The 67,500-nt window shown below is 39.5% G+C and overlaps 2 protein-coding genes across 3 annotated transcripts in view; both read right to left on the bottom strand.

The window, feature by feature from the left end:
- LOC136837768 (probable ribonuclease ZC3H12B) overlaps positions 1–18,704 on the bottom strand; it is a 399,714-nt gene extending 381,010 nt beyond the window's left edge. Inside the window, exon 1 of one of the 2 annotated variants that reach the window (XM_067102691.1) lies at positions 18,567–18,704. The gene's annotated coding sequence lies outside the window, so the exon portion shown is untranslated. The remainder of the gene's footprint in view (positions 1–18,566) is intronic. The other variant, XM_067102699.1, reaches the window with a different exon arrangement.
- A 17,606-nt stretch (positions 18,705–36,310) lies between these two features.
- LOC136837563 (SPRY domain-containing SOCS box protein 3-like) lies at positions 36,311–64,796 on the bottom strand. The gene is made up of 7 exons (XM_067102429.1): positions 64,661–64,796; positions 61,251–61,380; positions 56,468–56,573; positions 53,760–53,859; positions 46,833–46,961; positions 41,050–41,287; positions 36,311–36,865 (listed from the first exon to the last, which is right to left on the bottom strand). The coding sequence occupies exons 1-7, from the start codon at positions 64,665–64,667 to the stop codon at positions 36,523–36,525; spliced, it is 1,053 nt and encodes a 350-aa protein (XP_066958530.1). The 5' UTR covers positions 64,668–64,796; the 3' UTR covers positions 36,311–36,522.
- Positions 64,797–67,500: the final 2,704 nt, after the last annotated feature.

The raw sequence follows: 67,500 nt of genomic DNA, 5'->3' as shown, positions 1-67,500 counted from the left end.
GGGCAAACTCCACTGGCCTCCCTTGGACCTCTGGTATGTCTTCTCCACTGTGTGGGGGAGCGGGACAGGGACCTTTGTATAGGAGCACCAGTGGGACGGGCAGCCACCTCCTCAACCCTCACAACACTGTCACTAGGCACAACACTGACACTTGGAACACTGGACAACATTTTCAAATCAAAATCCCTGAAAGAGAAACCTAACTCTATAACAGTATTGGCCAAAAATTCAAATTTATCATATTTCACTTCAAGACTGGCAACAGTGTTGGAACTGGAAGCACGAGAACCCTGGTAAAGGAGTCTGGGGTACAGGGGTAGGAGGGCTAAAAATGGGAGACATAGCATGAATTAAAGGAGAAGAAACAGAGCTGTCTTCTACCACATTAGGTAAAGAAGGAATTCCCTGACTAGCTCTACTTTCGGCTCTAAGGGCCACCTTCCTTTTCCTATCTTGGTCTAATTTGTCCAGATGGGACTTCAAGGTCTTCCATTTACTATCTTCCCAATCCTGACACTCCGGACATGTAAGCTCTCTACTACATTCCTGCCCCCTACATTTGACACACTTGGTGTGCTAATCATAAGTCACCTTAGTCTAGTCTTACACCCCTCAATGCAATAACGAATGCTTGAAGAGCTGGAGTCTGACATATTTGACTAACTACTAAGCTTGAAAAAAAACTACCAAAAAGAGAGAGAGAATACTTCACCAAAAATACAGGACAAAATCCCCAAAAAGATGAAGTAGCGACTGCACAAAACTACCAATATTAATCGGTTAGCTCTCCGCTGAGTTGTACCTATCAGTCCCAAATGTGGGCGGGACCCTGTCACCTACACATGAGATGGTAGTGCCACTGCGAAAATTTCAATTTGCAATTACTTGGTATGTCACTAATATAAAAATACCAAGAGCTTCCTGTTTAGCCATGTGATGAACAGGTCAACCATCAGTGTTCCCGAAATCTAGAAAAACCTTTCCACAATAGGAGGATGTAGGGACCACTCTGTCCCTACTACCTGACCCTAGTGGAGGAGTTAGTCTCCCCAGCGTACTTGGTCAAAGAAGGGTCTCAGGAGGGCGAAAGAGCGATGCCAAATGTACTTTCCTCACTGTGCAAATAAGGCTATTAAAGACTCCTTTTCAATTCTTTAAAAAAAAAGAAAAACACATCTCATTATAACTGAGGGCAGTTTTATATGAAAATAATATTGTTAGAAATAAAATATGAAAATACTAATTAAGACAATGTGACAACGCTTTCCTCGCGTGCTGCCATATCTGCGTTTACCCTAGGGCGATGGTGAGGAAGAAACCATTATAGTTTTGAGAGAGAGAGAGAGAGAGAGAGAGAGAGAGAGAGAGAGAGAGAGAGAGTCCAATGCACAGAGATTATTTTTCAAATGACATTTGTGCAATCGTTAAACAACCTCGACAATATGTAAAATGTAAGAACAAACCATAGACACAAAAGAAAAACTTGACTTATTAAAAGAAGACAAATGAGCCTAATAATTACTGGAAGCGATGTGAAAAAGCATAGGAGCCCAAAATTATGAACTGACATTTAAAGGAGAGAGTTACCTGGTGATAGTTAATATTTAAATTTCATTTAAGCTCACCTATCTTCATTTATGATAATAACATTTCTAAAATAAGAGTTAGCACTAAACTCAGTTGTTAACAAGAAAAACAAAACCAGGAAATACCAAGGAGGATTATAACAGGTCAAGGTCTTAAGAAGGAAAGGGTATCCACAATCCTCGAGTAACTCAGAAAAGGAGATATGTCAACACTGTAAAGCGATTGGGAGACTCCCCTTTGACCAAGTACGCTAGGGAGACTATAGTTAGCCTACCTGAATGTACTTGGCTGACAGCTTGACAGCATGGTGAACTACCAAAGCATGCAGATGATATGCCTTGCCAACTGACAGAGTAGGCAAACAGTCACCTAGCTTATTAACATATGCCACCTGTGGTGTCACTGCTCATCAGCGCAACCAATTGACCTATCACACCTTCCTGGAAAGGTTGCAGGGCATGCAATTCTTCTTGCTTTTCCTAAACACTGATATACAGATGAGTTTGCCCTTTGTCAACACACCTGATACAAAGGAGCCATTCAGGTGTGACCTGCAACCCCCTTCAGTCTATCTGTGAACAACCTCATTTTGCAATGGGGGGAGGGGATTCTGTGAAACTTCAGCATGGAGGCTCCTGTCATCCAGCCATCAAGCAAGATCCTCTCTGCTCTGATCTCTCTTTCAAGGGCAAATGCTGGGAGGGTGGATCATTTGGTGTTGACCCGTGTTGCTTCAGTAGCCACTGAAGCAAGAACAGGTGGCGACACCTGCGTGGAACAAGCTTCTCCATTGATGACAAGTGGCTGAGGATAACCTGTCAAAGCTGAGTTGGTTGTTCCTGTCCAGACAGGAAATGAGCTGTCACCACCCCTAGCCTGCTCATGCAATTTTGAAATAAATACTCCAACTGGTGCTGTATCTATAGGAATGTTAGGTATTTTGCCTGCTGCTTGAGTGTGAGATCAAACTACTCCCAGTTTACTGTGATTCCCAGCTTGACAGTTCTGGAGCAACCTTGTTAAAGAAGTCAATAACTTCTCACTTGCCACTCGTTGCCTTCTCCATGAGGAAGGGATGAATGTAAAAGCCAAAGGACTGGCTTTCTTTCCCCATCATCCCTTCTGCCTTTGCTGGCAGGCCTAGAGCTTCCAGGAGTATGGAGGATGTCTGTCACATTACCAGTTCTAATAAAAGGGGTAAGTTTGGCTGCAGTTGCCTTTGCATCCACCAGGGGTTTGAAGTGAACTGCATAGTGGATCAGAGAGTCATGGGACTCTGAATTCCCCTTCTCCACTGCAGCTTTCATGTTATCCTTTGGGAAGACTAATCATGAGCCCATGACTGTACAAATGACCCCATACAGTGAGAGTACTATTCACCAAAACTTTTAGTGAGAATAGGGACACAACCATATCCTGTCTTTTCAGGACAAACTTAACCCACAAGCTGGAACTCTGGTGAGAGACTAGAGTCAGCAACTATTCCTCTTGACATCAGCAATCTCTGGAACTTCACCTCCTCATCCTAAAATGAGACACCTGTAACAGCAAAGTCTGCCAGCATGTTACACCAGAGCTTGAGCCACAAGGTAGCCTGAAGGGAGACTACAGCAACAAACTCCATGGTCTCCTGACTCTGAAGCAGAAAAAGTACTTCCTGATGGAGTCTCTCTAGGGGCAGGTCATCAATCCACAGACTGACGAGTCCAACCGCGAGGGAATAGTTGCTGAGTTTTCCTGTAAGTAAAAACCTTTACTGACCCATCAATGGTGGGGGCAGGAGCTTACCCAATCTTTGGGACAACAGAGAACTGTCTGATCTAGAGATCAGACTGTTTACTTGTTCCAAACACCATGAGCAAGCTGGGACCATGGCAACCTTACCAGTGATCTCAGTTAAAGATCATACGCAAGAGAGTTTTATATGAGGAAATCAGGGGTAGGTGTGGAGTTTAGGAAGCCTCCCCAAGATTACTATTCTCATGTAAGAGCACAATAATCTCTCAAAAATGTCACTCCAACTTGGACTGTTGTGGCTCTGGAGGCACAGGACTGTCCAGTCCCAACACCATCATCAGCAATGTTGGGTCACCTCCCACGAGGGAGGCAGATGCACCAGTCACCCCTAGCTCCAGTTTGAGACTTTGGTGCACAATCAGCACCACCAGTACCAGTCAAAGCAACCCAGGCCTAGGAATGAAAAGTACCTGAAATGGAGTACTGAGCAATGGTCAACCAACACATACGATTCCCCATGCTCATCAAAACCTATGCTAGTAGGTGGTAAAGATGAATGGGTATGAGTGATGTCATGCAAATTGTGGGTGGCAAAACACAGTTGCCTTCTAGTGACTAGGAAGAGCACTCACTTGAAGTCCTACTGGACTTCTTGTGAGAGACCTTCTTGGACTTTTTCCTATGGGAAGAAAATGAAGATGAAGAGGAATAGGAACAGATTAACAAGAAGGTGAAAAAACAGCACTTACATTTTTTCCCTTTTGCTCCTAGCTTGTGGCTTGCTTTCCTCCAGTGCTGTAGGATTGGTCATACTGAAAGGAGTCTTGTTGCTGAAGCTATGGTTGATGCCTGAGGATCTCCCACAGGAAGTGATAATGCTGTAGAAGGATTAACTTCCTTAGTAGACCAAGCAGCAGCAACAGCAGGAAAGCAGAATCCTATTTTTTAGTTGAAGCTTAGCAACTGAGGAAAACTGTGGAAAAAGGGCTCTTACAGATGTTCAAGGAAGGCCACTTCTTCTACAAGTACTCAATCAACAACATTCCTGGAATAAGCATACACAAGTCAGTAGGTGTAAGAGGTGGCAAGTAGGGTATATGGGTCAGGGTCCCACTAAGGGAGAGAGGAGAGACCAACCAGGGTGCCCAGCTCATCATGAGAGGAGAGCATATGGTAAGGTCCTGCTTACCATATGTATCCTTCCCAAACCAGGGGGGAGCTGTTAAGTCACAAGGTCTAGAGAGAGGCACAGCAGGGACAAGGAGAAAAGTACTAGAATGATTCGGAAGTATCACCAGGGAAGTGTTTCCCCTTCCCCAGAAATTGGCAAACAATTCCTATTCTTGTTCTTCTTCCCATTCACTACAAAGAAAACCACTTCACCAGGATCCTTGCAAGGGAAGCGAAAACTACAAACCCTACCCCTACGAGAAGAGAAATACTTATGTGGATCAATTATAAGCAGAGACATAAAATGACCGCACATGCATTCTCGTCCCGTCAGAATGCCTCAACTTGGTTTTTCACCATCAGAAAAGCATCCACTCAAATCTAGCAAGAGTGCAGCAGGGCATCAGCTGAAGAAAGTGCTTGGTGATGGCAGGTGTGTAAGGGGTATTCCTTCACTTACCACCTTAACTACCAGTTAACTAACTCGTTACCAAGTTTCAATGGCCAAGCTGAGGAATGCTCCCATATAAAAGGCAATGGTTTATATTTCCATAGGAACAATTACACAATTCTAAGGTTAAAAAAAACTTCCTGTGCCCAATGAGTGACAGACATGCTCAATGGGTCAGAGGAGGAAGGTGGAGGAAGATGATGATGTTGATGTCTGAATTTCTTCTTTTTGATTTGCAGGCTGCTGCAATAAATGATCAAGAGTTCATTACATCCACCATCATCCTATAATGAACATGAGTTCTGACATGCATCCATACTCTTGGCAAAGCATTCAGCATTGACTTTCACCTCCTTGAAAAACACAAGGCCTTTCTAAATGTATGCAAAGGCTAGCTACATCCTACTGATGGTGAAGAATCATGATTCAGGTCCATGAGACCCTTCGTTCGTCAGTGCTGCTTGTCAGCCTCAAATAACAAGATAAAACCATCCTCCTGCAAGTCCAAGGGTTTCACATCCACCTCAGCAAAGCCTTTAAAATTCTTTCAAATGCCATTCTCATCTGAGGTTGAAACTTCATTCTAAGTGGCATTTATATTTAGGAATGCCTTTTAGATGTCATATCCCTTCCTTAATGTTCACATAAGGTAGTAGTGCTTGAAGACAGCAATGATCCTCTTGTACATCAGTAACAAATCAGAGGAAGTGTTAGGAGGTAGGTAAACAACAGTGATGTTACTCTTGAAAATCAAGGTTTTTTGTGTGGTCATGAGAGCTGTCCAAAATAGGGATCTTAAACAGAATGCCCTTGTCCTTACAATACTTTTCCAATACTGGTAAAAAGAAGCTGAATAACCAACTCTTAAAAATAATAGCAGTCATGCAAGCCTTGGGATCAAACATCCATATAACTGGGAGAGAGGTCTTGAGTATGTTCTGCAGCACTCAAGCGTTCTCTGCATAATGTACCAGCAACAGCTTTAACTTGTAAGCACCCACACAACTGCCTCCCAGCATAGGTCTACCATTTTCTTCCAGCAAAGACTAGTCTTATTCACAATGAATATCTATTCTATAAAAAACTGTTGCTCCTCAATAATCTTCACTAACATGGCAGGAATCCAGAGCTGCTAACTCATTAACTAACATACTTTTGCCTCGGATCTTAAGGAGAAGATTGTGCTGCTGCTTCAACCGCAAAAATCATACAGAACTTCCTTTGAATTCTGCCTTTCTCATCAAGATGCTTCTTCCTAAGGTCTTCTCAAAAGGACAATGTTTTCTCCTGCATCAACATCTAGCCTCTTTTCTTGCTGATGATGGTGTTCCCTATCCTTGGAGCTTCATCTTTGATGTGGGCTAAAATCCATGCATTATCACGAATGACTGTCAATACCGTCACCCCTTTCAAGCCTAAAGCCCAAGCTATGGCAAGAGCCTTTAATAACTTTTGTGGCGTTTTATCACAGCCACCTTATTTTCCAACGTTATACCACGATGCTCAGTACTAGCACAAGCAACATGAACTTTCTTCTGAGCGATGTGGAGATACGCAGCATAAAATTTTCTTAAGTAATTTGTATTCTTCCTAGGTATATAAACCAGAGCCTTTTATGAAGGTGCATTCCTCAGCACAAGCTGGAATTAGTCCCTGAAACATGGTAAGCAAGTAAGTTAACTAGTTATTAAGGGGAGTGTGAGGGGGGGGGAACATCTTAACTGCCATCACCATGCAGTTTTCCCTCCACAACAGGAACAAAGTGGGGTGGTTGCGATGGGTAATTAGATAAAAGGGTCCGGTCTGTATACCTAGGAAAAATACAAATCATTTTTAAATATGACATTTTTACAAAAAAATAGTTTTATATATACTTACCAAGTAATTACATAGCTACTAGCTTTCTACAAGACAGTCTAAGAATTCAAATTTCGCGGTGGCGCTACTATCATTCATGTAGGTGACAAGGTCCCACTCACTATCGGGACTGATAGGAACAACTCAGCAGGGAACTTGAGTTCATTTTAGCCCTGATGTCCATATGAGGGGAGGCGAGAGGGCTCCAATTATGTAATTACTTGGTAAGTATACAGTACAGTATCTAAATCTTTATTTTCTCATAAAAATGTCATTATTATATAAGTGACTTACCAAGTAATTACATAGCTGACTCTATACTGAATGGAGGAGGGAACATGGACATATTCTACTCCAAGACATTAGAATAGTACTTGTTGTTCCTTACCGGGTAAGAGAGCTCCTGCAGACTGGTACTGCTTCTGGGAGGTGCTCATCTTAACCTGTGGAGGATGTGGCAGTATGGCCAAGGATTGCCACCACTTCAGTGGGTACTTTGTAGCCACGGAAGTTCACCAATGGTTTACAAAGATTAAAAAAGGGTGCCCTTGCCCTGGGCAGAGACCAGAGTAAAAACCAACGCCATCACCTACAATAGAATACAAAACCTCCAACCTGACCACTAAAAACTGGTGGGTACTCCAGGTACAAATGTACCCCCAATCTTCCCTTGAACTCAACACCTTACAACAAGGTGAGAGGATAGTAGAGGGACAGAAAGCCCCCTATGCTTCCTCTCCCAACACCATGCCAGCCATGGATAAGGGTCCTAAAGTGCTGCAGTTTTTGAAAACGGTTTCAACATCCTTGAGATAATGCGACTCAAAAATAGACCTGGACCTCCAATAAGTTGGTTGCAGGATAGATGATAGAGACAACTTATGGCAAAAGGCAAGAGACATGGTGACAGCTCAAACCTCATGAGCCTTTACTCTAAGGGAGGGAAAGACATCATCCTGTATTGAGAATGAGCTTCCAAAATACGGCTCCTCAAGAACAACAAAAGGGCATTCTTCGACAGGGGCCGAGATGGGTTTCTCACAGAACACCAGAGATTATTTGAGGGCCCTCTAATTTTCTCTGTCATATGGAGGTAGTACCTCAATGATTTCACAGGGCAAAGCAATCTCTCCTCCTCCTCTGGTCCAAGAATGTCCATTAAATTCTTAACGGCAAATGAGCAAGGCCGGGGATGGAGACATTCTCGTTCTTGGCAAGGAAACCAAGAGAAAGGGAGCAGACACGGTCCCCTTGAGAAAACCCAACTCTTCTGTCAAAAGCATGCAGTTTGCTAATGCGTTTGGCGGTAACCAACACCACAAGAAAAAGAGTCTTTTTCATGAAATTCTTGAGTGAAACTGAGCGAAGTGGTTTGAAGGTGGAGCCAGTAAGCCAATTCAAAACCATGTCTAAATTCCAAGACACTGCACTGAGATTCAAAAGATCTAATGAGGTCGCTAAAGTCCTGATTAGAGGACAGGTCCAAGCTGCTATGCTTAAACACTGAGCCAAGCACTGACCTGTATCCTTGATTGTAGAGGGCGACAGCCTTCTGGAGGTCCTCAAGAAGAGTAAAAAATCTGCTATTTGGCTCACATTCGTCTCAGAAGAAGGGATTCTATTGCTCTTGCACCATCTTCTGAAAATGGTCGACTTTGACCGGTAGAGCCTGCTAAAAGCAGCTCTCCTGCATCTAGCAATGGCCTCTGCAGCTTGGTGAGATGATACCTTGCTGATCACCTCCCTGATCAATCCAAACGGTGGAAAGGCATACACATCCACGCCTGTCCAATCCAATAGCCTGGTATCCGTTAACGATGCTTGAGGGGTCTGGAACTGGAGAGCAAAAGAGAGGTAGATGGTGGTTCCTTGACGTCGTGAAGAGATCTATGGAAGGCTTGCCCCATAGCTTCCATAGATCAAGGCAGACTAGAGGATCTAAGGTCCACTCCATCAGCAGGACCTGGCAGCAACGGCTCAATTCGTCTCCCAAGACATTCATCCTTCCCGAACAAAGCAAGGAATGATTGTAACCTGATTCTGTTCTGCCCAAAGAAGGAGGTCTTTCGTCATCTAACAGAGAGCAAAGAAGTGAGTGCCTCCTGCTTGTGGACTTAAGACAAGGTTGTGGTGTTGTCCGCATAAGCTGCTACAATCTTTCCTCTTACCAACGGAGTGAAAGACTGAAAGCCCAGGTGAATGGCCTTTAGCTCTTTGACATTTATGTGTAAGGTCCTCTGAAATGACGTCCATGTTCCTGAAGCCCTTTGACTCCCTAAAAGGGCTCCCCAACCTAGATCAGAGGCACCTGAATAAAATTCTAGGTTGGGGTTCAGAGGCAGAAGAGATGTCCCTACTTGAAACTTTTCTTCTGACAACCACCACAGAAGATCCTCTTTGATCTCTGATGAATTGGGAAGACGCAGTCAGGCTGGGTCTTCCTGCACCAGTTCGCTTTCAGATAAAATTGCAGGGGTCTCACATGAAGCCTGCCCAACTTCACGAATTGCTCTACTGAGGCCAACATGCCCAGGGGACTCATCCACTGGACAGCTGAGCAAACTGAGAGATTCACTGATCCTGAGAAGATCAAGCTATTTCCCAAGAGGAGCGAGGATCCTGGTGAAAACTTGAGGGGTCTTGGACAGACCAAAGCAAAGGGCCCGAAATTGGAAAATCTTGCCTCGAAGCACTAATCTCATATATCTGCTAGAGTCCAGATGGATGGGAGCATGGAAATAGGCATCCTGCATGTCCAGGGTGCCCATCCAGTTGCCCTGATGGAGGGGGGACATGACAGAGCGAGTCGTCTCCATGTGAAACTCTGTCTTCAAGACGAAAAAATTCAGGGCGCTGGTGCCCAGAACAGGCCTCCAGCCCCCCAGTGATTTGGGGACTACGAAGAGTTGGCTATAAAAACCCTCCAACAAATGATCCAATACCTCCTCTACTGCCCCTCTGCAAATCAAGGACTCTACCTCTTGAGCAAGAACCAAAAACTTCTCGGACCCTTCCGAGTAGGCTGTCTAAGTGATTGGCGACCACAAGGGAGGCTTCTCTCTGAAAGGGATGAGTAGCCTTTTCTCAGCATTTGGACTACCCATGGGTTAGCCCCTCTGTGACTCCATTCCTACCAAAAATAAGACGTAGTCTGGCTCCAATGGGCACGCAAAGGACAGAAGCCTCATTTCTTAGCGGCAGGCTTGAAGGCTGACTTCTTGATGGACCTTGAGGGAGGGTGCAGGTTAGCCTAAGGTCTGGGTTCAGGTCTTGATCATGCTCCATGAAAGGGCTGAGGTTGCAAGGGTGAGGAAGACTTGGAAACAGAGGGAGTTTCCTTAGGGCGCTACGTGCATTGAGCTAACAGATCCGTAGTAGACTTCTTCTGAAGGCTGACAACACTTCTCTAACAGTATCTTGAGGGAAGAGATGAGTCCTGTCCAAAGGAGAAAACAAGAGCGCCAACTTCTGCATAGATGTTACTCCCTTAGTGGCAAAGGAATACCACAACTCCCATTTTTTAAGGATGCCCATCGAGAAGAGGAAAGTGAGTTCTGCAGAACCATCCCTGACTGCTTTGTCGGTGCATGACAAGACACTAAGCCAGTCAGAAGCAGAATCTTCGGCAAGGTCCAAACAGTCTTCAATTTTTCTCGCCAAAGCACCCACAGTCCAATGCAAAAAAACTGAAAATCTCTAAAACTTTAAAAAGGTTCTTGACGAGAAGGTCAAGATCGAGCGAAGAAAACATAATCTTCCTCATCTGACGAAATCGGAGCAAAGAAGTGTCCTTGACCTTGGAAGACGAAGACTTCTTCAAAAAGCCCATAAGATCCTCAAGCTGATGACAAAGTGAGGCTACGGAAGAGTCCTCCTGAGCAGATGAGTACGGAAGAGAAAAGGTTGGCACTGAGCAGACAGAAGTTGGTGCCACGCGGGTTGAGGAAGCAGAAAGAGGTGCCGAAACAAGCAACACGCCTGGCAAGAGACTGGCGCTCGTGAGCGCAAGACCAAAGAGAAGAGGGCGATGAGCTCTTTGCTGAGTTGTTCCTATCACTCGCCTACACGAACGATAGTAGCGCCACCGCAAAATTTGAATTCTTAAAACTGCCATGTAGAAAGCTAGTAGCTATGTAATTACCTGGTAATTCACTTATATAAAATAGTTATTTGTTCGTAACGGCATACAAACCATCACCTTTTGTTTTGGAGATTCACTCCTTCAGTGGGAGGTCATCTTGATCAAGTGACTAAAAGTTGAAGAAAATCCCAAACTGTCATGATCCCAGTCACAAAAGTGAGCAAATGGAAGTGATGACTCCTGTAACCTCGTGCTCGGTCTGGCGTAAGAATGCCAGAGTGGTAGGGCTAGCCTGAGGGAGGATGTCCAGCCTTGCTCAAGTAAGGAAATTGCTGGGAAACAATGTGCTGTCCCCCCCTACTGGTTGCATAAGTTGGAAGACAGTTACATTCAGATATTCAATTCAGAATGTAGCTCAACTTCTATCCCTGGCCCTCCCCCTATCAACCGCCACAGTAGTTGGCGGTTAGTAAAGCCCAGCAACGCAGAGTCCACAAAAATGTCGACTTTGGCCCTCTGTAACTCTGGAAATATTAAACTGACCAGGGTGAAACTCTAGCTTTAGAGGTTTCCCACTATGGCCTCTAATCGTGCCAAATTTCATCGAAATCTGTTGAGCCGTTCCAGAGATCCAGACATTGATTTTTGGCGTTCAGGGGATGTGGTAGGGGGGTGGGTGGGTGGGTGAGGGTCCTAACATACCTATGGAGCAACAACAGTAAAAGATACAGCTGTATAACTTAGTTTTCTGAGAGCTCGTATTCTGGAGGGGTGCCTTTTGGGGTTTGTATTTTGAAATAATGAATTTTAAAAGTACAGTGGGCCATTCAACGTAGCCCCCAAAATTCAAATTTCCTGAAGCTCAGGTACGGACTGCTCACAACATCAGAAGAGATGTTGTTTTCTTAATGTGCGTGAATTACAAGTGGTGTTAGGAGAAGCTGGCTGACTTCCTGTCAATTATCCATCTATCTATCTATCTACAGGCAGTCCCCAGTTATCGGCGGGGGTTCCGTTCTGAGGGTGTGATGATAACCGAAATCGCCACTAACTGAAAATCGGCGATTTTCAATGCTTATCGGCGCCGAAAAGCGCCGATTTTCGGTTATTGGCACCTCTGTTAGGCATGTATCAGCTATTTTCGGTGCCAAAAATTGCAGATTGCAATTGTTCTCCCTATCCATACCCTTTGATTCAACTTGCGCAGTGTTGACTAATGTTTCCAAACTTTCTTTTTTCTTTAATATGACATACCAATCATTCTTTTGTGAGTTATCAGGCTGAAAGCATATTTGTGGTGGTGGATGGCTGTTCTTATCACTTCATCCCTAGAGCCACCAAAACAAGTTTCCTATCCAGTATCATGAAATGAGTTAATAATTTAGAACAGCAGCATTTATTGTACAACTGATGAGATAAAAATTTTCCAACAGTAGTTTCTAATATGATTCTGACAAATTTAATTTTCCTTTCCATCCAAGAAGCTTGGCTAAACCATTAAAAACCCCCATATCTAATGAAGAGAGGGACCCCTTGTCATAGGCCATAACTCAAGGTCAAGTTCATTAAGGTAGAGCCCAATTAATGTTAAATAAATTCACTATATATACGTCAAGAACCATATTTCACCAGTTTTAGAATAATGAGTTAGATTGTAAATACTTGCATTCTTGACTGAATAAGAACATGAAAGATAGCTTGCCATTTCCTAAAGCACATCTGCTAATATAGCTTGTCATTTCCTAAAGCATATCTGCTAATAACTTATTACTTTCACGCTAGACTATAGCCTCCTTGCTGCATTACAGGATACCTACCAATTTGGCAAGGCTACATACAGTAAAAGCCCCGTATTCGTGGTCTCACAATTGGTGGACTCACCTATTCGCGGATTTCTCTATGGAACATATATACATGCATTATTTGCTGAAAATTCGCCCATTCACAGTATTTTTCACTGAGAAATATTCATTAATTACTGTACTGTATTTTCATGACTAATGCACTTTTTGTGATAAAACTATTAAAACACTCATGTAGTGCTTGAGTTACAATAATTCACCTTACAATAATTCGATTTTGCAATGGGGTAAGCAATAACTACCGATAGAGTACAACAATATTTATAAAGTATTTTTAAATTTCGTGTGGGCGCAGGCAGCATCGTACAATCAGGCAGCGAGAGAGACCAAATTACAATAGACCAACTTCTTTTCCTCCATCTCTTTATCCCATCTTCTGGCTAAAAATGCAAAAGAGAATGTTAATAACTTTATACTCGTGTAAATGTGTACAGCCATAAACAACCGAACGAGAAACTGTTGTTTTGCTTATCACCAAATCTCATAACAACAGCTGCTTTGCTTGTATGTCTACCATCATATGGTAATAAACAATTACCGTAGTTATAGTACAAATGACGTTAAGCAGAATAGGACCGATGTATTTCACACTACAAGCAGTCCCTGGTTATCGGAGGGGGTTCCGTTCTGAGGGTGTGATGATAACCAAAAATCAGCGATTTTCAGGGCTTATTGGTGCCAAAAAGCACTGATTTTCGGTTATGGGCACCTCTGTAAGGCATGTATTGGTGCCAATACCCAATTATCGGCGCCGATAAGTGGAAATCGCCAATTTTCGGAGCCGATTTTCGTCACTAAACAAGTGCCATAAAACCGGATCGCCGTTAACCGAGCCGGCCATTAACCGGGGACTGCCTGTATACCCTTATTCGGTATGGATTAAAGATCGGCAAGGAAATATACTGCTAAATTTAAGCTGCAAGTTGTAGCTGAAGCTGAGAAAACAATGTTCAAGCTACTAATGACTATAAATTATCGTGCCCACAAGTTGTAGCTGAAGCTGAGAAAACAATGTTCAAGCTACTAATGACTATAAATTATTGTGCCCACAAGTTGTAGCTGAAGCTGAGAAAACAATATTCAAGCTACTAATGACTATAAATTATCGTGCATCAGCAACATGGATGAAACTCGACCGTAATTAAAATTGGAGAGAAAGTATTTTAATCAAAACTACTGGGCATGAAAGAACACATTACTGTACTGCTATTTTTATATCAATAAATGATAAATACGTAAAGCTCATGTTATGATGAAATCAAGTGAAAATGGCGAACGGAATCTTTCATTTTTTTTTTACACAAAACAAACACCCCAAAATGGCGGAATTAATTTTACAGCGAGACGTATTTAATTTATATTTCGACTTAAAAACACTTCTTATAATGAAAAATAATCTTGCCCTATATAAATAAAGTATCTAGAGATTCATTTACAGTGAAATAAACTTACCATGTAATCGATTTCCAAACCAAAACATTATCACAATTTATAATATGAAAGCAATATAAGAATATATACAATATTATTGGATACAGTAAATCAAGGTATAACATTTTAAAAGATCCATGGAAAAGATGCATATTTGTTATGTTGATGTTTGTGCAATACGATATTATGTGAATACAGAGTACAGTACAGTATAATGTAGGCTATGCTACCGTATATGTATAGGATATACCTTAGTGTAGGCTAAGCTAATTCTTGTTTGTTACTCAATTTCTCTTTGTACTGATTATCATAAGTCACCTTGCATGAACCTCCAGAATTAGCTGATATTAATAATAACTATACCATGTATGTATAGAGTGTACTTCATAGTGTAAGCTAGACTACCATATATGTATACTGTTATAGTGTAAGCTAATACCTGCACAAGCATCTTTAGTTTTTGTGTGTGTTTGTACTACCAAAATAGGCAGTTTTACTAAGTGTTTTAAGTATTTGTGGGTTTTAGCTATTTGTGGGGGGGGGGTACGCATCCCCAGCGCTTACTGTACTTGGCTTCCAGTCAAACATCTTCCTGACTACATTCATGAAATTTGGGTACATATACTGCACAGACTCTTCACACAATAAAACTTGGGTCTCAGCTATAGCCTATGTACTAGGAAACCTTAACGTTTGAGTGAACAATAACTGATCAAGTTATCTGGCATTATATACAGTTACTGTCACTGCTTAAAGCTCACTGCAATGGTATCTATTTTAATAAGTGTTCCCAGCGTTTATTACAAGTTCCTTCTATGCAAAAATCTTGGGAAATTATCAGTAACAGGCATAACTGGCTAGTGTACTATGATCATTCTAAAACTGTTTATACTGTGACACCCAGTGATTGCTCTCTCTCTTGTCCATCACTTGCTCTTCTTGTGTTTCTTGTGAAGTACACAGCTGTACAGTGTTACGTACTGTTCTGGAACATTTTTTTTTTCAATATGTTCTTGTTCGCTCATCTGATGTTACATGGAAGCACCATGATGTTTCCATTTCACTGACAATGATAGTTACTCTTTAGTCAAGGTTTTGGACAGTTGTTAGCCAACTATTACTTTATCCCCAAAAATGAAAGAACTCATTACATTATTATGTAGCCTAATAATTTCTTTCATATTTTACTATACAATATTCATTACGAAACTGGTAAAATCTGGTTTCTCTAACAGTTTCTGATGTGATCTTATTTGACAGGTTACTGGTTAGCCCACTATAGCCTAATCCCAGTCTAACAAAGTTGGGGAACCCTAACCTAGTGATAGCCTTGCCTTTCGGATCAAGGCAGGATTCAGTAGACTCTATATCCCAAGTTTTCAACCATTTTCAGCTATTCCACCCCACCCAAAATCCCATTTCCCAAAGGGATAGGCTACCCCTAAAGTTACATAAAAGGGGGGTTGTAGTGAGTTTACGGTAAAAGTTCGTTTCCGGTCCAAACTCCAATTCCACAAGGGCTAGTACTAAACACAACAAAACAGTGATTCATCTACACGGTTTCACTGTGTTTAGCACTAGCCCCTGGGGGGGGTCAAATGTATTTTGCCATGTTAAGTACTAGCCCTGGGGAATCAAATGTCTCTTCAAATGTCCCTGAGTGCATTTTGCAAAATTGAAACTTGGAAAAATCCTCAATTATTTACATATACAGTATTTTATTTTTTATTGTGATAAATATTAATTTGCAAGAATTATGTATATAGAATATATTTTTCATTTTTTTATGAAGATTCAAAAGATATAATAAAAAATTGAGTAGGGATGTTCAGACCTGAAACGAATATTATCAGTGTTAACTAAGCATTTCCAATTAAATCTGGATAGAGCTAAGCAAGAGATCTGCATCAGGTAATACTTTGGAAATTGATTTTTCCAATAGTATTTTGGTTGCTTATCAAGAATTTACCATTATTTTTTGTCAGTTGACTGTAATTAACCTGTAATTAACCTCAGAATTTGTATGTTCGCCATCCTGGAATGTTATCATGCATGCGCATTACGCAGTGTTATAGGGGAGCTTTTGGTGAAAAGTAAGTGGAGTTTCCTTCACTGGGGGGTTCAGGGGGTGGACTACTAGGTTTGGATAGGTTAGGGTATATTAGGTCAGTATAGTTCCTTTTATAAAAGGTTTCCTTAGCCAATCCCTTCTCAAACATACGGCTCCCTAATGACTTGCAAATGTAGAGAACCGAGTAATTCTGAGTACTACCTCCGTTCCTGTTTTTACCTTGGGAACTGGTTTTTTCTACACTTTTAGGCCTTCTGATACTGACGGTGAGTTTGTTTGTTGTCAGCCAACTGTTATTTGCCCCCTAACTCTACTCAGCAGTAAAGGGGGACTGTGGGAATTTGGGGTTTTGGGTGGGGGGGGGAGAACAAAGGAATGGAGCGGACATGTTTACATTGGGGAGGCACCCTCTGGGGGGGAAAAACAAGAGGGTGCCATTCGCTAACAGGAGGGAGTTCAATGCATTTTGCCGTGTTTAATACTGGCATCGGGGGATGGAATGTCCATTCGCTGTGTTTAGTACTGGCATCAGGGGGATGAAATGTCCCTTTGCTGTGTTTCGTACTGGCATCGGGGGGATGGAATGTCCCTTCGCTGTGTTCAGTACTGGCCCGGGGGGGGGGTACCCATATGTTAACAAGTTATTGCACTTGCCAGACGGGACATGAACCGTTCCAAACAGACATATACCCGTGCTCTGTCGTGTGAAGATTGCGTATGGAAACCCCTTGTTGGATGGGCTTCAGGGGTTAATTACAGGTTAATTACATTTGTGCAACAAAAACTGAAGGTAAATCCATAATTAGCAACCAAAAATCTGTAGAAAAAGTCAAGTTAGAAGGAAATCACCGCCACAGAGCTACAACTTAGATCTACCCAGAACCGTTCCATAACAACAACATGGCAGTCCGGTCTTTCTCCCATCATTTCCAAAACCCCGCATTCCCAAAGGATCCTCAACCATGTTGGGTAGATATGAAGTTAATAACAACTGACCGACAATAAACAACACCACCGCCTTCATCAGCAACAACAATAAAAGTATACAAAAAATCAATTTCCAAGGTAACAGTCCACGAGGAGTTCTTACTTAGGGTAATAACTCTATATATTAGCTCCGTGCCTGTTTTTATCTTTTCAACTGTTTTTTTCTACACTTTTACGGGTTCTGATACTGGTTGTACATCTGTTTGTTGTCGGCCAAGTGGCATGTCCCTTCGTCGTGTTTAGTACTGGCCTGGGGGGGGTTGGGTACCCATACGTTAACAAGTTATTGCACTTGCCGCACGGGATATGAACCGTTCGAAACAGACGTATCCGTGCTCTGTCTTGTGAAAATCACGTATGGAAACCACTTGTTGGATGGACTTCTGGGTTAATTACACTCGAGCGCCAAAAGTTAAAGGTAAATTCATAATTAGCAACAAAAACTGTAAAAAAAGTGAAGTTATAGTGCCGTCGCTGCCGCGGAGCTACTATATAGTTCTACCTTACTTAGAAACACCTAATTTGATACAAAATGTCTGAACTCAAAGGGTTAAGTTAAGTATACCTTGGTTTAACCAGACCACTGAGCTGCTTAACAGCTCTCCTAGAGAGGGCTGGCCCAAAGGATTAGATTTATTTTCCGCGGCTAAGAACCAACTGGTTACCTAGCAATGGGACCTACAGCTTATTGTGGAATCTGAACCACAATATAGCGAGAAATGAATTTCTATCACCAGAAATAAATTCCTCTAACTCTTCATTGGCCGGCCGGAGAGTCGAACACTGGGCCAACAGCATGCTAGCCGAGAGCTCTACCCACCCCTCCAATGAAGAACCCGTAGGCTAAGACACCACATTTTCTGAAAGACTAACCTAGCCCATTAGGAGTGAAACATGCCTCTTTTACTTATTACAATTCCAAGCCAAGTCAAGGCTCATCTACCCTCTTGGGCAGCAGGGCAGCCTTAAGTAAACCTACCCGTATAAGGGCTGGGTCTAGTCGACCTTCCGATGGGCATAGCCTGCCATTCTATGGGCTTGCCTACCCGAGGCAAAGACACTTAAACCCTAAAAATGCACCTTACAACATTGCTTATTAAAGAAGGAATTAAAAAAGGTTTGACTTGGCCTAAAAATGACAAATTCGAGGCATATCCTGACCACCACGCCAAAGGTCAACGCACTTACAACAGTCAGCGCAGTCTAATGCCAACGACGATGGGTATCCCCAACTTATGGCACTGTCTGGCACTCTTAATCACCACGCCTCTTTAAGCCACTGCTTTCACATACCATAATTTCCCGGTCAATGCACTGAGAAAAAACACTTACCTTTCTCCAAGTCGAATGTTAACAACACACAAATTCCAATCAGCAGTAGTACTGTATACGAATTATCCTATCTGAGGAGAACTGTACATCACTGCGCCATGTTTACTAATGAAGTGGTGACATCTATTAGTGAAATCTGGCACTCGGTTTTCTTCTTCTTTCCCTTGGTGACTTCGGTGGCGGGACATTTCTCTTTAATTTTGCCTTCCGATTTATTCCCCGTGTCCTGCCAAATAATGTGACAGCTGTAAAAAAATACTAATTGGGTTTAAGAACTCTGCTAGAGCACAAAAGGTTCTATTTAAGCGAACTTCATCGTCATCTAATTATCACCCTTCCGCTTCAAAGCATCTAATTTTTTCTTTACCCTCAAACTCAACACCAGAATAACTGAAAACGGAAACAGTGCAAATGAGGCAAAGTTACGACGGGACAAAAGTCAGAGGAGAAGACGAAACAAGAGTAAAATATACGAGATGGTTAGAATTAACGAAAACATCAGACTGCACAAATGCATAACGAAGCAAAACAGAAACCAGAGGTAATAAGGAAATTAAATCAATTTAAAGACAAATTGCCACAAATTTGGAAAAAGTTGTATGTAACATAGTGAAAAGGAGATGGGCTCAGTTTCAAGAAGCTTTATGCGTATAAAAAGGCAAAAGAAGAAAGAAATAAAGACAAAAAGTCTAATGGAGGTATAATTAGCATAACCTTTTGGAAGACCAAGAAGAAACAAGTAAATGAACATAACAATGAAACATCTTGAAGAGGAAAAGGTAGGACAGACCGCGAAGAAACTGAAAAATAAAAAATGTATGAACGATTCAGTGAAGAACTTTCCGTACTAGGCAGCCCACTTCTCAAGTATTAATAGAGGGCAATGATGAAAAATCTTCTTAAACTATGAGTTCATGACTATAGAAAAGCAAATGAGTACCTAAGATAATTAATGAAAAAACAAGATTTAAGGTGTGGGTATTGTTACAAGAAAGTAAGAACTAAACACATTCCAGTCACACTTGATGTAACGCAACGAATGTGAAGATGAATAAACCATGCATAAATGGGACGTTGAAAATCATGCCACCTCAAGACGGAGATGATATTGATAACTTATTTCGGCATTACATAGAGAACAAAAAACTGAGAACAGCAGTTGATTATCCATAACACTTACACAAGTAAGTTTATTTTAAAAATATGGGTGATCAAATTAGCTTAGTGAGAAACCGAGTAGGTCTGAGTATTTTCTAGACTCTAGGGATAAGATTTAGCTTGTAAGGAAGCACTGTTAATGAAGGAAATTAATGAAAATGAAGTGCTAACGCCCTGCAGTGATAAGAGAAACCATTGCATTAAAAGGATGGCTTACAACTACTCAACTGTTGGCTCCAGCATTTTATAAAAATGCAAAAGAATATAACCATCGTGCAAAAAATTAACATTCATTCTATTAGTAAAGGTCCGCTCCCTGATAATTTGTGAAGGACATTGCTTCAACACGTGCAGGAGAGAAGGAGTAGAAACTGGAAAGCAATTGTCATGCTCTGGAGCAACTCAAGAAGTTTACCGTCAACATAAAACCAGATGAATAGATGCTCTAATATATAAGAAAAGATGAATAGGAAGAAGATAATATAGGCTTCAGGATAGACATTGGACCCATAAACATCGCTGAGGAATACAAAGAACACTCAACATAAGGAGTTTTGCCTTTTCGTCTGAGATTCAACATCACAGCCTTCTTGAAGTTTCTTCAAACTGTGCCCAAATTATGGAATGACCTTCCTAAAGTTACGAATTGATGGGACTTTAACGGTTCGAAGTCTGAGTGAACGTTTTCTTGTTGAGCACACTGACAGAAGTCTCACTGCACAATTCATGTGATATTTAGCTTATTTACCCTCTATTTCTAATTTTTAGTTTATTCTTTATTTCTCAGTTTCATGCCCACACTGAACTGCTTTTCATACTGGGGCCCTTGAGTTTGTAAGCATTCAGATTTTCTATCAATGGCCACTGCTTGGCTTGTAATAATAATTGCAATAATAAACAAAGTACTGTTGGCCCTTAACATACATGGGTTTCAAATACAGTATTCCCTTGATTATCTGCAGTCACATTTTCCATATGCAACTGGTACCCAAGATATATGTATATTATATGTACAATTCATAAAAGTTAATAAAAATGACCTTACGTGGTTGGTGACACTGAGTGGGCATAGTGTTGGTAACACTACTCACAGGCATACTGGTGCGCCCTAAAACAACTTGCCTCAAAAGAGCTAGTTCCAAAAGAGCTAGTACAATTGAGCTAGTGTGACAAAATGGCTAGTATTATAACAGCTAGTGCCAAAATAGCTACTGTGACAAAATAGCTAGTAGTACATTTTAACTGGTACTGAAAGAACTGTTAACCAAAATAGCTAATTTCAAGAAACTGTAGCTTGTGTTTAAGTGTTAAAATGGTTTACAATAAATACTAAAGTAGTTAGTAGAACAAACTTTATATTTAGCTCTTAGCTATTATTCTATACAGGCAGTCCCTGGTTTATGGCAAGGGTTCCATCCCCAGCGGTGCCCCGTAACCCGAAGCATCATACAGCAACGTAAGTAAGACCGGAATGATGTAACCCGAGCCTGACGTAATCCGGGAACTGCCAGTATTCAGTTTTTCATTTTCTTTTATCTTATTTTAGCAGAAATACATTAGTAATATTTTACCTATCGCAATGAACGTCATCAAGTCCCAAAAAGGAAGTAATATGCTTAGCTACGAAGGATTTTTGTAAAAAACACAACAAACAAAACAACCCCGGATTGGAGATGTGTAATTATAGACTGTAGGGGTACACTGAAAACTCAGTTGAATTACAAAGAAAATTTTGAAGTAACACTTGGACAGGAACATAATCATGCTCCAGATCCTGCATGGCAAAATGTAAGAATTGCTTTAAAATGAATGAAGAAGCCTAAATTCCAGTCAACCGCCACAAAGAATTGTTGCCAGTGCAGTACAAGAGCTGGACGACGAAGCAATAGCGAATGTCCCTAAAAAAAGGGGGGGGGGCGCTCCCCAGAAATACATTTAATGAAAACATCGTAAAAATGAAGGTTACTTTCTTGACCCTACACAGTTGATGAATTTAAAACAGTTTTCATAAATGGAACTACAGAACCCTTCTTCATAAGTGATGTAGTTAGTGATTCAAAGCAAATAATCATATCTGCCAGTGAACTAATGCTCGATCAACTTGCCAGTTAGACAGTCTGGATGTGCGATGGTACTTTCAAAGTTGTACCCAAATTGTTTTATCAATTATATACAACCAATGTTTTTAGGGAAGACTTTGTTTGTGTGTACTTATATTTTCATGTCAAATAAAACTCAGATTACATATGAAATAGCATTTAAGATTCTGAAAGACAAGCATCAAGATCGTAATCCTGAAAACTAACATTAAATTTTGAAAAATCTGCTATTAATGCTTTTAAGAAAGTATTACCTGATGCAAACATCAACGGATGTTTCTTTCATCTTTCCCAGTCAATATGGAGAAGGATACAGAACATAGGATTAACAAATAGCTATGTATCTGATGCCAGCTACTGTATTTATTGCAAGATGCTCGCAGCTTTAGCATTCCTCAATCTTGATCAAGTGACAGATGCATATGAAGAGCTAAATAAAGACCTCGAATTTTTGCAATCGGATGAAGAAATGCAAAGAAACATACATTGGGAGATGCCAGAGAAGAGGAAGAGCACCCATCTTTCCTATCGAATTGTGGAATGTTCGGTAAAGGACAGAAAATTATATAACAAGGACAAATAATAAGCTAGAGGGGTTGCATCGTGCTATTCAGGCAATGTTTGACTCTGTCTGTTCACCCAACTGTGTGGCGCTTTCTTTGGGCAATTCAGAAAGAGGAAGTTTCACAGAGAAGTAATCTAAATGCGTGCATCAGCGGACAGCAAGCACCTGTCAAAAAGAGAACTATAGAAATTAACAATAGACTTAAGAACTTGATTAACAAGCACTCACATAATGAAATATCTACTAAAAATTTTTTGCGAGGGATCAGCTGTAACAACATATTAAAGCTTTCTTTGTTTTTTATCATTATTAAGTGTTTTATGCTCAATTTTCTAATAAAGTATTTTAACCAAAACTATTATAGATATGTTTTATAACCTTTTTATAAATGTTGTAAAAAAACTGTTTTACTAAAACAGGACAAAAGAACAGGAAACACTAAATGTAATGGTAAAGAGCAAATATATTTTCATGTTTCAGTTTTAATTCTATTAAATTAGCTATCTGGGTTAACAGCTCTTTCAGTACCAGCTAAAATGTACTACTAGCTATTTTGTCACGATAGCGATTTTGGCACTAGCTATTATACTATTACCCATTTTGTTGCACTAGCTCAACTGTACTAGCTTTTTTGGGACAAGCTAGAACATCACAGACTCCAGGCATACACAGTCTGAGAAGGGGTTCCGGGAGGCTGGAGAGTTTCCAGGGTTGGGGGGATGTGAAGGGATAGGGGTTGGTAATACTGTGCAGGGTGAGAGGTGTTAGTAATGCTGTTCACAGGTATAAGCACGCTGAGAAAGGGGTTTGAGGGGGAGGGTGAGGAATTGGTTGGCTGGGGAAGGGGTCTTTTGGGCAGGACGAGGGTCGGAAAGCCGTGCAGAATGGATGGAGAGGGGTAGGCGGGCATTTGACTTCTTGAGAGCTTTGGTGGTTTCTAAAAATACCTTTATGCTTGTCCACATTTTATTGAGGGAGAGTAACTTGTAATAAAATAATCACATACAATGCAAGAGAGAGAGAGAGAGAGAGCACATCTGATACAGTGCTGAGAAACTCCCTTGTAGAACAGTACTGTACCTACAACACACACACACCTTCCCTTTCTCCCCTATCATTTCTCATTTTTTTTTGTCTTTGTTTTGCCATACAGTAATTTTAAATGCATAAAATGATGAAATGCCAAAAAAAATTATGAAAAAGCAAGAGAGAGAGAGAGAGAGGGACAGAAGAGACAGACAGAGGGCGAGTTTTCACATTATTATTGGCTTAGAAAAATGATGTCACTTAACACATCATCGTAAGTCACTTTATTAATTGCTTTTAATTGGCTGATATGGATAGTCATCAGTTCCATAGTGGATGGTAGAGGTGCATGAGTGGGCAAGCAAACATGTTTTTTGTAAGCTTTCCTACTACAGGTGGAAATGCACTAGTTATTGTGATTTTTTGCTTTTCGATGGATGATAGACAAATGCATCATAAACATACCTTTCTCTAATTAGGTACACCTGGGAAGCATCAATACATTCAGCAACAAAAAGCATTTTTCTTTTTTGTCCAGTCGCTTTTTGGAATGGTTCGCAAAGGTTTGCTGTATGCAGTGGTTTCCCCACAACAAATAAAATTTGTTGCGATGCCTGCAGCGTTGTAAGTGCTGTTACTTTTGTGTATGGTATTGTATATCTTTTGTATGGCCCCCATCTTTCCTAAGAGGGTAAGGAAAGTGTTATCCCTTCAAAAGAAGCTTGAAATCTTTGCGGAATTGAGGAAAAGTGGTCTATGGCCTGTATCATGGAGGATATAGCACTGCCTGCTCAACTTCGCAGGATATCAGAAATGGTAAGGACAGGCTGAAGAAGTACATGATGGACTTTGGGACGACATCCAGGGGTCAGGTCCACTAAGTTGAAAGCTATGGCTACACTACAAAGTTTGTGGGCCTGCAAGGGGTTTGTAATGATATATGAATAATGTAAATATAAGAGAGAAAAAAAGAACTGAGAAGAGAACCAGTGATAGAGAGAGAGAGAGAGAGAGAGAAAGTGGAATAATAATGAAACGAACAGAGGGAGAGAGAGAGGGAACAGCGAATCAGGATGTGTTATGCTCGCGTAGTCAAAACTGAAATTGTTAAAGGAATTTTTTTAAACAGCTCGCCTATGTGCTCACCTGTTCACTCTCGCCGGAAACTAAGACTTCAGGTGACGTCATAAATCTCCTCCTTCGTAGGAGGGATCAATTCATCTAATTACACCCAGAAGGATGTCGTTAGATAAGTTTCAGCCAATTAGACATCCAACCAGCAGGAACAGAAGCTATTGCCCGCCTATTGTGGGATGGGCATTTCCTTTCAAAAACACCTTCAAAAGAGAAGAAAGAGAAGAGAGAACAGAGAGAAGCAGAAGAAGAATTAGAGCCTCAGTGGAGTGAGGTCGTAGCCTCACCAGTTGTGGATTGAGAAGAAGCAAGGTTCACACTTCAATTTGTATTCATACTACTTAACTTGTATATATATATCTCACTTGTATATGTACAGTGTTATTTTTTAGTGTGTAATGAAGTTGTCAGGTTCAAGAAAGGTCAGAGGTGAGACTGTTCTTTATCGTTCATGACAGGTACTTATAATGAAGAAAGCGGATGGAAAGGTAGCAGGCTGCATCTGTATAGAATTGTGTTTGTTGAAAGACATAAAATGACATATACGGAGCATTACAGAACATGTACAAGGCAGATATATATATCAGCGAATAGGCTGTAGAATGATACACATAATGAGACACATTTTACATCCATAGAGTTTTATTTGACATGATCTGGATTTTGACCTTATCTGGTACAGCCTGAGCTCTATCATTGTGGATAATCGAAGGATTACTGCATCTGAAAACTAAATTTTCCTCATGCTGGACACTACCCATAACTCTTACAAATGGAATGAACTGTGGGCTCATGATGATGCCGCTTACCTTTTGACCATGTCACTGGAACTGCTCTCTCCAACACTCATTGTCTGAGCAATGTGCTTAAACTTTGCATCTTGTTCCTTCACTACTGTATTTTTGCTGTGTGCTCCCTCTATTGCACTAAAAATTAACTAGAATTAAGCTAAGTGGTAAACGAAATCCCTAACAGGCTAAATGGGTGTAAGATGCCAGCTGTCAAGGAGAAAATAAGAATTTTAGATCTTTTGAAAAGTGGCATGTGGTTTGCCAAAATTGGGTGCAATGTTAGTAATAACAAATCATGGATCCATTCCACAGGGAGCAACGAAAAAAACAATGTTAGTGTTAATACTGGCCCTACAATGGCAAACACGATCTTCAAGGTTCATAACTGATTGAGTTATGAGTTATCTAAATTTATAACTGCTAGGGTCATTAACACCTGATTCATTATATATAATTAAAAATTTCAGATGATAAAATTCTAAAACAATTTTTAAAAGACTAAATTATACCTACGACACTGAAATGCTAAGAAATTCTATAACTAGAAATTGTTGCAACACACCTGCTTTTGTAGTCTCTCTGAAAATCCTGGCAAGGATGCACCTGCCATCCTCACTTCAGGCTTCAGAGAGGAATAAGTCCCTATAATCCCCGTGACTAGGGTACTGGATCAACACGTTTCATAATCGAAGGGACCAAGCAATCATCACAATATGGCTTGATGTCCACTAAGCATGTAAGGCCAATACAAAGGTGACAAAGGGCCATCTTCTATATATATTGCAATTGTTCCAAGGGAAAATCTCATTAATGATCTTTATTTTGTGAGCTCCATTGTTCTTGCCACTTGGCACAAACTAAGTTTTTGATTCAAGGTTTAAACTCGGCACATGGCATGGGACACCTTAGAATTAGCTCAGCTGCTGCTTGTTTTACTAGTCTGTCTGGTTCTTCATTTCCATATACACACATCCACATGCATGCAATCAAGAAATATAAAGTCATCGTCATATTCTTAAAACTATTGGATTAATAAATTAAAAACTTAAAATTGTAAAACCACCCTCATTCAAAATTGCTGTCTTCTCAATAGCACTTAAAATACCATGCAGATCTGCTGTAAAAACTGAGGTTGAAACCAGAAGTTCACCATTGCAGTTGACATCACTACAGTACTAAACTCCAAAACCAATGGCAACACTGGATCTGGAACATCTGTAAAGATAAAACTAGAGGTCCTATGCTCAACCGATGTTCCATTAAAATTTAACGGGTTCCCTCATCTGCAATCTCATTTTTGAAACTGAAAATACTGCCAAAAAAAAAAATTCAGGTGTTCTAAATCAAGGGGTAACTAAAATCATGAAAAAAACCACCTCACTTTGTAACATATTAAAATAGTTCAGGAGCTATCTGAATAAAGAGCTAAAAAGGTTGGGGAAATTTGAGGTATGCCTCAAAATGTTTAAAATAGTTTTCTTTAGTAGCCATTTTAAATGCCAGAGACTTCAGCAAACCTCTGTAACCTATACGAATACTCAACAAAAGGGAACTGTAGGTGGAGGTCCAGAGGCAGTTCTAGCATCAATCAAAAGGCTTGGAACAGGGATGAATTTGAAGGCACTAGTGGCAAGTCTGACAGTAACATGGTACAGAATCTAAGATCTTTAACCAACCTAGTCTTGCTGAAGGGTATATTTTGCTACCTTTGGAAAGTTTTGATAAAATCACATTAGAGGCAGAACTTTCAGGATCTTTAAAGCTACCAAAAAATTTCACTTCCAAAAATTTTAAGTGACTATCTCAAGTTAACCTGCAGCCAGTGACCAAACCTAAACAGCTAGGCTCTTGTATACAAGGCACCCATTGTCCCTCGAAGAATATATTAGGAACAATACCTGTTTTGCTGGTAAAAAACTTAAAACCATTCAGATCTGCCCATTTTAAATTTAATTTATTGTTTACTAAAGCTTTTTTTCTACTATAGTCATTCTTGTTCCAGCAAACGACATTGATGGTCATTTACAAAAAGTGTATGGGTTATATCTTGAAGACTCAAGATTATCCACCAAAACAAATAAGGTCACACTTGGCATAGTAATACCTTGGGGGACTCCATCTTCATAGCATGTTCTTAGACAAAATAATGCCTACCTTGCCTGAAAGAAATGAAGAGCTGTGTTAAGAATTTCATATTTCCAAGCAGTAAAATATGCCTTTTTCAGGTCAAAAGATATGGTCACATGATGCTGCTTGGAAGCAAAGGCTTCACAAATTAAAGACTCTAGGAGAATTATCAGTTGTCTAGGTTCATGAAAAGGTGCTGTTCCTAAGAAAAAATTGCCTGCAATTTTTTTGGCAAAGAAAAAAAGATTGGATGGGTGATGGCTATCTTGTTCTTTGAATAGCTCCACAAATGTGGCACTCCTGAAGTGGAGAAATGCCTCAAAGACAAGGGGCTCCTATTCAAGGGGTGCCTATCAATAAACCATGTCTTGGCCTTCTTCAAATTCTCTGTTTTGTTAACATGACTATTGTAGCGATAGTCCTAACTCTTACCACTGTCACTGCTGCAGCCACTTGATCAAGGTGTTACCATGTGCAAGAAGGCGACACACCCAAACCACCTTTGGAAGAATTTGTGTTGCACTTGGTGGTAGCCCTGAATGGGACATCATAGACATGGAAAAGCTTCAAGTTGTCCAATTATGATTACTGCAGATGCCATAAAACCTGAGACAGTCATTGTATGGTGGCATTCATTAGGGAACAGGGTTATTAATATCTTCAAGGGCTTCCACACTAGTGATACTAAGATAAAAAAAATCTTGAATAATAAACACACGATCAACAATGATGTTGGAGAACACAGAGAAAACCAAAAAGAGAAACATGTAGTTACAGAGAGCCCAAAGATCTGGTGATGATGCAAAAAATCTGGAGGAAGTGGAGCCACCAATCTGGCTACTTGAAAAATTTCAACAGTTTTTCAAAAGGCATAAGTGTTTTAATACTTTAGCAGAGAAAAACCATATCTAAAACCACTATACTATAAGTTGTTTGTTGAGGCAAACAAAAAGGCAAAACAGTTTTCCACAACAAAGCTATATAATTATGAAGCCTCTACCCTCAGGACTTGCACAAGTTCCTGACAGGGGCATTATTGAGCCTTCTCTAAAGCACTGAAGCCTTCAACTGATCTTGGTTCTTTTGAGGTACAAGACTCTTCTGACATCCTGTCACACAGTTCAAATTAGTCTGATGTCTCATCATTTACTTATAGTGCCACACATTTTATCACCGCAGCAGTGTTATGATCAAGTATCAGACATCAAGAACTAGGGCTTTGGTGAGCTTAGAGAGAGAGAGAGAGAGAGAGAGAGAGAGAGAGAGAGAGAGAGAGAGAGAGAGATATATATTTTCTGTGCCCACAGTTAATTTGTAACTGATTCTATGTACAGGCTCTCTCGCAGGTCACTAGGCAAAAATAGAAATCATAAATAAAAATGTTACATTGCTACTACTGATGGTACTATGTAAGCATAGTTTTTAAGGTTATGATGGTTACATCTGCACTGGATATGTACAGAATTTTGTATGTGATTGTTCCTTAAACACAACAGTATAACAAACATTTGTATCCTTTCATGAATTATAGGTAATCCAGGAACGATTTAAAATACATTCTATACACAGGATATGCTTAGGTATGTTTATGTATGCAAATACCCTGTATTACACTACAATATTATGTACTATAAAGGATTTGGAGGAGTACAGGGTTTAGGCCAAAGGCTAAGCACTGGGACCTATCAAGTTATTCAGCAATGAAAAGGAAATTGAGAGCAAGTAGGTCTGAAAGGTGTAATAGGACAGAAACCTTGCAGTTGCATAATATGAATGGAGGTACAGTAAAAGGAAGGAAAGGTGATGCAGGTAGGGGCTGAAGGGACACTACAAAGAACTTTTAGTAATGCCTACAGTGTACCCTGTGAGATTCACTTGGGTTTTCTACAACCAATCCTCCATGTATATTATGAACCTTTTGTACTTGTACCAATTGCCAAGAAGCTGTCAAAAGGAAATGTAATTTGAAAATACAAAGTCAAAAAGCGAAAAGTAAACAAGTTTTACAATAATCAACTAACTAATCTTATAACAACTGTTCATTAATCCCAAGCAAAAAACAAAGCAGCAATTCGCTGTTTTTCTTCAAACAGAAAAGCCAGAATTTACATAATTTCTTGTTAAATTATCATTCCCTCAACCATTAGGAAAGAGATAAAGCTTTGTCTAATAACCTCATTGCAATGGTACAAACATACATATTGCAAAGAAAATCTACGAAAATGTGAAACTAAAAAGCACATCCTTTTGAAAGATGAAAATTAGCTAGAACTTCTGAGTACTTCAAGAGAATAAACAAACACTCTTGAAGGCACATGAATGATGAGACCAACCTCATACTCTGGGATCTGCCCATACTGACTTCTGTTTTTTACTTTTAACTAAAACAGAAGTGATTTGGTTTTACATGCACAAAAAGAGATTATTAAATTTTGTGTACAAAAAGGGCTAATTCTAAGCAATGAGGTTGTACAAAACAAACCACAAATTCTCTTCTAATAACCAAAAAGCAAGGTTATTAAAAAAATCTCACGCATTTATCAACGTTTTGGGGTACAAAGTAAAACCAAACCTGTTTATTATACTATAAATATTTATAATTCAACATTTTAATAAACATGATCTTTGCTGATAATCTTTCAGAAGTGGCTACATTTTGTCGTCCTTTGTTTCCTCACTCATTCTTGCGAAAATTATTTTCTTTCTTTCTTTCTTTAAATCTTCAGCTGAAAACCCTTATGGACAAACAACAGATTATACATCCAAGAGGGCTCCATAGAAAAATCAGCATGGAGAAAGTGATAAGTTATGGGAAAAGGTGATAAATAAATAAATAAATAAATAAATATGATGTAATAGTATATAAAACCATTACACCTGAAACTCCGGAGATAGCAGGAATGAAATTGCTCCTTGCTTAAATATTTGGAGATCAGAAGATTTCCACAACTGCGCTAAGCAAACTATTCCACATTTTAGTTACAGCAAAGATAAAACTCCCTCGTTAGCCTGACCTCATTAACCCGGATATTGGGTAAGACGGACACCGAAGAGGGTCAGCCAATTTAAAATACGTAATGTTCGACCACAATAGCTACTGTTCCTCCGCTCGTTGCGTACCATTTTCCTTTTTATTTACCAGAGGTAAATAAGAAATTAATCATTTATATTTTTATTTTATATATACTGTTCTGTATTTATACTGTACTGAACTGAAATGCTTTTAACTTGTAACCAATTTAATTTGCGCACGGTATGTACCATCATTAAGAAACGATATTGTCTGGAATGGTAGGAAGTATATTAGCCAATCACTGAGCATTAACAGTTCTACCTATCTGCTGCCTGACTGGTAGCTACAGTATGATGCTTTGTATGTTTTTCAGGAAAGAAAAGACATGAGAAAGGTAAACTTTATGAGAGAGAGAGAGAGAGAAGAGAGAGAGAGAGAGAGAGAGAGAGAGAGAGAGAGAGAGAGAGAGAGAGAGAGAGAGAGAGAGAGAGAGGTGTAATTCTATCCTCGAGAGATTAAAGATGAGAGTTTTGTTTTAAAGATATGTCAATGCAGCCTGAGTAAATATCTTCTGAAGCAAAAAAAACATATATATATATATTTTGTTGCTGAAGAATCTCTGAACCAACAATTTTGCACTCAAAGTAATAAGGAATTCATTCTATTCTTCTTGTAACCAGTAAAATACATACACTATTAAAAACACACGCACTTATGCCATCATCAGCTTCTCTGAGCAAACGCTCTTTCTCAGACAGAATACAGCTAAAACCTGATTGGCTGGATGGTTGCCATGGAGATCTGCTAGCCAATAACAGCCCTCTACTTCTGCTATTTATAGACATATGTTGTGATGGCACTAAGTTTGAATGTTGCCATGACCGTGATTATTTGACTGCTGATGGCAAAAATTACTCAGTAATTTGCTTTATGTAATTATTTCTTCATGAAAACAAGAATTCAACAATAATTTTAACTTCAATATAGTGGTATGAAAAATCCCACAACAGTCTGTTGTGGTGATGTGTCATCACTTGTGAATCCTATTCCCGGACCATCCTCAGACTGACGACTACAAACTGATGACAATGTCAGTAACAATGAAAAACAACCATCTCCAAGATTGATATGATGGAATGTATTTTATAGTCTTACTTATCGTTAAAATTCACAAGTTGAATTACAATCATTTTGATCATCATGTATATTTTTGCATTTTACGGAATGTTTTTGTTGAAAACAAAATGTGTTAGTGAACTTATGGTCTTAATTGTCCCACTGTTTTATTACTGATGATCTTAATCATCTCACATTTATTTAACAGTATATTATTATAGATAATAATAAACTATAATGAATAAACAACTAAAATAAAAAACATGAAAAAGGAAAAAAATCTTACTCTTCATTTTGGAGACTCCACTTCATTTTACTTAACAATTATACGTTTATGTCTCGGCCTAGGCATCTACATATGTGGCTGAATTCTAACATTTTTATCATGTTTTATTCTTAATTTTTCATCTTGAACCATGAGCTTTAATTCAAACATTTCTACATTGGCTTATTATCTATACTCTTTATAAAAATAATGAAATACAATATATTTATAGGTATATATATAGATATCACTGGTTAAACCAGACTATCGGCTAAGACGGACACCCTGGCCCCGGTATTAGTCCATCTTAACAAGGGTCGACTGTAGTATTAAACCAGATGCTACAAAATGATACTCTGTTAAAAGCAGCAGCCTGCCTAGTGTTGCAAGCAACGGCAGCACTAGGTAGGTTGCTGCTGCTGACAGTGGGTCATTTTCTTGTATCAGGTCGTTGTGTTAAAAAATATCCTTCTTGTTTTTGTGCAAAGTCATAGACAATTTAATAGACTGCTGTTGGTGCTGACTGGCACTTAACTTGCAAAAATTAGTCTAACCTCTTGTCTTTATATTTCACTGACCTTCAAATACTCCACTGATCATTTGCATCAGTACACAATATTGCAGTTTTCAGTCCATTTTAGCCCCAAGAACTGCAAGGCAAGTTTCCTGGAAATGCTTTTTTATGTATGTTTTTCTTTGTGTAGAATAAGTATTTTCAAGATTGTGAACAGTCATCTGCAGTACAATGCTAAAAGCTGGAGTCATGCTGGACTCTTGGCTAACCAAACGAATGGGCCAGCTACATCACTATACAATAAAATAAGTACAAACAGATTCCAAAGCAGAAAAACTTCTAGATGACTAGCTTGGTCTTCATCATTCCACAGTATAACAAATCTTAAGACTGTAACAAGTATGGTTTAAATTAAATGGTTATTTGACCCTGATTTTCTCCAAGTGAATTATACATGTAGATATTTAAATTCTGCATGTGAATTTTGTTTTCTTTGTAAGAAATATGCACATTTTATGAAATGGGGACACCGCCTATGTTCCAGTACACTTATTGGTACTTTCAAAAAACACTGCTGGCCACATTAAATACATTTTTTGACAATTAAAATCTTACGTTAAGAAAGCATTTGAATAGTTAAAATGAAAACTGGTAACTGTCCCTAAGTAGGTCTTTAACAGTCACATACCACAATATTTAATATCTCTCTCCTTTTTTGTAACAAAACTAATACTTCGTATAACATATAATCAGCTCCAGAAAGCTGTCCTTTCATCGATCTGTCCTTAAACTGAGCAAATTTTTCCCTTACGAAATAAGTCATACTTTGGTTAACAGAAGTCTTGTTTAATGGACAATTTAGTTTTAGGGCGGACAAAGAAGATCAGCTAGAACAGGTATGGGATTAATTATGTCATGTGTGCAGTTCCCAGCTGAAGCAAAGGAAAGGTTTAAGTCTGCATATGGGTCACACTCAGTGCACATCTGCTAAACAGCATGTTTTTTGTTATAATATATAGTGCAAATTAATTGTACTGTATGAAAGTCATCACATCCCAGAGATGCCAGCAAGGCTGAGCCTGTTGTAAAGGATATTGTGTTCCTGGCTAAGTCCATGGGCTTGGTGGGCAGTGTATGATGTGGACTTAATGGAGGGGTATAAAGCTGACCTCACAAGAATAAGGACTCCAGGACCTTCAGAGGGAGCAGCAACAGGCAACAGCTGAAGAACTACTTCATTAAATACAGAAATGTGTTCATACTGGGAGGGGGAATACAAAGTTTCCTTGTTATAAGCCAGCTGAATGAACATGCTATCTCTCACTCTATGAATGTTTTAAAATGTAGACAGAATCAAAAACCACTGGACAGGCTTTTAGTGAGACAGAAACACAGTCAATGTCAAGAAGCAGTAGAAAGAGACAGAAAAGAGAAACACTCCCAGGAGCACAAGTTGCTTGTTAATCTTACGGAAGGAGACTTCCCTTGCAAACAATAACATCTCTCCTCTTCATCCTTCTCACCACCTACTACATATACCACCAACTTTCCCAATAACAGGTAAACTGAAATAAAATTTGCATTTATTTCATCTATTTACTTCATGTTTCTTCACATAATTTCTATGTGCCAGGCTTGTTAAATTAGAGTTAAAAGGATTTTAGTTGATGTAACTTTTGGAGGCCTGGAACAGAATCGAATTCCCATTATTTCTTAATGGAAAAATTCAATCAGTTAAGATGACAGCCTTCAACAGTTTCACCCCATTAACCGTGGTATGTCTGTAATAAGAATTAAATTAATCCAACACAGACTAAAAAAAAAAAAAAAAAAAAACTAATATTTAACAAGCCCAGCAAGCAGAAATGATAAAAATAAAGTAAATACATGAAATAAATGCACATTTCCTCACTTTAACATAACTGGGAGAGGCAATGGTGTATGTAGTAGGTGGTGAGGATGGTGATGATGAGAAAAGACGTTAGGTTGAAAGGGAAGTCCCTTTCATTAAATTAGCAAGCAACTGTGCTTCTGGAGTTGTTTCTCTCTGTCTCTTCATACTGTTTTCTTCTTGAGATTCAGTAAAAACCTGTCCAATGATGTTTGTTATTGCCTGAATTTTAAAATGTTCCAAAAATGAGAGAAAGCATTGTCAATCGGCAGGTTTGTAGTTTGGTTTACCGCAGCTTTGTGAGGGGTGATATTTTTAAAAGGAAACTGCACTTTCCCCAATTTCCACACATTTCTTTAATGAAATAGGGACATCATTCTCTCCCCTTCCTCTTGAGACAACTCCTTAGCTGTTGTCTGTTGCTGCTTCTTCTGGAGGTCCTACAGTTCTTCTGTGCCGAGCTCTGCTTTGTGTTCCTCAAGTAACTAACCCCACATCAGCCTTACTGACCTCCAAGCCCATGGACTTGCCCAAGGCACAATACCCTCCACAACAGGCTCAGCCTCAAAATCTTCTAAGTCTCTTTCTGCTACAACATCTGGCCACAGTGTCCTCCAGAGTTCAAGGTCTTGTAAAAGACTTCCCCTCATGCTTTGTCTATGAGGCTCATGAAATGAAGGATATTGAAGAGGTTCTTCCAGAACTCTCTGAGGGTTAACTTTATGTCAGAGGTCACTTTAAAGCACCTCTAAAACAGTGCTTTGGTGTAGAGTTTCCTAAAGGTTGAAATGGCTTGATGGCCCTTGGGCTGAATACAAGTTGTGATGGGGTCAATAACTTCACTAGTAGGAGCACTTCTGAGCACCCTATTCATCTATTCAATAAAAAAAAAAAATTGAAAAAAACTGCCTGATTACACAAGCCTTACTGTTAACCCTCCACATCACATTTAATTTATTTTTTACTATATTATTTTTTCCTATAAATCCCCAGGTTCTCCGAGTGGTAGACAAGCAAAGGCTTCAGTTTTAAATCTCCACTTGCATTCCCATAGAACAAGAGTGAATCTGTCCTTCATCAGTTTGTGTACTAGCAGTGACTTCTCTTCGGTGATACAGGTCCTGTTTGGTATTTCCTTCCAAAACAGGCTTTTATCATCACAACTGAATACTTGTTGAGGAACAAAACCTTCAGCCTTTACACAGTGCTTGAATTCTTTAATATACTTCTCAACAGCACCTTTGTCAGAACTGTCATTCTTTCTATGCTCAACCACAGTGTATGCCACTCCTCATCTTGAATTTGTCAAACCACCCATGACTGGCCTTGAACTCTTGGATGCTACCTTTATCAGGCCACATTCCTCCGGTGGTTTTCAATAAATCAGCATGCATGTGTCTTGCCTTCTCAGGAATGATGGCCTCAAAAACACTATCACCGACTACCCGTTTTTCATTGGATCAACAATAACTCCATCTCTTCAATTGTCTGAGACCTCTATTTGGGAATAATTTCACTCCCTTAGAGACATCATCTGCTTTTATCATGGTAGCATTTCTTTGTTTGGCCACCCCATACCCTTTGCCAGATTGACCACACAAACACCACTTTCACGCTTTTCTATTATTTCTTTTGAATCTCTGGCTTTTCTATCTCTCTTTGTACTGGTGGCATCTCTGGCCTTCTTAGGGGCCATGATGACACATTCTGTACAATTACTTTGCACCAGAATTGGAAAAACACAAAGACAAATGACAGCTTAGCAGACATGTGCACCAAGTGAGACCCCTGTATAGACTGAACCCTTCCCTTTGTTTTGGCTGGGAACTGTGTGTGACGTGCCTAATCCCATCCATGTTTTGGCTGGTCACATTTTCCCATCCTTAAGCCAGGCAAAAGCCTATTAACAGGGTGCATTTTCATTGGACAAAACATCCTAAAATGGAAATGTCTGTTAATGGAAACATCTGTTAACCCAGGTATGGTTGTACTGAATGCTGTTTCCTGTCTTCGTAGAATATTCTTGGATAGATCTTACACACTGGGGCTGAAATAAATTTATTTACGTTTTAGTTATGCAAATGTAAGCTTATTTTATACAACCAAATGGGCAACATTCAAACTTAGGGTAAATTCCACTTTCCTTCTGACAAAGATTTTCATGTATTATTTGGTCATCTTGAATCGCAAGTACCTTTTTTTGACTGATGATCAACTTGAAGATATAAATATAAATAAACTGACGTCTACAATTTAGCTATTTCAACTTTAATTCCTTTTTTCTTTTCCTTGCAGTTTCTGGGAAAATTTCATCATCACTACTGCTCTCACATTTAAAACGCATTTTTGTAAAACTAAACAAATCAACATGACTGCAAGGATGAACTTTACAACAACACTTGGGAGGTTTGGTGATGCGCTTCATTATACGGCGAGATGATGGCAGCTTTATGTGATTTTCTAGTTTCAAAACTTTGGGCACTGCATATGGCACTGGGCAAATCTGTTTTTCACGTGACTTATGTGATGAAGGATACTCTGAAACGAGTGTGGGATACAATGTTCCAAGTCTTCTTGCCATACCAGTAGGAAGATTCAACCTGAAAAAAGATTTTGCATTAAAAAATGACAGTTCAATTTATTACACAGTATAAAATTTCTTAAGTGAGTTGATTTGGGTGTGAAGTGGCAAACTCTTGCATGTGGGGAGACTTAGCATCAAGCCACTAAATGTTCCTACTTTGGGGGCAAAATCCCAAAAACTGTCTCCAGCAGGAAGGAGCAAGAAATTTACCTGCATAAGCAAATTAGCTTCCCAGGTAAACTTGCTGACTCTTCTTTGTGACACTTTATGGTACTACGTCAACATAAAAATCTATAGAATCTACTAATCTTGGAAGAAAACACACAAGAAACTTTAAAAAACAAAGGGACGAAACCACCAGGATCTTCTCCACCCCAGCTATCAAGATTATCCAGAATTTTCTCAACATCCGTAGAGATAAATGCAAATTTTGTAATAGGTTCAGGATGACAAGTATCAGGGAGAGGGACATTCGCAACTGATTGCTTAGCTGCAAAAGCTCGATGAAGCAGTTCAGCCTTTTCTCTGGGGCCAAATCCCTTTTCTTATGAAGGAGCTAAGTACAGTATTTCATATAAAAATATTATGCCACGTTAAGCAATCAAGGTTTACCTAGATGTCACGGCAAACAACCCAGATGGTCCTATTTTTCCTACACCTTAGCAAGTACAAACCACTCTCTACATGGGCTGAGAATTATTTTAGCGGTCCGCATTAAAAAGGCAGGCCCTCACTCCTTTCCTAGGTTGTATGGCATCCAAAAGGAGAGTACAGTACATCGTTAACTTTCTTCACAAATATTTCCTTCAAAGAAGTATTCGAGTGTATGGAGTGGTTATTAGGGCCAGTATTCCTCAACCGATGAAGGCACAATAATCCTGCAGCCAGACCCGACTTAATTAGGTAAGTCACTGTAGAACCACAATGGATGATACATTTATAGGTTCATGTGTTTCCTGTTATTTATTTGCCAGACCCTAATCTGTATTCGGAATAAAGAAAACAGTTGATAACCTGCGACTTTACCTGGAATATAAAATTCCTGAAACACTGTTGCCACAAGAGTGGTGGTCATGTTGAGATATTGCTGGGGAAGGCACAATAATCCCACAGCCAGACTGTACATAATTAGGTAGGTCACCTTAGAAATACAAAGATTAACCCTTAAACGCCTACTGGACGTACCATATGTCGACAAAAATTGTCTGTTGGGTGTCAAGTGGACATACCATACGTCGACTAAAAATGCTTTTTTAAATATTCGCGGAAAAATAATTATAGGCCTAGTTTGCGAAAGGTTTTAAATCACGTGCCTTGAGGGATGCTGGGAGTTCACGGATCAAGCTGTTGTTTTGTTTATAAGCATCACCCAGACGCGCATGCGCGAATTTCCTCCTTCCCGTACCAGAAAGCATCAGCGCCTCATCGTCCAAGAGCGATTTTTTGACTCATCCGTGTTTTGCAGAACTTTGGCGAGTGTTTGCGTATTTGTGAGGCAACAGGACGTTTGCAGAGATGTCCCAACGTCGTCAGGACCGTGAAAGGCGCATACTGCATGTCGGTAGTGAGCGTGTGAGGCGAGTTTTAGACTGGGATGCTGGAGAGGACCAAGCACCCAAGATGACCCAGCTTCTCAACGCCGTGTTGTGCGCCACGCGTGTGACCGAAGGGGACCAAGGACCACATCCCATGCCTTTACGACCCCTAGGAAGCATCGGGGTGTCTGAGGGCATCCGTAAATTTTTGAAAAAAACTTTTTCCTTCGCTGAAAATCCTGGCATTTCTTGAGTCACCTTGTCATAATTATTTTGCCGTTTTATATTATTCGTTACATAAAGTGTTATACATCAAAATGTGCGCAATTTCATGTAGAATACAACAAAAAATAAATCATTCTTTTAGCTTTTAACAGTTTTGAAATATTTTCATTTAAATCACAATAACTGACAAAATTTTAACATTCGGTCAATTTTGACTCGACTGAAATGCTCGAAAAACGCAATCGTAAGCCAAAATTGTTACATTCTAGTAACAATCAATCATTTACCTTTATTCTGCAACAAGCGAAAAGTCTCCAGCACAATATTTCGATTTATGGTGAATTTTTAAAAAAAACTTTTTCCTTCGCTCCGCTGAAAATCCTAGCATTTCTTGAGTCACATTGTCGTAATTTTTTCGCCATTTTATATTATTCGTTACATAAAGTGTTATACATCAAAATGTGCGCAATTTCATGTAGAATACAACAAAAATTAATCATGCTTTTAGCTTTTACCATTTTGAAATATTTTCATATAAATAATGATAAATAGAAAAAATCAACCTTGGTCAACTTTAACTTTCGATCGAAATGCTCGAAAAACGCAATCGTAAGCCAAAATTCTTACATTCTAGTAACAATCAATCCTTTACCTTCATTTTGCAACAAATGGAAAGTCTCTGGCACAACATTTCGATTTATGGTGAATTTTTGAAAAAACTTTTTCCTTCCATCCGCGCGCACGAACTCCGCTAAAAATCCTAGCATTTCTTGAGTCACATTGTCGTAATTTTTTCGCAGTTTTATATTATTCGTTACATAAAGTGTTATACATCAAAATGTGCGCAATTTCATGTAGAATACAACAAAAAATAAATAATGCTTTTAGCTTTTACCATTTTTGAAATATTTTCATATAAATAACGATAAATAGAAAAAAATCAACCTTCGGTCAACTTTAACTCGATCGAAATGGTAAAAAAATGCAATTGTAAGCTAAAAAACTTACAGTCTAGTAATATTCAATCAATTTCCTTAATTTTGAAACAATTGGAAAGTCTCTAGCACAATATTTCGATTTATGGTGAATTTTTGAAAAAACTTTTTTTACGTCCAGCGGCGTTAAAATTCATGCATCATTTTGTGATAATATTTTCTCTGTGTTGCTTTAATCGTTTTACAATCTGTTATATACCAAAATCATCGCAATTTAGTGTACAATACAACTAAAAAAAATTAACTCATTAGCTTTAACCGTTTTGCTTACAGCACGATTTGTATACAATCATATACGAGTTTTTTTTTTTCGCTGTCATATATTCCAATATTTATATATATGATATGATATTTTTTTCATTTCTGATGGTTGCATACTAAACTTCAGGCAATGAGAGAAAAAGGAGCCACAAATGAACTCTTAATCTTAAAAACTAAGCGTGCTGTGATTTTTGAAAAAACTTTTTTCCGCTTGGCGCTAGCTCCCGAGCATACCACCGCATACGGGAGACGTTTTTGTAAATAGGGCTTCGGCGTTTAAGGGTTAATACATATACTGTATATGATTTGTGTGTTCTCTTTCTATTGCCAAACCCTATGGGTATCTGGAATAAAGAAAATGGTTAATAACCTGTGACTATACCTCGGACCAAAAATTAACCTGGGTTGTTGGGATTTATTTATTAGGAGCTAAGCCATTCATCAACTGCCAATTTCTTTCGTAAGCTCTTTTGAGGAAGAACAGCAGCTACAATCTCAAAAAACAGGTTTTGACATAGGAAAAACCTATTTTCGGTAGCCACTGTGAGTTCTCAAACCCATCCGCTTTCCCTGATGAAAAGGCATGGGACTGGGGTGAACATTTATCTTGCACAGACATGGCGTGTAATGAAAATGGCTGCCAACTTATGTTGTTGTCACATCTGTGCAGCTGAGACATAGTGAAAGCCAAGGCAGTCATTGTAGTACAGGAGATAGCATCCTCCTGTCCCGAGTCCTTTATATTCTATCACTGTGTCAACAAGCACTATTCTGCTGGCCGGGACAAACTATAAGAGAATTCTTTGTAACTGACTGGTCTGTCTTATGGAGCCCTCGGGGGACCATGAGAGTGTAACTCCTTTGAGGACTAACAGCAGCTACCAAAAATAGGTTTTTCCTACATGAAAACCTGTTATATATATATATATATATATATAATATATATATTGGGGTGCTGTGATCCTTACAGACAACATCAACGTATGGATAGCGCACGCATGGAGAACCGAGGGATTACTTGTAATTAGCAAAATGTATAAAAACTAATCAAAAAGAAACCTGAACTTACAGTTTCACAAAGAACAACATACAATATATTAAAAATGTATATAATGGACAACTGAAAATAAACCCTACACCATTATTTGCTAATTTAGTATCTTAAAACACCTGCAGACACTTACCCATCAAGATGAACAGTACCATACCATAGGAACCTGCAACCTCTGGGCAGTCTAGGGCCCCTTTTGGCCAATTTCTTTGACTTAGACTTGCAATAAACTAAAGTATGTGCCACTAATGAGAGTAGCAGCAAAGAAGGTTGTACGGTATGTGCACATACAAGATGCATTTCACAGGCCTTTGATGCTGCAATAACTGGATACAGGTTTACATAATTTGGAACATCAACATATTGATACCCTGAAAATGGACAGAAAAGGATATATCAAAATGAATGTAACTCATCTATGTGCTACTGCAATGGACAGACTTTTTTCTTACATGGTATTTCACTTTGGTTTACGGTGAGGAACTGCAGGAACATTTGTTAAAAGAAGACCCTGCTACCTAGGTGAGGAACTGACTGATTGATTTATACAGAATGGTGTCAACAACTACAGTACAGTCACTGCTACTGAAATGAAAAATTATATATTTTTACATATTTTATAAAAAATTAAGAATTAGACATACACCATTCACTTATCGAAACATACTTAATACTAAACACTTTCACGCCTTCTCAGCAAAACTATAAAACTGAAAAAATTTAACTGTAATTCGTCTTAAAATATATTAAAAATTCAATTTTCTGAAAACCAGTTTCCTCAATGAATTGAAATATGTAACCAAACTCATATGTGACTGCCTCTCTAAGTGTTTTGAGAGGACAGTTAACATTCCTATCTTGGTACTCTGAGAAGAAACATAATGCTGTATTAACTCCCAAGATTTGGGCATTTGCCTAGATGGCCAAAAGTCAAGGAGACCAAGCTTATCTTCACAAGTTTGCTAAGCCTTCCCTGTCATTGACAAACTTAGACAGTTACCTCCCACTTTTGTGTCATATAATACTTGCAAGGGGTAGTTTGCCTGGTGATTTCCAGCATTTTTTGGTTACCAACAATCAGACCCTTGTGTGTCTGTTGCCAGTTCACCTAATTTTTTTTTGTCTTGATATCAAGGAAATAACCCCTATGTGGCAAAGGAATTGCTCTTAGAATATATTTAGCACTGCTCTTTTGGCCAACTCATCCACTCTCACTGCCTGCTACAACCATATGTGCAAATATCTAGCAAAAATTTACTTGCCAACTTTGGCAGTTCACCAGAAATGCCCATTCTAAAATTTCTAAAAGCAGCGGATGCTTGGAGTTTCAGGCTCCTGTGGCATCCAATGAACTCAATTATTAAATGGATTATTTTTTATTCAGTTAAAAGTTTTCTCAACATAATGAAAATTCTTATGGTAAAGTTAATTATTTGGATACTTAACTATGGTTAAAATTGGCTTACATCTTTGTCATTAAATGCTACTGGCACTCAAAATAAACAAAAGAATTATGCTTGGCTGACCTAGATAGAACAGTCTGTAATCACCTGTTTCCCACTAGGTGGCATTGGAATATATATGTCCTTGTCAGAAATCTTCATGACCACCCACTATGATGAGGGGAGGTTGGGTGGGTTTCCACTTTAACAGTAGGTAATTAGACAAATAATTAATTTTATCGTAATTTTTTTATTATTTGAGATGAATCTTACCTACTGTCAAAGTTAGCTGATTACCACATTGAATATTGATGATGGGTTAGCGCAGCCAGAGAAACATCCACTTAGCCAAGTGAACTAAAAGCTTTTTAAAAGGGAAAAGAAGCTTCTAAACATTCTTGTCTATTGTGTGATCCTTCCTGATATCATGATCATGATCATGATATAAGTAGTCACCAGACAGTGGATCCACATCAGGGTGTAAGATCCTTGTAGCGAGACTTGTCAGAGGCTCCTTACAAGTAAAAAGGACTATCTCACAGAGTACTAGTGATTCCTGTGCCTGAATTGAAAGCCCATAACCAACATTCAAAAGCCAAAAACAATGACTATCTTTATATATGAAGGTACACTCCTATATAAATTCATTCTTCCCAAATTCAACACCAGAATTTCCTAACAACCTAAAGATGGGGGAGAAAGGAAGATTCTCTAATATTTAGTTCAAGAGAAAATGCCCCTTCCACGAGGATAGGACTAAAAAATATGTACATTTACACCATAACATAAAATGTTAACACTGGTAAAAATCAGGATAAATTTGATAAAATTTTAAAATTTGTATCTTTTACAAAGTTAATAAAAATCCAAAGGATTTGTATATTTTCATGATTTATTTTTAATTTTTATAACTGATCAACTAAACTGCAATTCTTCATAAAAATTGAAATTGGCCTAATTGAAAATGTTGAAGATTCTGACAAAATTTCTGTGATCGATTTATTTGCAATTTATTGCCGCTGCTGATTATTCTTTAAGCAATCACACAACAAATATTTTATTATCATCATTACTTTTTGTCTTATATGATCTACTGTATGTTGTCTATGGTGTTCTGGGGTATATAAGTAACTTTTTGATAAATACTTTAATTTCATGCAAATTTTTATTTTATTCATATAGGGTGGTAATTTTACTGTTGAAGGTATACTTGTATATTTATATTCAGTGCCTCAAACAATCCATTAGCTCTAATTGGGTAAGGTGGTGAATGCCTTTTATTTCTTTGATCAAATAGTTTTTTGTAGGTAACTCACTTGTCTTGACTCTAATACTTTGATTGTTATTAATTCTCTATGGAGAAACACTGGCAGTTTGCCACATCCAACTTGTACAGAGGACACTGGTGAGGATCTAAATGCTCCTGTGCATAGTCTTAGGACTTCATTGTGAATCAGATCTAATGTTTTCAGTGTTGTGTCTGATGCTGAGCCATATATTTCACTTCCATAATCAAGTGAAAACACTCCCTGCAGTGGATCCCTAAGCCTCCCACCTTGTCAAGGGATTGGGGTCAAGGGGTGCATTAGGTGCAGAGCTATTTAACTTTAGATAGTTTACTAGCTCTGTTAATCCCTTTTCCAAAAAGCACTGAATTTTCTTGATAACACGCCTTACCATAAGCAGTGTTAACTTCTTCCTCGTGCAAACAGGAGCCGAGGTAGAAGCATACATAAGAGCGCTGGCCAACGGATTCATCTTCGGCAAAGAGGAGTGAAAGCAGAACAATGCAAACTGCATCACTTAAAAGCTAAAGAAGAATAAACCAAATCAGGATTGAAAACCCTAAAGTTTAGAGGAAGAACCAAGATGGCTGCACATGGCAAATCTAAGGACAAATACAGTGAGGCAATAAATGACAGAGAAGGAGATATAGCTGGGAACGCCCGCAATGACATCACGGAATGCTAAGTACTAAACGGCTGGGAGAGAGATGGCTGGGTGGGAAAAGTTAGCGGGTTCTCGCATGATGTCACCACGGAAAGTGGACGACAGCTGGAGCCATCTGCACAACACCTTATGATGCAATTGTCGAGGAGCAAGAGCCCATTCTATCACAAGACTAGCTTAATCTAGATGAATAAATGTCAGAAGGGGAAGAGCTGCCAATAAAAATAGGAATGAATGAATGATTTTTAGTTATCTGGCATCGTGACAACTGGGTCACTGATGCCAATATCAATTAAATTAACAACGTAGCTACTATAAAAACAATAAACATAAAAAAAAAATTGAATGAAGTATTATATTTTTGGGAGAGAACCAGCATCAATAATAAATCTAAAAATGCCACTGGCATCATACACCACATCCTCTCCAAGGATCTTGGCAAGGATGAACCTGCCATCCCAACCAAGAGCCTGAGAGAGGTAACGACTTCTAATATCCCCAAGACTGGGGCACTCAACCAGCTAGTGCCTCGCAGCCAAGGGGACCAGACAATCCTCACAAAAAGGTTGATTCTCCCCGCCATCAAAAAGCTGTGTGTTAGGCGAGTATGCCCAATCCTTAAGCAGCAAACAGCAGTCTCCCATCTTCTAGGCATACTGCCATGCTCCCAAGGAAATATAACATCTGTAATTTCTTTCATTTTATTTTCTGAACATTCCAGCACCACCTGGTGGGAAACAGGTGATTACAGAGACAGTCCTAGCAGTTTAGCCAAGTGTTATTTTGTTTATTTTGAATGCCAGTCATATCTAATGCCGAAAAGATAAAATCTAACTTTAACAGTAGATAAGAGTCATTCTAAATATGTAATTACCTTTTTATTGTAACCTTTATTTATTTTTTCTAAGTATCATTCCAATGTGCAACAGTGAAAGACAAATAGGTACATCTAGGCTAGCCTTGTATGCCATCAACACTCTAAGGATGATGGGAACTTTGTGTGATTTAAATTATCATCATTATTTTTTTATTCTTTACAAGATGAGCCCTCTTCATATGGAACAAGCCCACAGGGGCCTTTGACTTGAAATTCAAGCTTCCAAAGAATATGGTGTTCATTAGGAAGCAAGAGAAGATAAAGGGAAGGATTATTATTATTATTATAATTATTATTTAGAGGATGAAACCTATTCATATAGAACAAGCCCATAGGGGCCACTGACTTGAAATTCAAGCTTCCAAATGATATGGTGTTCATTAGGAAGACATAAGAGGAAGTGAAGGGCAACACAGAAAGAAGAGATCCCACTTATTACATAGAAAAAATAAATGAATAAATTAGTAAATAGATAAAAATGTATTGAAATGCAATGAGAATAGCATTAAGGTCGTAATGCATTGCATTTTCACTTGAACTTTTTAAGTTCCAATTGCACAACGTCCTCAGGGAGACTTCCACAGTCCAGCGGTATGTAGAATATAGGACCTCTGGAACTGAGAGGTTCGACAGCGAGGCATTTTTACTGAATATTGATGCTACTATTCAGCAAATCTGGTCGCTCTTGGCAGGAAAAGGGATCAGGGATCAATTGTGATGATGAACAAATTCTATTACAATACAGCTTATGAAAAGTGACAAACAAGAAACCATCCATCGATGGTCCAAGTCATAACTGCTAATATTAGGAAACAGAAACCCACCAACACGAACCACTGTCTAAAAGCGATAAACCTCTGGCAGAAGCAGACATCCATGCTGGGGGAACAGTATTCTAGTAAAGAAAGCACAAATGACCTAAAACAGGTTGTCATAATTTTATCACTGTTATAAATATATTATTTATTTGGGAGCTTGTATTGTTGTGTTATCAATATAAATCTGCATTCTTATGATCTAAACATGAAGGTGTGAAGGTTCTTTTTATATATACACATTCAGATGTATTACTAAAGAAATAGTTTGCATCTTCATCACAGTAAGCCTACGATACCAGATGTACTGATTTCAGCCACTCAAGAGCTAGGTACGTGTATTGCTACATATACCTAAATCCTACACTGGTGGGTGGACATATAGAATGAAATAGAGTACAGGCAGTCCCTGGTTATCGGCGATCCAGTTTTATGGTGCTTGTCTTGCAACAACGATAACTGGACTTTCAACACAAATTCCCGGTTATCGGCGCTGATCCTCGGTTATCAGCGCCGATAACCGATCCCCGATTATCGGTCGCCAATTTTCGGTTATCGACCACGCTGTCATCGCCGGAACCCGATAACGGGACTGCCTGTCAGTTAGTTACCCGTTATAAATGATTTGTTTAACCAGACCTCTATGTTAACTGTTCCAACAGAGCAAACTTTGCTAATTTACAATAAAAACAAGTTCAATGCCACAGAGTGATGGGATATGTTAAGGTCTAAAAACTATTATGAACATTTCTATCCTACAAACATGTAATAATCATTCTCAATAAAAATGTAATGTAAAACTTAAAAGTGATCTAATCAAAGTAACACTTACCTATCAATTTCATATTGATGGCAAACATCAAAGTCCTATTAATCATATCAAGATAAACAGTGATATAATCTCCTTGGCAGAACTTATAGTCAGCATGCACTAATGCCACATTTTTGTGGCATATCCTTCCTGAAGAAAATAAGAAAGATATACTATACATACTGGTCCGGTACACAATCAGTTACCACTACTTTTTCATTTAAAAGTATTCATGTAAACTGTTATAAATACTTTTTCCATCAAATTTATTTACATGAAGTATCTTATTTTACATACAGTCATGTGCGCTACAATATGAGTTTATTTACAATGACCAAAAATAAAACAAAGCCCAAGAAAACATTCATATTGTCTATAGCATTGCTATGTGAAACAGTATTTACAATGTCCTTATAAACTCATGCAACTATTTAATGGCTGCATGTTGTACAGTACATGAAACATAAAAGGCAATAAGAAATATCACCATAACTACTGTTAAAGATAGCTTACATCTCTGCATTGATAGGCAAGTCGGCATTCACACAAAAGATCGAATTGCTGCCTGGATGACTGTTTAGTACACCTGTTCTCCACCAGGTGTGTGTGTATTTCGAATGTTTTAGCTCGTCAGAATTCTCCTTGACAGCCCAAGTTGTGGGGAGGCTGGGTGGGGTCTTCCTTAACAGTAGATAAATATCCAAATAATAAATTTTATTATGAAAATTTATATTGTTGGGAATGAATCTTGCCTATTGCTAAAGGTATATGGTTCCCACACTGAGATGAGGATGGTGGGTAGCGCTGCTAGACTAAATCCACCCAGCCAATCGAGCTCAAGGTTTCTTGCATGAAACCCAAAACATTCTTACCTGATCTGGAATCCTTTCTAGAGCTTACTGCCACCAAAAGTTGGATTCCATTTAGGGAGCAAAGCACTCATATGTGTGCAGTGAAGCTCAGCCTTGCGGAGAAAACCACTTCAATTCAGCCAGAATGCAACAGAGGTGGCGTGAGGGGACTCCTGTGCCTTGGTCCAAAAGCCCTATAAAACGACAGTCACTACAAGTAAATACCTTTATGATATAAAGATGTCTCCTATACAATATATGTACAGTGCCTCTCGGCTCTAAGGCGAAAAGATAAAATAGAATTCCCTTTACAACAGTCTTAAGGAGAGTGCTTGCAATAAATTTACTCTTTTAACTGTCGATAATGATAAATAACAGGTTTGACATAGAAAAAACCAATTTTTGGTGGTTGCTGTTGGGTACTCAAGGAGTTACCTTCCATGGGTCTGTCAGAGCTCCATGGTGACCAAACTAACATCAAAGAATTCTCTCTTAGTTGGTCTCGTGGCCAGGTATTGTGTCGTAATAATAAGCACTATGACACATGATGGAGTATGTAATGGACTCAAAGATAAGAGGGCTCTTTCCCTTATCTTACAGCGAAGCTGTACCCTGATTCTTTCCTTTGGCAAAACCTGCAAGAAGAGGATGTGATTAATGTACATGCGCAGTCCACCAAATTGTCGACAACGGACCAGTAAGGAGACCAAGAAACCATAACATTCTGTTGGTCAGTGCAGGATGATCCCTCACCCAAATCCCAGGCCTTATCATCGGGGAAGTGGGAGGGTTTGAAGACTCAACAGCCACTACCAAAAATAGGTTTTTCCTATGTCAAAGCCTGTTTTTTGATAGTGTAGTCACTTGTTTCGTTCTCAAGGAGCTTTAAAAAGAAATTGACTGGTGACGAAAAGGCTTAAGCTCTAAAATTTTAATCCCAACAACCCAAATTAAATACATTTCTGATCAGAGGTCAAGCCACAAGTTTCAAGCCCCATTCTTTGCTCCAAATACCCCTCAGGTTTTGATAACAAAGTACAAGAAACTAAACACGAACATATGTTTTAGGATATGGTTCTACAGTGACTTACTTAAGCATGCTGGGTTTGGTTGCAGTATTGTCACACCTTCCCCCAGTGATAGTTAGCATACCCAACCATCAGGAAGACCCCTGGTTTTCCACTGTAGTACCTATGGAGTCAGGACTAATCATACCACCTACTGATATACAGGGTAGTTGAATTTGTTTGAGCTCATGGCAATAATGTTTTAAGAACACTTCTCTCATGACCACCCTGTACATTCGGAGACTTCTTCAAAAGAGACATTTCTGAAGAAGGCCAACAACATACTTATTTTCCTAATATCATGTGACCTAGGAAAGGCGCATGGATTTGCCTTTTGCCTTTTTAATGAGGGACACTAAAAGTATTCTCAGCCCTTGTAGAGAGAGTGGTTTGTTTGTGCTAGGGTGTAGGAAAATTAGACCCTCTGGGATGTTTGCCATGACCTCTAGGTAAATCTTAAGTACTTGAACTGGGCATAATGTCTTGTTTGCTAAATTGAGTTTTTTCATCAAAATAGGAGGTTTCCTTCTTAAAAGATTCTCATTCTTGGCCAAGAATAATTATTATTATTAAAAAGTTTAACCAGACCACTGAGCTGACTATCAGCTCTCACAGGGCTGGCCTGAAGAATTTGGATGAAATGACAGGTCTAGGCTAGCTGGGACCAAATAGGTCACTCTGTATGGTGATGAATGAACGAAAATGAAATTAAAAGTTGCACAAAGGCATAAGCTCTCATACTGGTACACACTCACGCAATAAATACATTTATACTCATGTTTCCATATATACTCACTAAAAAGGTATATTAAAATTCAAAATAAATTAAGTGAAATTTTAAAATTTAGTTGTTTTAAAATTCATTAGGTTTTCATATTTTTATTATTTAATTTTTATATTTTATCAATTAAATCACAGCTCCTCATGAACATTAAAACGGGTATTACTGAAAATGTTGAAGATTCTGATAAAATTTCTTTTATTGATCTATTTCCAAAATTTAATAATCGCTGCAGGTTATATTTTGGACATTCACACAGTACACACTTCCCTGTTATCAACACTTTGCAATCTGGACATTCAGGAGGAGGGCCACATGGATTGTTCATTAAGTGTCCATGTGTCGTGAACTCCATTTTCCAACACTGGATTTTATGTTTTAATTTATTATTTTCAGGTTCTTCATTCCATATATTTTGCCATTTACTTACAATGATTGTTTTTATATATCTTATATAGTCACTAATGGGGATGTTTACATTTGCTCTTGTCATGTGGACTGCTTCTTTAGCTGCTTGATCAGCCTCTTCATTTCCTTTAATCCCTACATGGACAGGGATCCAACATATTTCAATATTTTTTCCATTATTATATAATTTATGGAGTGAAAACTTAATTTGTTGTACAAAATTATTTTTTTTATTATAGTCTTGAGTAGATTTCTTTTGCAAATCCATTGCAATATGCTCTACTGTGGCACAGGGATCGAGACTATGCTGATCTAAAGAAGCAAAAAGAAGTGTGTGGATCTCTGTGAAGGAGTGACCCCTTTTGAAGTGAATGAACACCACTGTTCTCACTTCTTAAGCACTCCCACTGCAAACAAGGCTGTCAGCTCTTGGGATCCATCCCAAATTGCCTTATCAGTGCATGAGAGCACTCCCAGCCAGTCTGTGGCAAAGTTATCTTGGAGAGTGGCACAGTCTTCTATTTTCTTCACTAAGGCGCTGACAGTCCAGTCTAGAAAACTTAAGATCTCGAAGACCTTAAAGATATCCTTCATCAAATGGTCGAGTTCTGAAGTCATGAATAAGATCTTGGATGAGGAGAAAGCAGATCTCCGTGACGAATCAATTAAACTGGAGAAGTCCCCTTGGGAGGAGGCTGAAACTCCCAACAACAAGGCTTCCCCAGTAACTTACGACAAGTACCTCCTCTTAGATAAAGATAAACGAGAAGGAGGAGCACAAAATACCGCTTGCTCCAGATCCCTCTTGTCTGTCAGCCAGCTCTCAATGCCTGACAGAGCTTTCTTCGAAGATGACGATAGAACTATCTTAGGCAGCCTAGAAGCTTCCAAAGGCTGTCTCATCATAAAAGCCGAACTTGGCGAAGATGGAGTTGCTGGTGAAAAGAAGTCAGGAAGCAAAACAAGACGTACTTCAGAAGAGAGATGTAGGCTGAAGAAGGCTGATCCTGTTCTATGTACTCTTCTGACGAAATGGGTGAAAGAGCCAAATCCTCGGGCTCATGAGTCACTGTTGGTTTGCGTAACGGATCTAGAATGCTGTCTAAGCATCGCTGAATCGGTTCCAGAGAAGGATCCTCAACTGAATGAGAAGTGGAGTGGGGCGCCAGATGCCTGGATGAGGTTGTTGCCAGCTCGGAAGGGGAGCGAGCACACACTGATGACTGCACATGAACTACGTGTTGATCTGGTCACACAGGCACATCAGATCCTCTAGATCCCATTGTGTGCTTAGATTCCTTGGATCCTACTAAACACTTGGATCCCACAGATCCCACTTGATGAAAGGATCCCTCGAATCCCACTGGACAAATGGATGGATCCCAATGGATGTTTGTATCCCTCAGATCCCACTACATAACTGGATACCTCAGATCCCACTACATACTTGGATCCTCCAGATCCCACTAAGCTAGATCCCTTGGATCCAACTGGATGCTTGGATCCCTTGGATACTGAAGCACGATCTACAGTTTTCTTGGAGACCCGCTTGGGTGGCAAAAACTGATGCTTTGACCCAGACACTGCGGGCGATGCATTAGACGGATCATCCCAAAAACTACGTGATGGTTTGGGACTCTGATCCCGATCTCTGGTCCGCTTGCATGAGATCAGAAAATCAGACTCAGCTGCAGATATCATGCTTTCCAGTGGCCTGGATGCACTCTTAAAGCGCCAACTGTGCTTCTGACTCGCTTTACACTTGGATTCATCAGATCCCGAATCAGAATCACTCAATAAACGGGCATGAACTCCAATTGGAAGCCTTTCCAGTAGCTGTCTGCCGAGTCCTGGGAATCTCCAACAACAGGTTCGGTTGAGGGGGTGTCTACCCGTGGGCAAACCCCACCGACCTCCCTTGGACTTACAGATTGCCTCCTCCCAGGTTTAGGGGAGTTTGACAGGGAACTTCGTCTAGGAGAGTCGGTGGGATGAGTAGCCACCTCCTCCACTAACACAACAGCTGCACCGTGATCACTGGCACTAAACTTATCCATAAGGCCCCTCACTGAAGCATCTATCTGAGCTACAGTGTTACCTAAGAGACCAAATTTCTGGTCCATTCTGGCTTCCAGACTGGAGATGGCATTGGGTTCGGAAAGTTGGAAGTTGGATAATGGAGTCACATGTAAAGCTAGAGGATTGGTGATAGGGGAAAATGCATTTACAGAAGTCAGAAGGGCATGCAAAACAGGAGAACCCTGACTAACTGAACTCTTAGCTTCAGCTTTAGCAGCCGCTCTCCTTCGTATGTTCTTCTCAAGCTTATCTAAATAACTAGCCAAAGTTTTCCATTTCCCCTGATCCCACTCTTTGCATTAGTCACAAGTCAAGTCTGAAGAGCAATTTTGTCCTCTACATTCAAAACAAATGGTATGAGAGTTATATTTAATTGAAGTAAGTCTGGTATTGCAGCCCTTGCTGCAAAACCTACTGCTAGCAGAACTAGAGTTAAGACATCTGAATGAAAGGCAAAAGGACAAGCTAAATAAGCTAATACGATTAGCGCAATCGCTACCAAGACAAAGAATACTTCACCAAAAAACTATGAAAACCATTCTGTGAATTATATTTAAATGAAAACTGACGTCAACAACCATGTTAAGCTGTCAACCGGTAGAAATGAATTGGGCTGGTTAGTAGAGTTCTATCTATCCTTCCCCAAAAGTAGGTAGGGCATGTTCCTACACCAAAATACTGGAACACTACTGTGAATTTTCAAATTTAAGCTGCAGATAAATAAAACGTAATAGCTATGTAGTTACTTGGTAAGTTACCTATATAAAGGATATTATTAATATTATTTCAAAGTCATCTTAAACATTTTACCCTTAAAAATATATATGTATGTACTTCTAACCCTTCTAGCCAATAACAGAGAGAGAGAGAGAGAGAGAGAGAGAGAGAGATACTGAGTTGCTTACATTAGTTAAACAATTAAAAATGTCAATAGTAGTATATATTATGTATATCTTTCTATCAACTACTTTCCCTTTCTATCTATCTATCTCTCACCTTAGGTGAGAGAGAGAGAGAGAGAGAGAGAGAGAGCAACATATGTTTGACCAAGAGTGGGCAACACTTTCCACCCTTCGCAGTCAATATGTAAAGATATTTAACATATTTGACAGGTTACACCCTCCTCCCTCACTCCAAAGCTTTCACACAAGACTGGGAAAAAGATGAGGGAAAAAATTTACTGAACTAAAATCTTACTAATTCACTATATATTTTCTTTAATGAACTGATATGTTCGAATTTGGAATCCCAAAAATTGTGAGTTCCAGTAGAAAACCTGGCTAAACAACTTTTGGTGGAACAGTCAGTTAAAATTAGTGCTGGCCCAGCAATTGGCTGGTTGTCATGGTGGCGCCCATAGTCATTTCTGGCATGACTACTGTGATGTTACCCTTTAGAACTATCGATATGGAGACCAAGTCTGCTGTTGGTACAATCTATTCTTCTTGTCATGAGTCACTTCTGGCTAACAAATAACTAAGAACAACTAATTTAAAGCAACATTTTAATAGTTTACTACTGCAGATTTTACAGTCTCAGGTAAAATAATTTTCATAAGACTATAAAACCTGCACAAAAAACTATCAAGCATTATGTATGTTACTGATCATTTTTAGAATACACTGTTCACGTTTTATTAGAATGCTCATAAAAGACTAACAAAACAGAGGCATCTAGCCATGAAATCAATGTACTGACAAATTCTTAAAATAAATCAGGCAAGTCATTGAAAAAAAGTAGAAAAAATGTTTAAGTAACTTACCCCAAGAAGAAAGAACCCAAGACTCTTTATCACGACCAAGCCAACTTCCATATGGAAGCAGTCTGGTAAAATCTGTCTTCTCTGTGGCCACACCAACAAACTGTAAATCATGATAGAATAAAACTTAATTTTCATTTTGTAAAACCAAATTTTCCATACAAACCCATCAATCATAATTACCCTTAATTCACATGTTGAACTCCCCATATAAGTAGCTATTGAACCTTGACAGGAGAAGAATAACTAGAAGTCAACTATTGAGAGTGTGTGTGTGTGTGTGTGTGTGTGCATCTTTCATGTCAAACTTCCAAACAGCTAGAAGACAGGAACTGGAAAGAGGACACTTCAGTATGACTGATGAATTTGTGTGAAAAGTTTTCTTTGATTTAATAAAACTTCAACTAAATGTTTCATATCAAACCAGTTAATCATAATTAACCTGCCTTGCTATTTCAGAGGGAGGACAAGAAGGAATAACCCCCACTACAGAAAATTTCCAGTCGAGGACAAATTAGGCAAAAAATCTCATGGGGTAACTGAAAAAAGCAAAGTCTTGGATGCGAGGCACAAGACTGAATTCTGTGGTGGTTAAAAAAAGATGCACAGATCAATCAATCTTTCAGACACAATGCAGAAACTTATAACCTAAGAAGACCACATCTGTTGTGAGGGAATGAGCAACTCCACATCTTTTGCCCTAAGGTCTAAGAAAAAATTAGCAAATGTACAACTTTTGCATTTTTAACATGGAAAATAGTTTCAGCCAAAGACTTATTTTGATTAGTTCTATTCCTAATTTTTTCATATACCTGCACTTAGCATGGCTTTGAAATTATCACTCCTCTTGAGGGCACCCAAAGATGAGAGGGCTGATGTCTTGAAAATTCACTAATTTGCCCATCCTTGTTTTAGTCATAAAGCCATTGCATTTTGGAGACTTACTTTGCCTCCTGATGCAGGAGAGAGAATATGGAATAGGAGTATACAATATAGGCCAAAGGCCAAGTGCTTGGACTTATGAGGCCATTCAGCGCTGAAAGGAAAATTGACAGTAAAAAGGTCTGAAAGGTGTAACATGAGGAAAACCTCGCAGTTGCACTATGGCAGAACTGTTAGAGAGGGTAGGAAGTCATATGGAAGAAAGACAATTTGAATAGAAGTACAGTAAAAGGAATGAAAGAGGTTGCAGCTAGGGGCCAAAGGGATTCTGCAAAGAACCTGAAGTAATGCCTACAGTGCACCACGTGAGGTATACTAACAGCACTAACCCCCTATGGGGGAAAAACAGTATGAAACTCTTCCCCTCTCAAAGCATTATTTTATTTAAAAGAAATGGAGGGCTCTCACTGTATAAAAAAGACGGCAACAATAAAGCCCAGCTGCCCTATACAGCATGTAAAATAACCTTCAAACCAAATTGTATGCAGCCCTGTTAAGGCTCAAAGAGCTCCAATAAAGTTCCTCCTTGGTGGCTAGATTGTCCTACAAGGAGGGTCTTCCTGCAGTGCTGGAAGAAACAACTTGGGTCCATAGACACAATGACTGCCAATTACCAGAAATTCAAAATTCTGAGATGGGGTTGTTCTGTATCCCTTTAATGCATACACTGAGAGCTTCTAAAGGCTAAATTTGTTGAAGGTGACTGTAGCCTCAGGAAAAGAAGAGCTGAGTGAACAGATAAGCTTAACTTTGGAAGAGCAGCAGCAGCTTCAAGTTTCTACCTGGTTGGCAACTTCTTGGAATGATCTCTACTAGCAGCTGCTGGAGGTCTGCCTACCAGACCTGCTGAGACAGTAGAGCATCAAGCATCAAGGGCTTCTAGAAAAACAATGTCCTGAAAAATAAATGAAACCTAATGTGGAAGGCAAATAGTAAAGCTTGGTTACCCATGGAATTTTCTGAGTGGACTAATGAAGTGATTGTCCCTAGTGTCATGTAATAACCTGAGGAGAAACAAAGGTCCTTTTGTGCTGGACAATGCACCTACTCATCCTCCAAGCTTGGAGGCCAAGTTGCTGCAGGAGTTGATAACAATGAAGTTCTTGCTCCCTAATAAGATTCCTCTCATCTAGCCCATGGAACAGCAGGTTATCCCTGATTTCAAGGTACTCTACACTGAAATGCTATTCCATAGGTGCTTTGAAGTGACCTAAGAGAATTTGGAAGAACCACATCCTCTTTTGCATAAACCTCACAGACAAAGCCTGGGGAAAGTCTCTTACAGGACCACAAACTCTACCTGGAGAAAATTGTGGTCAGTTGCTCTGGCAGAAAAGGAATTAGTTATGTCGTTCCGGGCTTACGGCGCTTGCCTCATGGTGCTGTTAACCTTGATTTTTTGGCGCCGTTACCCAGACTTACGGTCCTTACGGTGCCATTAACAGCGCTGTAAGTGCTATTTATTCCCATTATGTAATTATGATGCTTTGGGTTATTACGGTGATTTTCAGCTTATGCCGTGCTGCCATAAACTGGGGACTGCCTATATCTAATCAGTGCTTTTCTGGTAACTTGATACTGTATAGTGTCTAGTTTCATCAGAGTACGAGTTGATTCTGAATTGTAATTCTTTGTTTTGTACCTTCTTTACCAACAAATTTTGGCAATACGGTTTCAAGCAAAATAATGGTTTATGCTTCTGTATGAATATAACTTATTCAAATTCTGCCATTTACAGTCTATACTTCAAACACTTTTAAATAACCTACCATATTACCACCTGATGACCTTTGCACTTTTACAGTCCAGCTGTGGTAGTGGTTCTCTGCTATGGGCCAATCAGATCGAACTGCAATAATCCCACATGCTGAAACCCTACAATGGAAAATAATTTATTACATAAAAACATTAACATTGCCATACAAGCATGTCTTGCTACTATGAAGGCCTTAGACTCATCAGCTATTCATTACTGAAAAATACACACTGTTCATAATTTTATCTACACTACCCCTGGTACACAGTCTGTCACCTGACAGCTAAACCAGACAACATAATTAACTTGTTTCATGTGGAGAGTATCCCACAAATGGCAGGAACTTTTACTTGCAAATTCACAAACATCAAGCACTGATGAGCTACAGATTTTGATGAAACCAATAGCATACATTAGGAGGATGGCATGCTAAAAAAATAAAATAAGGTTATACCAAAATTACTTTTTAAATTTTGCACATGTCCACAAACTGTATAATCCATTTCTCTGGTTTATCATACTGAACTGTTACTTTCATGGGAGGCAACACTTTAACTCTACAGCCATTTTGCCTGACTGAAGATCAATCAAGGGTGCTAAGTATCTATAGGACCAAGGGGGTCCTGTCTCTCCCCTTCCACAATCCCGGCCGGCCACGCGCAAGATTCCACCAAACAGCTCGTAAAGAGAATTTTTAGCTCGTACATGGAAACAGAATTTTCGAAAATTTTACTTCTTGTAACGAAAATATGATTAAAGAATCATTCGTACGCCGAGGAACCACTGTAATAATAATAATAATAATAATAATAATAATAATAATAATAATAATATAATAATAATAATAATAACACTGTAAGATTAAATAATATGTAACTCAAAGAGAGAGAGAGACTGGTTTTCTCCCCTCCATTCAGGAGGACCTGGACCTCATTAAAGCAAAGACAGATGCTCAAAATTGATACTATTGAAATATTAAAATTATATTAAAAGTATTAAAAATTATAGTAAAATGATATATAAGTGTTTCAGGATGATGGTATAACCATCAGTACTAATTTTCAAATAAATATTATTAAGTTCAAAAAGATTAAATAACAACATTGAATAAAAATAATAAGTTCTCTCTCTCTCTCTCTCTTATTTAGGTGGGAGAATTTTTCTGACATGCAATATGTACCTATGTTTCGTTTATATGATAAATAAGTGATTTACCTAAAAAGTACTAATTTTCAAATAATAAGATTAAATATAATAATAATAATAGTAATAATATATATTTCCCATGCATTTGTGTAGTAAATTATTTAACATTTTAAACAAACAAATAGTAATTCCCAGTCTTTTTATGCTGACTTGAGAAAGGAGAGGGGAGGGTAAATGTCCATTTAATTGGTAGTTTGACATATTGGCTGAAGGGGAAGAATTGTTGCCCTTAGAAGCTCATGGGTTTCAATCTTTTGATATCATAAGGAGTTATTCTTCTCTCTCTCTCTCCCTCTCTCTCCAAAGGGTAGAATGTGCGTTAGGGCTGTGGTATGTCTGAATGGACTGCCACAGTCTTGTTGAGAAATGGGATCAAGAAGCACTGAAGCCCTAAGTGAACAGCTTTCACCTCCCTGACAGTGATGTGAAGGTTCTGTTCTTCTGGAGACCACGTCCCAGAAACTTCCCGGTTTCCTGAGAGGACTCCTCAACCTAGAACCGAGGAGCCTGAACAGAAGTCTAAGTCTGGGCTCAGAGGATGAAGGGTTTTCCTTCTGAAAGTCTACATTCGGACCGCCACTATGTTGGTCCGACTTGATTTCCGGGTTTATGGAAAACGCATAGGTGTCCGGCTGTGCTTCCCTGTCCCAGTTGGTCTAGAGGAAGAATTGCATAAACTTTCATGAGAAGTTTGCCAAACTTGACAAATGTCTTGATGGACGACAGTCCCCAGTTGGCTTATCCACTGATGGGCTGGGCAAAATGAAGAGACTAGAAATTTGTGGACCGTCTGAAGGTAGCTGGCGATTCTCTTGGCAGAGGAAAAGCCTGAAAAGTCCAGGGCCAACTGGGACTTCTGAAGGTAGATGATAATTGCCAGTTCCTGAGAGAGATATACAAGTCCTTCGTGCACTTTTCCCTCGAAGGGTATCGAAGAAGCAAGTTGTCCAGATACAGACTGACGTTAATGCCTATTAAATGAAGTCATTGCTAGAGGAGCGAGAACTCGAGTGAACACTTGAGGTGCTGTAGAGAGGCTGAAGCAAAGAGCCCAAAACTGGAGATTTAGCTGGAGCCGGGCACTTGGGAGCTGGTGTCAGCCTCTCCGAGAGGAGACAGGCATTTAGAAACTGCTGTGTTTCCCTGTCCCCGCATCCTGCATATCCAAGGTTATCATCCAATCGCCCTGGTGAATGGATGAAAGGACTGATTGGCTCGTCTCCATCTGAACGTTGTCTGCCAGACAAAGAGATTGAGGGGGCTTACATTGAAGACTGGTCTCCAAACCGCGATGATTTGGTTACCACAAACAGACGGTAGTAGAACCCTTCTGAGTTGATGTCCTCGACTTCTTCCAAGACTCTCTTTTGAAGGAGAGAGGAGACCTCCTCCAAAAGAGCCAAATGTTTTCCCAAGCCTCCCACTTGTGCACAGAGGACTTCTTCCTCATTCTTGGGCAAGGACTTGGGCTCCTCTTGATAGTTCTGGACACTAAAGAGGGTCCTAGACTGGACTTGGGCTTACTCCCATGAAGGGGATGTTGCTGGAGAAGGTAGACCGTCTTGGGAACAAACGTGGACAAATCCTTGGGGCATTTGGAAGAATGCACTAGAAGATCCTAAGTCAACTTCTACTGGAGGCCTGAATTCTGGATCTGAGTGACTCACTTAGTGGAACGGGAGTACCAAAAATCTCTTCCTTCAAAATCCCCCAAAAGAGAAAAGAACTGCAAGTCCAAGAGAGCCATTCCTGATGGTCTTGTCTGCATGAGAAAGGACTCCAAGACAGTCCAAGGCAAAGTCTCCACAAATCATTGCAATCTTCAGTGTTCTTGGCTAGCATTCTCACCATCCAGCCCAAGAAACTTCAAACTTCAAACAACTCAAAGAGATCTTTGACAAGGAGGTCAAGTTCTGCTGACGAGAAAAAAATTTTCGCAGACAAAAACGCTGAGCATTGGGAAAAAGGAGCTTTCCATTGGCAAAGGAAATAAAACAACACTGGATTCAGCATAAGGGCAGAAAAACAAAGGACGTCTTCCTTGCTCCCTCTTAGCAGAACACCAAATTTCAAACTCCTCAAGTGCCTTCTTAGAAGATGATGAAAGCATCATGTGGGAAGCCTAGGTCTGTCATCTGGACGGCTCCTCATCAGGAAGGTTGAGGTAGGTGAGACCGGGGCTAACAGGAGCCAAAAAAGGGTAGAAAGATTTGCCCATAAATACAGGAGAGCTGCACAGGCTAGGAGATCTGTGGTTGGTATGGGGGCTTGGTGCTCCAAGCAGGAGACTGATACTGAAGAGTTGGCACCGGACACTTGGAAACTGGCTCTAGGCGCCCAGAAACTGGCGGCGACACTCAGGAGCTAGCGTTGGGCACTCATGGAGATGGGTGCTTGAATGAAGACAATGGGTGCCTGAGAAGGATCGTTGGGTGCTTGGGAGCCAAATACTGGTCCCCAACAGAAGTATGCTCAGGGGAGAAATACTCCAGCTGTCCCATGCGCTACAGGAAGGTTGAGGACTGTGTCCAGCTCCTTAAACCACTAACTGGGCATCAAAGAGCAGCCAGCATTGCCTGAAAGCCTCTTCAATGGACGAGACAAATCTAGAAAGCGCTAGCGGCGCTTCCAAGTCCAGGCTGGAGTCTCGAGAGTCAGACAACAACTGATGCACATCCACAGAGACGCCTTTCCAATGGCTGTCTGTTGAAGCCTGGGAGCAATGAACAAGCTCAACTGAGGGGGTGACTACCCAGGGCAAACCCCACCGGCCTCCCTTGGACCTCTGGTATATCTTCTCCCCAGATTAGGGGAGTATGAGAGGGACCTTCATCTAGAAGAACCAGCGGGACGAGCAGCCACCTCCTCCAGTTGCAAAACACTATCTCCTGTCAAGACGCCTATCCAGTGGCTGTCTGCCAATACCTGGGAACGCGCAACAGCTTCGACTGAGGGGTCAACTACCCGTGGACCAACCCCCTTGGCCTCCATTGGACTTTTGGTATGTCTTCTTCCAGGTTTAGGGGAGTATGGCAGTGACCTTGGTCTAGGAGAACAAACTGGACGAGTTGCCACCTCCACCACTTCACTGTATTCACTACTAGGTTAAATTTCTTGTTAAACCTAGACTCGAGACCAGCAATGGCAAGGTTGGAAGCGGAATGAGGTTTTCTGCTAAGTTGTTTCCAGTACTCCCGTTGGTTGGTGGGGCTTGTCACCTACACTAAACTACTGAAGAGCTACTGTGATTTTTTAAATAAAGGCTGCCACGCGAGTTAGAAACTATAGCGATGTAATTACTTGGTAAGCTACTTATATGAAATTTGATTTTAATTAACAAGAGAACACAGCAGAGCAAGAGAAAAAATGGTGAATATGAGTACCAAGAAAGAAAATTCTAATGATTCCAGGAACAGCAAAAACATGTGTGCCCTGGCTGAAGACACAATAATACTTGGAGCACTGGTGATGCAGGGCTGGGCAGAGGAAAGTGTACATTCCAAGGTGTGCCTGTTGGAGTCCTGACCATGCAATGTAGGTTAATGTGAACTGATGGGGTTTGTGTTAAAATAAAATAGATCTTTACTTACCTGTCAAAAAATGTTACATTTTTTTTCTCTGTATCCATTTCTATAACATTTCCATAACTTTCCGAAATTTGGTGGGCCCAGTTCCAACGGAAATCATTGTCCATTGTCCTTCTCTCTTGATCATTCAAACCTGTTAAGAAATATCGCAAATTTTAAAAGTAATTCGTATTTTCCCTAACATACAAACCTGAAGTTGTTTACACAGAATTTTGCTTGCAAAAGCGAACTGGAACAGCCATTCAAACTTACTGAAAAGGTAGTCAACTAACTACAGGCAGGGGGAAGCCCTGCTCACCTGTCGGTCTGCACTCCACTTTGCCTTCCAGTCCAGGTACCAGAGTGAGGGTTGGCTAGGTGGGCCATAAATGTAATAAACTTAAGGCCTGTTTTTTAGGAATAAACAAATTACTTTTATACTCTGCTATTTGTTCCTACACAAATACAAACCTTCCGTTCTTTCCACAGGAGACTTACCCATTGGTGGGAGGAATCTGGGTACTCCCTGAACACTGGTAGGTTTGCCCATCCTGGGGCGTTACCTTCCTGGTCTGTAAGGAGCAGAAGGAATCCTGTAATTTTAGCACACTGTGTGTATGGGATGTAGCAGATGCTAGACTTTGGACCATTAAGTATAGGGTTTGTAATCCATTACTTAATCAGGGTTTAAGAACCCAACTGTAGTGTTGGAGACAATAAAATGGGTAAATATAATCAACGGGCTTGCTTTAGTGTTTGTCTTCCTCTCCACTTGCCAAAAGAGGAGGGGAACTTGCATCCCTTCATTGCCAATGAAAAGACTGGTGCTCAGTCAGATAGCTAACCTGCACCCACATCTGTCCAGCTTGCATACAGAATGGCACTCTGACTCTCCATTTACTGGAGAAGAAGGAAGTAAAGAGAGAGGGAGGAGAACCAGTCACTCTAATCTGACTCCTGCCAAATGGATACCTAGGCGAGGTGCTACCTCCCCAAAAGGGATCTGGGCTCACTAACCGACCAGTTAAGCAGCCACCACTGGTCCATGGAGAGCGGTAGTCAAACTAATTTGACAACAAACCCATGGGTCATGGAATGTACTCACTCATGAAAATGTGAGCAAGGGCTATCCATGATCATGCCAAACCTCCTTAGAAGACAAACTTCTACAGAAAAGAAGGGAAGGAGGGGGAAATCACCCCTAATTAAGTCTGGATGAAAGGACTGCATGGGCCCTGTCACTTCCCTGGACCCCTGTTAGCCAAAGATCTTGTGTCAGTAGCACAGATTCCTTGGCTGGCCTAGACAGCCTGGCTTGCTAAGCCAGACCAGGAACCCCAGATAGCAGTTGCACTTATGCAAAGAGCATGGGTAGCAGGGGTCCTAGACGGGTGGACCAAGAGCCTTGACCGGATTGGTCAGCCTGGATAACAGTTGCAACGATGGTTTGTATATCGTGTCAGAACAAACATGTATACCTCCAAAAAAGTTACTGCATCTCCCGATCTCAGTAAATTTATGTAAATATTTTATAACAAATATACTCAGAATTGTTACTGATTTTAGTTCTTATCTGTTATGATACTGTATGAGATGTAATTATAATTTTACAAAATAAAATAAAATCAAATTGTTAGAAAAACATGTATAACTTGGTAAAATTTAAGAGTGCTTTGTAAAAGAGGCTCCACACAGGGTTGTAAATGGTCACTTTCAATTTCCCATGGAAAGGGGAAAATTTAAAAAATTTTTTTCTTTCACCATGTGCATTTGCATATCTCCTGCTTTGGTTAATATGTTTTTTCTTAAACTGGCCAACCTTAAAGTTTGCCAGGTCGTGGGGTCTGCATGATATATAATTAGCCCATCCCTTAAGGGCTAAGCATGATGCTTTCCTGCACCCTTACATGCGTCGTTACACAAGGAATCTTACATACATAACACTATGCACGTGGGCTTCGCTCCCAGGACAGTGACTGAAAGAAAACATCAATTTTCAGTCTTGGAGACGGAACATTTATTTGAACTTGTGTGCCAACATGAATGGCCATATTACCCAAAACTGCCTACCTACAAGGATGTACCAATGGTCAGTAACATGTGAAGGGGTATTTCTTTATTTCAATTCTTTAGCTGAAAACCCTTATGGATAGAGTCACGAGATTAAACCCAAGAGGACTCCAAAGGGAGATCAGCCTACTGAAACAAGTTATAGGAAAAGGTGATAAATAAATAAACAGGAGGGAATAGAAAATAAAACTGATACACCTGAATTCAGAAGGCATCAGCAGAAAGTAGGAGTGAATTTGCTCCTAATGCTAGAAAAAAAGACAATGTTTGCTGCAGCAGCCTGCATAGTGTTGCAAACAAGTCAACATTAAGAGTTGGCAAAATAAACTTGGTCAGGGTTAATGACACATTTCTATCCAAGAGTCAGAGATGACAGCCAGCACCCAAAAACCCCACTGGTATACAGTACTCGGTAGATCTAAGTAGTAGCTCCGCAGCGGTGATTTCCTTCTGACTTGACTTTTTCTACAGTTTTTTGGTTGCTAATTACGGATTTATCTTCAATTTCTGTCGCACAAATGTAATTAACCTGTAATTAACCCCTGAAGTCCACCCAACAAGGGGTTTCCATACAAGATCTTCACAAGACAGCACGGGTACGTCTGTTTGGAACGGTTCATATCCTGTCCGGCAAGTGCAATAACTTGTCAACGTATGGGTACCCCCCCAGACCAGTACTAAACACGGCGAAGGGACATTCTATCTCCCCCCCCAGATTCCAGTACTCAACACGGCGAAATGCATTTAACTCCCTTCTGTTGGCGAATGGCTCCCTCTCGCTTTTCCCCTCCAGAGGGTGCCTCCCCAACGTAAACCTGTCCGCTCCATTTCTGCGTTCTCCCCCCCAACACCCAAAACCCTGAATTCCCACAGTCCCCCTTTACTGCTGAGCAGAGTTACGGGGCAAACAACAGTTGGCCGACAACAAACAAACTCACCGCCAGTATCAGAAGCCCTAAAAGTGTAGAAAAAACCAGATCCCAAGGTAAAAACAGGCGCCGAGCTAGTACTCAGAATTACCCAGCACTCAATGTTATATCCTAGTTTCATTACACAATATTCAAACATTTTCCATAAGATACCAACTTTTTGCGAAACACAGGAAGCAATATTATTGCTGGAATTAAACTGGTCCACTGAGGGGAACCGCCGCATCCAGGCACTGAGGGAAGGACATAGGCTAGACCTCGTGGTTTTGAAAAAGAAACCAGGGGTAAAGGTAAAGAGAAAGAAAATCAGTAGGAATCAGGCACGGGCAGAATGAGTTAGGCGGCCCAGCATACGAAACTGTAATCTACCCCTAGTTTACTTAAATGCATACCGTAAACTGCGTTAATGGAATCTTAACTCTCTCAGACTCTCACCTTTCATACTAGAAGCGACCTCTCTATCTGACTAACCGATGCGACGTCCATTCTCGCCAAATCTCGTTTCACTAAAACATTTCAAACGGCTTTCTTGAAATTAGTAGTATTACGTTGGTTGCGATTCCTATGTAACGGCTCACACACGTTGCTAGTTTTCCTCGTGCCTTTATTCGCGTCTGTGCGATTTTTGCTTATATTTTCCCGTGAGCCAAAATTTCCATAGCTGCTTTTTCTACCTTTTTAACGTGTAAAGTTTTCACGGTGTGATAATGACTGATGATAAAAATACTTAGTGCAGAGCCCAGAAATTTGGTCAGCTGAAAACATAATTAGGAGAATTCAGGTAACTATGAATGCTGAGGTAAACTTCAAATGTTTAGATCAGAGAATATCATTTAATGTTGTCTATAATCCTCCATGATCAAGTGTAAATCTTTCGATAAAGGAATCTGATTACTGCAAAAGTCTATAATGTGGAGACTTTAATGTAAGGATAGGCGACCCAGAGAGTCTGAACGCACCTTCGACTGTTCACACATTAAATCTCATTCTAAGCGACTAAGAAAATAACAGCTTGTCAGTTACTGGCAGGCACGGGGGATTGAGGAGAAGTATGCATCACCAAATCAAAGGGGAAAATCGACATTTGCTTTACAACACAAATACAATTTGTCATATAAGAAAATATTTAACAATTATTCAATACGTGTTCCTTAAAAAGGGTAGATTTTAAGAACAATTCAAACTGATACATTGTAAATACGAAACTGGGAGCGTTCTCTTGGACGGTACAATGTACATTTAACACAACGTAAGCACAAGACCAGGAGCGTTCCATTGGACAAAAACATACATTTAACAACCTTGATCTATTGAGACCAGACCTGTGTAAGCTGTCACGTAAATGTATGTGATAGGGTGAATAAAAGTGAATATGATAATATTGTGCTTGTTCATGAAGAAATGCATAATCATTAAGGACAGATCACCTTGGTTCGACGGAGAAACTCAAAAAAGACGTAAGGAGGACAAATGGCAAAGGTTGACGACTGAAAATGCATGGGAAGAATACAGAATAGTTAAAAACCGTTACAATTATCTAAGAAGAAAGTGGAAAACTGAATAATGTAATAAAAAATTCTGAGAAGCAGAAAAGGATATGAATAAAGTATATAGATTTCTTGATGGTTTAACTTTAAATGTCAAGGAAATAGTCTCCCCGGTTTCTGTGATCAAGAACGGGCTGATAATGTTCTTGATTTCTTAAAGAGAAATTATTTAATTCTAGAGCAATTGATTGGTCATCTTAAAAAGGTAAATGCCTTGCCGGATAGTCAGTCACCTTATAGACAATCATATTCTACAGAAACTGTAGTAAGCTCTGCCGTAAATGATCTATTAGACATTTTAGATGAATGCAAATGTGGCATTTCGGTCTTACTTGATCTCAGTGCTGCTTTTTGATCCAGTTGTACATAAACTTCTAAATGATTCCCATTCAATTGGTATTTGAGGAAACTTTAGAGTATTTGAAAGATTACCTGTGTGACAGAGAACAGCGTGCACAGGTTGGAAACTCATACTCATCTTATGAAATACTAAGAAACGGAGTACCACATGGAAGTATATTAGGCCTAATCTCTATAGGGACATGGGGTAAAGTTCAAGCTATTTGTGGATGGCACCAAATTTTATTCCTACATGAACAATATTAAAGTTACAAAAGAAAAACTAAATCACGTTCTTACTAGTGTTCAGGGATGGATGAAATTTAACAAGTTGAAATTGAATGAAAATACAACTGAGTTTATGTTGGTAGGAAGGAAAACAACTTTAAGAAATCTTGGTGATTTTATTCTGAATATAAAAAGTATTGCAGTTCTGATCGCTGACAAGGACCGTTTGGTTCTGTCAGATCCCCTGAAGCATGGTGCATGATCAGTTCTACTTGCTAACTGATGCACCATGAGCCAGTGGGGCTCTGAGCCATGGTCATCAGGCCAATGGAGCTCCTTATATTTGGTGAAAGGCAAACTAGTAGAAGCCACAGGAGAATGGGTATGGGAAATAGCGTATGTGAACAACTCTGGGATCTGTGACAAACCACTAGCACACCAGGGTGCAGCATGATCATGTGCACACTGACTGTCCTGGTACCTGTCAGTTCTGAGCACTGGAGACCTGTCACGTGCACACACACACAGTACAGAGATCAAACAATATATATATATATATATATATATATATATATATATATATATATATATATATATATATATATATATATATATATACTGTATGTATACCTAATTTATGTAAGTGTATATGTATGCATGTAGGCTATATATCTAAAATTACGTACATATAAATTGCGTAAATTTACATAAATTTAGATATATGCAACATCTTATATACACACACACACACACACATATATATATATATATATATATATATATATATATATATATATATATATATATATATATATATATATATATATATATATATATATATATATACTGTATATATGCAAGAAGTGGGGAGAAATCGAGATGCAATCATATAAATAGATAACATTATAAACGTATAAATGAGTAGTCAGAGCTAAAATTAATATAAACAAATGTGTAGAGATATGAATAAATGAATAAATATATAGACAAAACATGTATAAAAATACAGTTACCCACATGTAAACATACAGGCAGACAGACTCAATATATTCATACCTGAAATCACTATGGCACGTGATATATTTATGCAGATGTACTTTTCTTTGGTTCTCTAAGACATCGGCAAGAGAAATCCTTTTTTGGAAAACCAGCGACAAATGA

Source organism: Macrobrachium rosenbergii, chromosome 59, assembly GCF_040412425.1.
Source record: "Macrobrachium rosenbergii isolate ZJJX-2024 chromosome 59, ASM4041242v1, whole genome shotgun sequence".
In the NCBI taxonomy this organism is placed as follows: domain Eukaryota; kingdom Metazoa; phylum Arthropoda; class Malacostraca; order Decapoda; family Palaemonidae; genus Macrobrachium; species Macrobrachium rosenbergii.
The sequence above is the reverse complement of the archived record's forward strand: the minus strand, read 5'-3'. Positions and strand labels throughout refer to the sequence as shown.

Coding starts and splice junctions, on each gene's coding strand:
- LOC136837563 (XM_067102429.1), bottom strand. Junction 53,860..56,467: donor GGTCATCAGGTGGTAATATG/GTAGGTTATTTA, acceptor CATGATTTACAG/TTTGTTGGTGTGGCCACAGA. Junction 41,288..46,832: donor CATCAATATGAAATTGATAG/GTAAGTGTTACT, acceptor GTCCATTTTCAG/GGTATCAATATGTTGATGTT.